This window comes from Cibotium barometz, chromosome 51 (assembly GCF_041138505.1).
Source record: "Cibotium barometz isolate CiBa-2024 chromosome 51, ASM4113850v1, whole genome shotgun sequence".
Lineage (NCBI taxonomy): Eukaryota > Viridiplantae > Streptophyta > Polypodiopsida > Cyatheales > Cibotiaceae > Cibotium > Cibotium barometz.
In genome coordinates, this window is record NC_141096.1 from 3,940,510 (window position 1) to 4,012,598 (window position 72,089).

A 72,089-nucleotide genomic window follows, 5' to 3' on the forward strand; every position below is an offset into this window, starting at 1 on the left:
ACATTGTTCCCCTCACTCAATAGTGCTGTCCTCTTCTCCCATTGGATATTACGGTTGCTGGTGCAAATCCAAGATTGTTCTAAGATCATTTGCTCCTCCATCAAACCTACAGGCATGACAAACACATTTCCAACCAAGGAATTATTTCTGATGGAAACATTAATACTTAAAAATCCCTCATCTTTTGTAGTTGTCAAGTTCACACTGCGTACTTGTGCATTGGAAAGACGGTCGTCTCCCTACGTATGCAATATGGGCAAGTAGACTACGCTCCTAGCTCACCAATGGAATGATAAACACTCCTTTCATCACTAGGGGATTCAACCCGGTTAGGTTCCTGGAAGCTTATCCCTTTCGGGAGAGAATGCTATGAACACCACTACCTTGACATAGACTTTACACACACAGGCTCAATCTTGCCATAGCTCATTCACTCATCATCCCACTCATTCATGCATCCAATACAAGAAGAAAACTAAGCTTATGCACACACAAGCTCACTCATAAGCACACAAGCTCAAGCACACTTCATTCTCAAGCACTTACTTCCCTAGCATGCAAATGAGCCACTATTTATACTAAAACTCCTAAAACTCCCAAAACTTCCCATGTGGGATTATTCTCAAGCCCACTCCCACACTCACCTACAACTTGGAACTCTTTACAAGAGCCCTAAATAAGAATGTCAAGTCTCTTGTTTTCTTGCTTCCATCTTTGTGTTGCATCCTTGCCTTGATCACCACTCGCGTCACGCAACATTCCCCCCTTCCTATTTTGCGCACGTCCTCGAGTGCGTAGATGCCAAGGAAGAGTAGAATCTCCAGTGTGTACCTGCAAGCAAAATGATAGGTGGTTTGTGTGTTCTTTTTTTTTTTGAAAGAAAAAGTACTGACAGACAATAACAAAACAAGCAATTTTACTGAATAAGACATGGCAATAAACATCCAATTAGCTAGAGGAAGGGAACATTGAAGCAGTGTAGAGATTGAATAGTTTAGTTCAAACCTTAATAATTACTACCTGCACAGCTAACTAAAGTAAAGAATGTTTTATGCCAAATGTATTGTTCTTTTCCTAGAAGGCAAAAGACAATAGTTAATCGAGGGACTATCAAGTAGTATACTGAGATTATGCTAAGTCAAAGATGTCGGTTCAACATTAATAAATCTAACATAATTATGTAGTGGCAGACTCTTGATATTGCTTAGTGTTTGGTTTAATATTTTAAGCACAACAGCAACCATCCTGGATTAGACAAGCATTTCTCTTGGTGCCTTTCTGTCCTGTCTTTTTTTTTTTGGACAGGGCTCTCTTCAAGAGTATGTTTGTGCACCCGCAGTATGGCTATTCCTCACTACACAAGGCATTGGTCTGGGAAAGGTATAGACCTCCCTCACCTACCATGAATAACAAGGCAATAGGCCACAAACATATACACTTTTCTTTTATTTTTGTCATGCCAATTTTTGTTATGGAAGGTTTATTAGATTGTCCCTAAGCAATGTCCTAGTAAGGGCAAGATATCCACTGACGGTCCTATGATTAATTTAGTCTCTTTGTCCTGGGTTTGGAACTCTACCTTTAGCACAAAACACTAATTACTTTGTATTGCTAAACGGGTAAAAACAATTACGGTCAAACTTACACTATCAAGTCTAAAGCTACTAAAATGCTATCCCTACTCTAGACCAAAGGAGATGCATATTGCCATGCTTAGTAAAGTGAAATTTATAAACAATCAAGCAACAAGAAAAATACAAAAAATATTAGAGATTGGCATGAGTTTACCTGTTTCTGTTAAAGCGCTGGTTGGTGAAGAATTGTTTGCACTTGATTGTATGACTGTCAGTTTTGCGGTACTGAAGCGGAAGATGTAGTTTGGTGCTTGTATCTGTTTTATTCCGACACAACAAACTAAAGAGAAAGAAAATTAAAAAGACAAAAAATAAAAAACATTGGTGCTAAACACCGGATTTGGCCGAGGGAAAAAACCCAATGGGAAAAAGTGCCCTGGCTTCTAGTTCTTATTAAGAGAGTACAAGTGCTAGTCTTGTACTGGGGGTGGATGTATGTCTGCATTCTCAGGTGGGTGGACATCAATAGCTTCAGGATGTAAAGATAACCCAGAACGTAATCCTACCCATCGAGAAGATGGCAAGGGAAGAAGTGCCACTAACATATGGTATGGGCACAGTAGGAAGGCTAAAGAGGCACCTATGGTTCTGAAACCGTTCTAAAGACTCACTCACATTGAGCCAAAACTGACATGTAGATTCATGGGGAAGAAGAACTTGCAAAATGGGAGGGGTTAGCAAACAAAGGGTGTCCTCGCGCCATGTTTGAGATCTTTCCTCTTCCGGAAGTCTTTGTTGGTTGGGTCCACGTTGCGGCATCATAATTGCCCAGAGATTATGTCGTTCAGGTGTGACCCCCATGATCTGCTGCATCATACCAGTGCCATAGTGACAGAAATATGTGCGACACTGCCAACATATATGGGAAGCATTCCCCAATACCATACGAGCACAGTCGCAGGCAGTGTGGAAACGGATGATGTTGCTGGTAGTATAACTCCACAGATTGTCTTCCACAGCAATCCTCACCCACTGGGGCATAAAAATATTGGGAGTGCGTCTGAAAAGGTGTAATACTATAGCCCCCTTGATGGTCTGGGTGAGTGCTATCTAGGTCCAAAGATGGACTGCATGTGTCCAGCCAAGTCTCCATTTGGTTATTCTACACAACACACAAGGGAGTGTTCAGATTTTAATGCAAGTTGAACGAAGAATGCTAGTATGTACAGGTATGACGGAAATAGAGCTAATAGATTCGATAGATGAATTGCCAAAAAGTAGCTATTGTAGCATGATAGCTCTTTCAAAAATGATTTTGCTTTTGGATGTAACATTATGAAAATTGTTTGTGGGGTGTTGACGTATGGCACAGATTCCTTTTTGTTGGACTCTTTTTGGTACCCATTTCAGAGTACGTGCAAGAGATTGAAGTTTAGTCGGAGGTGAGATTTTAGCGATAGGCATAGGAAATGCATTGGGACAAATAGGAAAAGGTGTGAATGGAGATGTTTGAACACTTCTGAGCTTTGGCAACCATATGGCAGCTGTGTTCTTGCCATCCCATTGGGCTTTCAAAATTTTCTTGGGTCTTCAGAGTGCCCAACTCTAACACCTATGCCTGTAGACTTATGACTGGTAATGTAATTTGATTAGGGAAAGAGTAAAATACCAACGACATTCCAAATAGTTGGAGTTGTAGGAAGAACGCTCTTTCCTTGATAGTCAGGGAGTCTACTTGTGTAGGAGTCTGATTGAAAGTTGTCGGCTTTGTAAGACAAACTTTGACATTGCTTGTGTTTTGAGGAATAGACTCTGAACTTGATTTGGTTGCAATAGCCTCCTTCTGATGTGTTGCCTCTGAGATAGAAGTGAGTAAAGGTACCCACTTGCCTTTTTCTTCCCATGTCAGTTTGGAGTATCCCTTCCTGCTCGAGACCTTCTGATGATGTCCGATTGACGCGTCAGCTTGTGTTTCCACCTGGAATCTTTCAGGCTTGGTAAGGCGTGGTTTCCAGTATTGATTTGGTTTCTGTAAGTGAGGTGGTATTGTCTGCTTTTGTTCTTGAGTAGATTCAGGAACATAATTATGTTTTGCTGCAGTAGTCCCTGCATTCTTTTTTGGTAGCCACAAGGTAGTAGCACCCTCGTAGTAGCCTTGTGCTTGCAGAACCTTCTTTGGGATCCACCGTCATTGAGTGGTCTTGTTGGAGGTTGAACTGTTGGTTTTGGTGAACCTTCTCTTTAGCTTTGTATTCCTTGGATGTTCCTTGGCAGCATTGGGTCTTGCCTTGCGAGCTGCTTTAGGTAACCAGATTTGAATTCTAAGTGCTTTCCCCCTTCCGTAGCCTTGTGCATATAAGAGAGATGTTGGCACATGCCATCCTTGAGTATTGTCATTGTCATTATTCACCCAAATCATTGGATCTTTTGAGGTTGTCTCTATCACAGTAGTGATGGTCTCCACTTTTTGAAAAGATGGGAGTGCCGAAGCACTTGATCCTATAAGGTGAGTAGAATTTATCAACAAGGTGTATTATCATGAGTTCCAGTCCATACTGCATCTGGTGGTTCTAATCCATGATCTGCCTAGAACAACATCCACCAAACTGTTTGGCTCTTGTTAGCAACATAAAAAGTCACGTGCATAGATTGATCCTGAATGGACATATTAATATAGCACTTGCCTAGGGCTGGGGTTTCATCACTAGAGAAACTCTGGAAGTTCAATGATGCATTGGTGAGAGCAATGGTTGGCCTAATGATGTCCACGCTTCATAAGACAAAACATTACAGTTGGCTCCCGAATCTATAAGTGCAGACGCTACAAAGATTGCTCTTTGAGTAGGGATCCTTACATCAATATGAAAGGGATCTACAAAGTCTTCATCATCATTCAAGTGGATGGCCATGATAGCTACCTTGCAGCGCTCTCGTACTAGTGCTACTTTAGCCTTAGCTTCTTCTTTTGCTTGACTTTATAACAAAGCTTGAGCTTTTTTACGTGTCTGACTAGCATTTATGCGTATCAGAATATCATCTGTTAGAGGTTCTTCATAGCGCTTCAATCGGCTACCATTGATGAAGTTAGTCATTGGCTCTCCATCTAAGGTTTCCAACCTTACTGCACCACTTGCACTAAGCTCTTGATCACAAATTGACCAAGTCCTCGCATTTTCAGCTTGCGTTTTTGTTTCTTCAATGTGTAAAGTAACACTAGATCACCTCTCCTGAAGTAACCTTTCTTCACATGCATATCATGCCAACGCTTTTGGTGTCGTTTTTCAGCATACATGCCAATGAACTGCCAATAGCCTGTCTTCATCTAACCTCTCCAATTCATCGATCCGTGTAGAGAATTCATGATCCATCCACTCAAGTTGTTTTGCAACTCGAAGTGTAGGTATAATAAATTTTATCGGAAGGATAGCGTCCAATCCAAAAACTAGATTGAAAGGTGTCGTGCCTATAGACGTTTTGCAAGCAATTCGGTAAGCCCATAGAACTGAGTGAAGTTTCTGTTCCCAATCTGTTCTATGTCCCTCAACAATCTTTGTAAGTGCAGTGCAAAGAGTCTTGTTTGTGCTCTCAATGCTTGCGGGTGATAAGGCGCTGACCTCTTATGGATGACCATAAAGTCTTCCAAAAGAAAGGTAATGACTTCATTGATAAAATGCACACCTTGGTCACTCACAATCTCAATAGGTAAACCGTAGCGTGTAAACACATGTTCGTATAAAAACTTTGCAGTGGTCCTAGCATGGTTTTTTACTATGGCTTTTGCTTCTACCCACTTCGTAAGATAATCTGTGGCTACAATGATATACTCAACATGTAATTGGCATGCTGGTGATTTAATCGGTCCCACAAAATCAATTCCCCATTTGGAAAAAGCTCTAACCCCCATAATTGGTCTCAATGGCATGTCCTCATACTTGGTAGGAGGTTTAGCTCTTTGACATTGATCAGATCGTTTGACATACTCTGTTGTATCATGAAAAAGTGTACGCCACCATAGTCCTGACCATAGTATAAGTTTGGCAGTTGTTTCTCCACAAAAATGTCCACCCCCAACTCCTGAATGTGCATGAGTCAATATGCTAAGGTAGTCACCCCCAACTCCTGAATGTGCATGAGTCAATACGCTAAGGTAGTCACTCTCACAAACACAAGTCCGTAGGTTTCCATCTTTGCCCCTTTTGTACAACTGGCCTTCAATAATCTGAAAACTCGCTGCTTCTACCTCTATGGCTCTCTTTCTATGCCTAGGCATCTTATCGTTCGTATGACCCTGCATCAAATACTTCACAATGTGCAAACTCCAATTGGGTGTTGTTGAAATATAAAATAGAGTCACATGAGGAATGGGTTTCCTTTGTTGACAAATTTTACAATTCCGTACGTACTCTTCTGTATCAGCATGAAGTGTTGGCCACCAATATCCTTCCCACAAAACTCTTTTAACCGTATCCTTTCCAGAGACATGTCTGCCTCCTAAGCTCATGTGGACATATGAGATAATCTCATCATATTGATCAGGGTCAGGGCATAGACGAAGTATTCCATCTTTTTCTAATTTATACAATCGTCGAGAAAGAAGCTTATAAGGAGCACAATGCTCTAAGGTCATTATCTTTTCATTGGTGGGACTAATGGAGTTAACAAATCCTGTCGTTAAAACTTGAATGATGGGTTCTACCCATCTTGGTGCTGTCTGAAGCAAGAATAGAGTAGCGTCAGGAATATCATCATCTATACCAATGGGTGCTTCTCCTGAAGTTATCCTAGAAAGATGATCAGCCCATTGATGCATTTTTTCCTTCTTTACCGCTACTTCAAATTCAAATTCAAGTAGAATAACAAACCAGCGTATAATCCTTCCGGTTGCACATGGCTTGTTCACAAGATAAAGCAAAGCTTGATGATCTACAAAGAATGTAAATTTGTTGGCCAAAAGGTAATGCCGAAACTTCTTCACAGCATAGATCATAGCTAAGCCTTCTCTTTCCATGGTGGTGTAATTCCTTTTAGCACTATTCAACTAGCGGCTAGCATATGAGACTGGAAAGTCCATTTTGTTCTCGCATGGTTGAGCTAAAATACAACCAATTGCAAAAGTCGAGGCATCTATATGTACGTGGAATAAATTATCCCAATCCGGTGACCTGAGAATAGGTGCCGTCACTAATGCTTTCTTCAGCTTTTCAAAGGCTTCTTCACAATCCTCTGTCCATTCAAATACAACAAGGAGTGCGTACAATGGCCGTGCTATTTCAGCGTACATGTAGATAAATCTACGATAGTAGCCGCAATGACCCATGAAAACTTGTACCCCTTTTGCATTGTAAGGTCTAGGTAGCTCAACAATAACAGCTATCTTTTCCACATCCGTGGATATACCATTCCTAGACACAATGTGGCCTAGAATCTTCCCTTGCCTAACCATAAACTTGCATTTATCAGGGTTAAGGCATATGCGATACACTCTGCATTTCTCAAAGATTTTTTTGAGATGCTTTATGTGTTCTTCTCTGTTTATGGAATGCAGACACAAGTCATCCATGAATATTTCAAGAAATAATTGCAGGTATTCTTTGAACGCATGGCTCATCAACCTCTGAAAGGTGGCTAGAGCGTTAGTCAAACAAAAAGGCATGACTCTATATGCAAACACTCCCCATTCTGTAGCAAATGCGGTTTTGTGTTGATCCTTGGGATCAATAGATACCTGGTTGTAGCCCGAAAATCCATCAAGAAAACTGTATGCCTTCTTACCATCTACCCTCTCCAATACATGATCAGTGAGTGGAAGCGGATAGTGGTCCTGGACAGTAGCAGCATTTACTTTCTTTAGATTGACACATACTCGTAGTTTTCCATTCTTCTTAGGTACTACCACAATCGGTGAAACCCATTCTGTATGTTTAATCTCATAAATAAATTCAGCCGCTAACAGCTTGCCAATCTCTTCTTTGATCTTTTTGGCGAAATTATCGTTATATGTGTAAGGACGCTGCTTGGACGGCTTGGCATCCTCTCGCGTGGGAATTGTATGTTGGCAGATCTTTGGATCTACCCCTTTAAGGTCTTTGTAACTCCAAGCAAATATGTCTCGATACTCTCTCAGAGTAGAGATTAGCAATTCTTCCTCTGCTTGGGTTAAGTCTGTGGCAATCCACACGTTACGTGGCTCTTTGCTTGGTTTTGCCAGGTCCATTTTCTTAGCGTCCTCAGGGCCATCATAGGAAACTCCTGGTTCCTCTAGTTTCTGTCGAATAGGTTGTTGCAAGACTATTTTCCGATCTTGTATGGTGAATTTCTTGAAGTTTGAGGGATATTTGTGGTATCCTCTTTTTCCTCCGAGTCGTCACTCATGGAAGACCATGCTGCTTTTAGCATTCTCTTCCGTTCTTGCACTAGAGCTTTACGCTCCACTCTCGTCATGGTGCTTTGTTCAGTCTTGACTGAATGCACTGAAGCCTTAGATTTTAGCTTCGCTTTTTGTTTCCTCTTCTTCTTTGGGTTGTCACTCTCCTTCTCATTTAGCTTTTGCACTAATTGAAAGCCGTATCTCCATTTCATCTCGTCCTTGATGCAATCATCAGCTCCCAAGTAGTACAAGTACTCGTTCTTCCCTACAAAGGTTGGAGGTGGAATAAAGTCTTCTTTATCCACATCTTCTCTTTCTTTTTGTTGTTATTGTCTCTTTTCCTTGACTTTCTATTTGCGAAACTTCCAGTGACTCTTGCAAAACTTACATTTCGGTTTGTCACTAGGAATACTCAGCAAGGCCTCTCTGTCCTTTAACAACAATCTTATCTTCTCTAACTCTGATTCAAGGACTATGGCATCGTCATCAGAACCCTTCTCATCAGAGGATTCTAAGCATCTATCCTCATCTCCTTCATCAGCTGAGCTGTACTCAACAAGAGGGGATACTTCCTTTACAGATACCACATCTCCTAGCAATAATGATTTATTTGCTTCATACCTATGGGCTTCTTGAGGTTCCTCTGCATAGATCGGTCTTAGCATTCTTACGGGAATAATGTCATACCCATCTGGATCACAGAACTGTGTTTGCCTTGGCAATGCACAAGTGTTTATGGTAGCTAAAACATGGTTCCATTCTAAGGGATCTATCAAGTTCTCAAGAAAAGGTATAGGGATATACGCCTCATCCATCACACTTCTGTCTATGGTATCATTTCCAGGTTGCAAGTCTCGACAAGATGCTCCACAGATCCATAGATCAGCTCTTCCTTCAGACATAGTTGCTCCCGATGCTTCTGAAGAAGCGGAATCAAACTCATCCAACAGGAGAGTGCGTCACATCTCGATCAGCATGGTTTTTCAGATTCACCCTCGTGGTTACATTCTCATGTCTAAGGTACTAGTAATTGTAACCCCAATCTTGAATCATTTTGAATTGGCGCATGAATGGCCTTCCTAGGATCACTTCATAATTTGTGTTCTTGCCAAAGTCTACAATAGCAAAGGTATGTCCGTACTCAATGCCACATGACTTGACTATAACGTTCTCAAGCAATCCTATGGGACTCTCTAGATTTCCGTCTGCCAATTGCAAACTCATCCTTGTACTTCTAATTGCAGGTTTTCCCCACATTTCCCACACAGTTTTTGTTGCTATACTCACCCCTGCTCCGCTATCTAGAATAGCTATAGATTCAATCTTGTTGATCTCCACAGGAAGCGTAGTATTTCCTTCATCGTCTTCACAATGCTTGCTAACTTTGTTCACAGGAACCGGAATTGTTTGCTTAAGCATTAGCTCAGAAGCCTTTGCCTTCAACAACTCCTTAACCTGGATGTTCTGGTTCCACAATCCTTGCTCAGTTAATTGTGTAGCCACTTCTCCCCACAATCTTGGCCTAAGCTTTAAGAACTCTGCGAGTGGAATGGTACACGTAACTGGTGCCGACATTAAGGCTTGCAAACTCCCTATGTCTCGTTCCTGATGAGGTTGTCGTGTCATTGATGGTACTCGGATGATTTGGCTATGTGCTTTGTACAGTCCTAAATATGAGGGCAGTGTCTTGCATGTGAGCTTGTTGCTCCGAGCTGAGACAACAGTCTGAGCATCATCTGGTAGAGATAAAGCATCAAATTCTTGAACCCTTTGATTCGAGAATTCTACTATAGAGAACGGTGGTGACTTGTCAGAAGATGCTAGATCCTCAACTTGTTTTTGCACCGCTTTCCACATCTCCCTTGCTATTGCTTCCTCTATTTCAGGAATTTCATCTCCAAAATCTGCGGTAGTCAATGGTTTTGACTCGTCTGCATTTTTATGAGGTAAATCATCTCCTTCAGGCATTTCTGGGAAATGTAGAGATACAACTTCACTTCCCTTTTCCATGCTTGGCGTGGCTTCTGGTATCGTCTCTAAGTTAGGCTTCAGAGAAGCAGGTCCTCTTGCGTACATAGGTGGTGGGCCATCTATTAGAGTTTGAGTATCCCTAATCAACTGCTTATTGATAGCCAAGTTGATTGTCTCTTCAAACGAGGGTTGGAATATTCTTGCAGCTTCTTAGGTAGCTCAGTCAGAGCTATGATCCTACTATTATATGCTTGAAGCATTGTATCTAAAGGCTCGTACACCTTGTGCACAAGGACTGATCCTCCTAATCTTTCCTTAGACTCGGATGCTTTTCCCTTTTACTCATTTTGAGTTTTCTCTCCGATTTGTTTCGTTTTCAACATTCCTTCTAGCTCTTTTGGGATAGAGTTTCCTCCATCAGAGCTCTTCTGCTCCTTCGACTTCTTACTCCCCTTGCTGCGTGGTTTACGTCGAGTTGATTTCTTTCTCTCTTTTCCATCTTTGGATAGAACCTTAATCTCAGAGGGTTTCTCAACAACCTCTTTGACATTCTTTTGTGCTTGGGCTCTAGTCACTACTCTTAGCGACACTAGTTCGTTCTCCTCCTCAGATGTCGTGGGTGATGGAATCACTTCAATCTAGTTGAGGGGTGCTTTAGCTTTTTGTGCTGCCGGATCCGCAGGCTTCAACAAGCAATCCTTTGGTAGATGGTCAATGCTACACCCTTGGCAAAACCTCTCTATAGGTGGAAACGTAGATGTTGTGCCTATGTTAGCTAAGAGGGGTCGTTTCTTGTTTGGACATTCTCTCGCCCAATGTGGTCCACCACATTCGTAGCATGGTCGTGTTTGTTGCGTGGGGTATAGTCTCTTTGTAGGATATGGTCCTGGATAACCTTGAGTCTTGGTTGGCTGAGATCCTATAAGCATCAAAGAGCTTGGGTCTCCATTAAAGTCATGAACTAGGCTTGGTCCAGTTGGGTTCTCAAAGTAGGGTTCGACAAGAGGATGCTCCACTTCGATGTAGTATGGTTGAGAGCTAACCATCTCCATACCTAATTCAGGATTCTCATATTCCACATATCTAAAGGAAGCTGTGCCAGGTGGAGGAGGTTGAGCTCCTAGCATCGGCCGTGCTTGCTCTTGAGCAACTAAGGTTCTCTCATGGTTCACAACTTGCTGTCTAGGTGCAGAGTTGGCTGCTTGTTCCCTTTGTATCCTTGCAATGTGATTGCAGTCCGAAGTCACATGTGTGTAGTTCCATTTACAAAGGTGGCACCACTTCTTTGTTGGTTGATTGCCAACCAATGGTGAAAAGGTTGGGCACTGCTCGGTTTTATGGCTACCTCCACATCCTCCACAGATGTAGGGGCCTGTAGGTACAGTATGCATGTATGATGGTTGGGGTCGATAAGAAGGTCTGTAGTATTGCCCCATCTTTTTCAATACTATCTCGGCAATCTGATCTGGATTAACTAATGGCACACTAGAGTCAGAGCCCTTCCCAGAGCTACGTTTATCGTCCGGATGACTATCTTGGTTTCCCATGCCAGTCATGTCAAAGTTGTCATCGTAATCCATGGCATCCATGCAACACTCATTGAAGATGACATGCTTCTTTGCGTACAAGTGAGCGTGAAGCGTCTTGTTTCGTAAGCCTTCGAGGAAGATAGAAATTAATCTTCCTTGGCTTGGCTTCTCATCGTTAGGGCGTCGATTGATGTACTGCTTTAGCCTATTTATGCAATCTCGCACAAATTCTTGATCTTGTTGCTTAAAAGCGTAAATTTGAGCTACCGCATTGTGCTTAATTCCCATTTTTGAAAATGCAGCTATAAAGCTCTTTTCCAGCCCATCGAAAGATCGCTTTGCCTCTGGCTCTAAAGTCTAAAACCATGATAAAGACTTACTCTCTAGCGTCAAGCCAAATCCTTCGATTGCATATGCGTATCCGTGACTCGCTCTGCATGTATAGCTTGCTTAACAACTGCTATATGGTCATATGGGTCACCGGATCCGTCCTTCCTCCTACTCTGCCTCTTCCTCATCCTCGTCCTCGAGAGATTCCTCCTCAGGTGAAGAATGCTTTTTCTTCTCCTGCTATTGTTGAGTCTAGCCATTTCTTCTCTTTGCCTCTGGTCTCTTGCTCTAGTAGAGCTCCTTCTATCTTGTTTAGTTTCAATTCAGGTACATTCTTTAGTGTTGCTAAAATGTTTTCATATTCACCTTTGTCCACACTCTTTAGAAGCACTGCTAGTGCCTCATCATCTTCTACCTTTTTGCCAATAGCTGCCAGTTGTTGCTTAATACTTTTATATCTGTTCAAGTGTGTGATTAAAGGTTCACTTTCCTTAATATCCAATTTGTAGAATTGCATTAACAGATTTATCTTTGAATTTTTTGCTTGTGTGCCAAATAATTTATTGAGTTCATCCCATGCATCTTTTGCCCAATGTATCCCTGTGATGTGATGAATGATTTCATCATTTAAACTGAGTGCGATAAGTCCCAATTCTTTTTCGTTTCGTGATCTTCAACTCATTTTTCCCTCTCTCACCTCTGGGCATTGATCTCTTCCCACAACTAGCCCTCGCAGATTTTTCCTCATGAGCAGATATATAGTTTTTGTCTGCCATGTGTAAAACTGCTCCCCATTAAATTTGGCTATCTCTTGTGCCGTACTCATGATGATGTGAAGGGAGTCTTACTTCTTGATCCAGTTTCAAGATTCAAGGGCAGTGTCTACCCTTTTATAACTCAATCTGGTGTTTAGGGGATGATTACAACAGATCAACAAATTTATCAACATAAAATCACCAGAAATTACATTAAACCAAAGGTAACAAATCTGTACGGAATGGTTGGAGTAACAAACCATCTCCGAATTGCAATATGAAGTTATAGGGATCTGTATCAGATATCCAATGGTTAATTTGAACCCTCAATTACACCAAAATACAGTGATTAGTATTGATTAATTTACTGATTAACAAATTAATCCTCTATTTTGTGTGCAAAAAATAGAGTATGCGGGGAGTCCAGATCTGAGGCCTTAGAGTTCAAATGAGCTCAAATCCTTTCAAGGCCATCAATAGCAATTAGTCTAGTAGAGGATTAAGCCAAGAAACACAAGATTTGACCAAACATTGAATGCTTAATCTCTATTTTACCAAAGTCACCTGCAGATTTGATGAAGAGCTTGGATCTCATTGTAGACTTGATCAAATCCAAGTCTTTCTAAGCTCTTCTCTACCACCATTCCAGAAGCCCTAAGGTCCTCTCTTTTCTCTTTGTACACAAAGACAATGTCGCGAAGATTGCATCTCTCGATCAGCATCCTTTGCATCTCTCGATCAGCATCCTTTGCATGTCCTCTAAATAATTATAACTAGATTTCATTTTACACTACCCTCCTTAGACATACCATCTTTCAACATCCTTCACATGCACTGTAAATAATTATAACTAGAGCTCATTCCTACACTACTCTTAGATATATACCATCACCTATGTTCATAATAATGGCTATCTGGATCAAACATCAACATATGCATACTATGAATTTTCGGCACCACCACATATGTACATGATATAGGCTACAATTTCTTCCCACCACCCTTATCCATATTGCATAACAAAAATTTCCTTCATGAAAACAAATGCCTATGTGGGTCGAGATTTACACCCATAGGCTATATGATGTCTGCCTCTAAGATTGTCCTGCTGAAAAAATATCTATTTTAACATGCTTAGGTTTACTGAGAGCCTCCATAGTTACCATCTTCTACATAAATATATATGAATACAAGTCCACCTTTGCACACCTATAAGTTGACCTCTTTAAACCCTTAGCATTGGTTGTATATCATGTCCACTATCTGCTTATAAATAATAGAGCAAATAATTATATCATGCAAACTGTCAAGGTAAGTATATACTAAAGGCTTTACTATTTGGGTCTAGAAATAGACTCAAGGATGTTTGTAGATTTTTTCATAAATTATGGAGCTTATATTGTTATGTATTCTAATATTTTTTGAGTGCTTATCAAATAATGTGCATATTTATGCATAGTGGTAGAATTTTTCCCAAAAAGTCCATTAAAAAAAGTGTCTTATATTCATGAAATTTATAAAATATTTTTCTATTTGAAAAAGATTGATATTTCTTTAAGTTATGTAGACTCCTATGTAATTTTGTAAGTCAAGTTTATTTTTATGTCACAAACAACTGTAGTTTATAAATCTACGAAGGTCACACGTGTTTTCAATCTTGAAAAAAATACCAAAATTCATGTATTTTTTAAATTTATACATGGAATTCTAGATGTGTTTTCAAAAAACTGTTTTTAAGCCATTTTTGAGATTTCACACATTTTGGAAGGGAATCTTTTTAGGTAACCCTCGTCAGTTACCTATTTTGCTCGCAATACTATTAAAGAGTTTGAGTCTCATATATTCTCTAAAAGCCGAATGGGCCTTGAAGATGTTCCGTCTGCCATTTTAATGATAAGATCTGTTCTTTTTTTAGATCGAGTTTTTTCCAATTTTCCCAACATGGTTTTGTGAGATGCTAACCCCTACCCCACCATCCACGATAGCCAGTGCCTTGTAACTATTATGATGAATTGGGATTGTAGCATTAGTATCATCACTTTCGTAAATAACACCCCAATTGATTAACCGATATCTTGACGACTCTGGTTATTCTTTCCCTTGTGTGTTTTAATGTTCTTTCTGTGCCAGAGGTGACATAACATTCGTTGTAGTGTCCGCTAGCCTTAGTCTACCTTGCTTGCTCCGAGTTCCAATCTTGGTGACTCGAAACCCACAACGAAGTCATTGCTGTGCTGAAGATATTTTGACATCTCCCGGCTATGGCAATTCTAGCATATTATCTTCATATTCAATTTGCCAGTTTACAACATGCATCCAGAGTAGCCAGTCAGGCTAATATCATCTTGTTGTCTCTCTAACTCCTCTTTGGGGAAGGAAAGCAATAATTGATCTCATCAGTTAGCCTTTCCCGTAGTTTGCACCTTGAATTTAAGTGCTTTAGCCGAGAAACATAGTCTCGCATTGACTCCATTTCCTTTTGTTTGATGTTGTGTAGCTATGCCACTGGAATCCACTTCTGGCAAAGTTGGGCACAAACACATTCTTGAGCTGTGTGAAATTAACCTTATCTTTGGGTTTGAGGGTTCGGAACCATTGTTGCGGAACCATTGTTGCACTTTTCCTTCTAGGGTCAGTGAGAAAGCATGAATCATTGTTACATCATGGACTACTGGCCCCCGCCGCCGCCGCAGGTATATTGCATGTGAACTCAAAGATCTCTACATGTTGAATAGGATCCCCATCCCGAGAGGAGTTTTGAATGAGATTTGAAATGATGTGTGTCTTTGTTTGGGAGGGTTGAGATTCTAGAGCAGTGCCTAGTTCCTTGGCCTTTGCTCGGCCCATTTCTGGAGTTGGGAAGGAGAAAGTGCAGAAAATACAGCCCAAATGCCCTCATGAAGGAGGCGCCTACCTCTAGAGAGTTGGAGGAGGCATCTGTCCTTGTTTCTCAAGAGTAGGTAAGGTTCCCTCCTAGTGGTAAGGATCAAACACATGCATTAAGATCTATGGTTAGATCCGCCCTTGGTCTTTGGGGAACTATTCCCCCCTACATAGACCTTGTCCTCTTCCTATGTTGGCTCTTCTAGGCATTTCCTATTTATGGGAGGGTCTGGCCACTTCATTCTGGAATGGCTCATCATTAAATGTTGTATGCCTTTGTAGAATTAAGAGTTTCATGTCCTGTAGAAACGTGGGATAATTGATCATGTGCTCGATGTCCTTTTTGGTGTACAGGCGGTCTTCCACTTCACCCACTTCTCTTGGTAGATTATCACCTTCATCTAGGGTTACAAACCCTTCCTCTGCTCTGGGCTCTTCATTAATGGGTTCTAAGTTTGGAATTTCTCCCTCACTCTTGCCCATGGCTATTTCCAGATCCTTACCCCATGACTAAAGTAAGTTTACACTTCCCATCTCCTTTTGTTCTCCTCTAGCCCTTCGAGTATCGAGCTCTTGTTTCCTTAAGCTCAATTCTCGTAGCTGCCATTCTACCTCAATCCTTTTCAGATCTAATTCTACTTCCTCTAAGGTTGGCTAATACTTGACGAGTCCTGGCTGCACTTTCCATGTCTCTTCTCATTCGGGGGGGGGGGTGCTAGTGTTTGACAACCTCGAATTGGAAGGTTGGATATGTACTTCTTGCCTTGGACCAAGTCCAACATTGGTTGACGGACCCATGCTTGCAGATTGTGCCTCTTCATCATTGTTGGTTTGGAGACCAAAAAATCCCCAAGCTATATCAATAATATCACTGCATATCTGGTAGGAGAGGGTGGTTTCTCCTCTTCCCCAAATTGAGAGTATCGCAGCCCTTCTTCAGTGGATTCTTAACTACTAGTTTTGACGGTGGTCAGATTCCCTAAGACACTCAATTGAATGCTTATTGAGTGGCTTGAACCCACACTCTTTTGATAGGAATATTCTGGGTGATTTGATGAACTATTGTCAAGAGTGAGGTCGTCTCCAATGAGATTTGTAGACCTCAAGTGCATGTGAATATGATTTGATAAGCTATTTTGCTGCTCGAAATTAAATTTTGGTCAGATACTGTCAACTCGTTTCTAAGGCCGTGAGATTGCAGAGAACCGTTCACGGCGTGAAATATCAGAAAATTGTTCACGTCGTATGATTTTTTACACTTTCACATGTTTCAAAATTTTGCTTTGAACTCAGAAATCCATGTTACCTTGTTATGATTTTCATTGGTCTCAAGAACTTCCTTAACCTTAACTCAACAATACCAGGTTGGTGAGTTAGATTTGATTAAGGCGTGAAATTATAGAAATAGCTCACGCCTTGAAAGAAAAAGGTTTCACATCCTGAGATGCAAATGGTTCACGTCGTGAAATGAAAATGATTCACACCGTGAAGGGATCAAAAATGGTTCATGTCGTGAAATGAAAATGTTTCACGTCGTGAAATGCAATCAGTTCACGTCATGAAATACTCTAAAATAGTTCACGTCGTGAATGATTTTTTGCTAATTCACGATTCCTAATTTTGTCAAACCCATGGTGTCAGAGGTGTTAGGATAAGGCTACCTATTTTATGGCAAGGTAATCATGTAAATTGTGGGGCTAATCGGCATTGAGGCCGGGAACATTTCACACTTTGAAGTTGCAAAAAACATTTCACGTCGTGAAAAGGTTTCCTGTAGTTTCACGTGGAAAATTCCCGCATTGAGGACTGAGGTGAATTTGGGTGCAAAATTCTTATCAAAATGCTTCCAAGATGATTGTGCCACACATAAGGAATGTAATTTGAGTTCAAGGAACAATCAAGGGCTCCTTATTTTTACGATTTTTGTAAATTTTTGAAAAAAAAAGAAAAACAGAACACCACCCTGCTCGTTTACATTAACGATTCTGGTGATGCAAACATCAAAATTGACTAGACAAAACAGTGGATCCCTCTTCCAAGACTACTCCACCATACAAATACACAATAAAGGCAACCAATTTCTCACAATTTTTTACTTTCACTCAAATCTTATCGAGTCATTTCCTACACAATACATTACCTGAATGTAAAGGCAATGATGAATCTTATGTAAAGGGAGCTAAAACTCAAAGAGGATGGAAGAAACAAAGGTGTTTCCTCTACACAATGGCACCAAAAATGTTATGGACTACCACACCTCCAGGAGGAAACTCAATGCATTCACCTTAGGGAAGAGCAATAGAACATAAATATTGTAGGGCACTTACCAATGCTTTGAACTTGTGTCCCTTGTGGCCTCCAAGCTCACTTGAGAAGCTCCAATTATCCAAGCTTCACCTCCACGCTATCACCGTAGAGTCTCTTGCACCACCACATAAGCCTCAATCACTCTCTCTAACTCCTCAACACAAGCAATCAACATACAAGTATAAAGGAGGCACAAGTGCTAGAATGCTCTTTCTCAATCTCTCTCTCAAGACGACACAAACAACAGCTCTCAAAAGCACAAAGGGGGATTGTGTCCATTCATTATGAGAAAATGTCTTATATACAATTGGCCCTTATTTACACTTGGGTGCCCAAAACTTACTTAACTAAGGTCTTGGGTGGCCAATATCTCATAATGTACAACTTTTATAGTGCATTTGCATGAAACTTATTAATGTCCTCAAATGGAGGAGCATATTTGTTAATCCAAAATGGGATTAACAAGGTCATTATGGAATGACATTAAAAAAAGAAAAATCTTAACATCAAAGCTTATATGACCAAGCATGAACATGTATATCAATCATTGGTGCAAGAGTTGCCATGACTTCCAAGCCTTTCAAAAAAGAATGCTAGTTCCAGGGCCTATGGACCATATTTTGAGCTATGGAGCTTTTGAAAAATGGGGTATAGATGTTATTTGACCTCTTTGTGGGACTCAAAGCAAGAAACATTATATTATCACTGCAATCGACAACCTAAGCAGGTGGCTAGAAGCCAGAACAACAAGCAATGCCACAACAAAACAAGTTTGTAAATTCATTTATGAGATGATTTGTTGTTGTTTTGGTGTTCCTCTAGAGCGTGTTAGTGACCAATGAAGAGAATTTAGAGCTGATGTGGTAAAAGATCTTGCCAAAAGATTGGATATAAAGCATAGATTTCCCACTCATTATAACCCCCAATGCAATGGGCTTAGGGAAAAGTTTTATGGTGTCTTACAAAAATTGTTATTCAAATTGAAGGACCACCCAAATGATTTATACTTATATTTGGACAAGGCCTTGTGGGCATAGAGGGTGTTTGAGAAGAATGCCACAAGATTTACTCCTTATCACCTGGTTTATGGTGAAGAATGTGTATTTCCAGTAAACATTATGCTTCCTTCTCTTGACTTTCTTTTACAGCACAATGTGACACAGGAAAAACAAGCTCTGAGCCACACGATTTAGTACCTGTGTCATCAGTACAGGTTGCAGATCTTCGACTCATGGGCCTTAAGATAATTCTCCATCTCTTTGTGGATGTAGTAGGCCCAATCATTCTCCTTTTCCTCATGCACTTTGGCTATTTTTTTTTGTGGCACCATGTTGTACATGTCCACTCGCTTCACTTGCATTAATAGTGACATTGTCCTGCATGTTTTTTTTTGTGAATTCATCCTTGATATTTTTGTATTCGGTTCCATTAGAGTTGTACGAGCTCTTCTTTATAGCATTGCATCTAGGGGCATCTTTTCAAAGGCATGTGTATGTATTTTCACTGGTGGTGGGAGCTGCAAAGACTCACGTATCAAGTCCTCTGTGTGTCATCAACACTTGCTCCATGGTGCCATCTGCTTTAGTCACTATCCCCCTCTTGGTGGCTATTAAGGCTCACCCTAACCCTCCTTGAAATACATTCAAAAAGAGATTACCTAGTGAACCGAAACTATCATGAGGATCTTTCCAATGGCCGAGCTCGAAACCCTTGAGGTCTCCAAGCTCTACAACTCCTTGAGAAGCAATTCCACCGCACCTCTCGCGAGCATTGTCACACTGCTGCGTTGCACTTACGGATACTCATTTCTCCTCTCATCTCACTTCACTCACACACACTCACTAGCATGCATTAGGGAGAGAGTAGCAAGAGGATTAGCAAGAGCAAGACTCAATTGCACAATGGGAGAGTATGTTGTATTATGCGAGAAATTCACTTATATACATGGCCATAAGTGTTCACACTCACTTAAACCGTGACTGGTCAGTCACTTTTATGCTCATAAAGAGGCCTAATGCTATTACAATGACTACTCTCATAATATATCCATGAAGTACATCACTTAGGACTTCATCCTAACTTGCTACCATATGCTCTGGGAATCACCCAAAAATACTCCATCACACCATTACGGGCACCCATCCAAGTTGTAGCTTTGGACACTATTGCTTTATATCTTGAATGTATGACTCTTTGGTGTATCTATCATGGCTTCTTGATGTTAGATAATGGTGGTAGATCTTGTTAACCACCCTAGAATCGGGTTAACATCCCCCCTTCCTAATGGCAATCGTGTCCTCCCGTGACCTTTGTGTGGGGAGAATGAACAACGAGGCTTTGATGTTGAGTGACACTCTAGGGTCTTTGTCCCTCCGAAAGGATTAAGAAAAGCTAGTTAGTGAGAATGAAAAGGTTAGTAGTTTATTGGGAATTCCTAATGAGGTGGGGGGTGGGTTTTTTTACAAATGATTGCATATTTATGTGAGCCTTTAAAATAAAATAAAAATTCTTTGGTTTTTTTCTCACTTTGTTTTTGGCAATCATAAGCAATGTTACATGTGATTTATGTTAGCAGGGATCCTAAGAGATGTTAATAATGGGAGAGAAGAGAGGGAAAGATCTGGAGGACCGTAGACTTAATCATTAGAATGAGATGGTGATTCTCAGTTCCTCATTTGAAGTGACATTCATCATTTGAGGAAATTGGCCTTTGATGATGTCCCTTTGTGTGGCAGGGTTCTTGTCAAATGTTGTTGAGTAGGATCTGTTCCTGTCTTCTTATGCCCATGTGCTTTTTATGTTTTTATGTATATGTAAGTTCTCTTATGAAGCAGATGTATATGAAGTACAAGAATTGAGTCATATAGACTCTTATTGAGCTTCTTTGTGTTGAGTTAACCATTTGTTAGTGAGTATTGAAAGAATTACGCGTTGACTTGCGAGGCTAATATATATATATCTTCACTAAGGATTGAAGATCATTGATTTATGAAGATGGCGGCATCGTTTGGAGAGGTTTGTAATTTGAAGGGAAATTCTAGGCGATGGGTTGTACCATTAATCAGGATTTTGCCCACCATAGCCCCCCCATCCAGAGATGTACCTGGAAGTTGTCGATGGTGAGGCTTTGGTGCATGTAACGTACCCATCTTCACTAATAAAGAAATGTCCATGTAATTATGAGTTTTTATGGTATAAATATCAATGATTTTATTATTTGAGTCATTTCTACTTAGAATCTTCAAATTTTGAGCCCAAATTTGGAATCTGCGCGCGATTTTACCCTAATATAGGATTTTACAGCATCCAAAACGGACACCGGATCAAGCCTATACGCTAATTTTAATCATTTTAGTTAAAAAACGGCGACCTTTAAACCTTAATAAATGCACGACCGCACGTCCGATTGACGAACGGTCTGACCCCTGCGACCAGGAGAACCTCCCGGACAAAAAAAAATTTCGCCCCCCGGGGCGGTCCGGCACGCAAATCGAGACGGGTGTCCCAAATTTGGGTACCCCGCCCCAAAATTTGGTCCGTACACACTTACTAGGGCGCCCGTACAATGGTCGCCCAAGAACCAAAGGACGGCCGCCCACTGTACACCCAGACCGGATAAGGTACATGCGTACCACTCCTTTCCCAGACAACCGACACCGTACCTTTCCCGTAGACCCATGCAGGCCACTGATCCATAGCCTTTGAAGGTACACCATCCTTTCGTCCTTGCTTTGCGCAGCGCCCGTACCCTCACCCCTCAGCTATATAAACCCCCGGGGTGCTCCTCAGTCGACACGCACTTCTGTGTAGCGTATGCCCTGTTGTACCGCCGTCCGTACCGCTGTTGGTCCCTGTGTAACGTACTTGCTGCGACAGCCGCCCTTGCAGCCACCCCTCTCACACCCCCTCATTTGACTCTTTTCAGATAAGCCAATTTTCCTCCATCCCCCTCTTGCTAGAGGCTAGTGTCCTTAACTCTTCCCTCCCTCCCCCCCCCCCCCCCCCCCGTGTGAATAGACTTACAGAGAGGCTTGCAGCAACCCCTCCCAGCCCTCTCCACGTTTTTGCCTTTGCCCTTAAGGACATCTCACAATCCCCCCCCCCCCCCAATTTGCGTAGACTTTAGTAAGGGATTTTTGACTCAAGCGAGGGTTCGTGCGCCATATTCTTTTGCTCATACGGTGAGCAAACGAGCTCGGAATTCAGATCCGACTGAAGCGTTTCGATCACAGCAGCGAGCTCGACAAGGCAATGCCTAAGATGGCCTCATCTTGGAGACGGAAAAATATTGCCTTAAGAGGGGCACGTAACAACGAGATGGAGGGAGATGTGCCCAATGCGGCTCCAGTCCTCCCTTTTCAAGCCCCTCAAGGAGACGGTGGCCAGGTTAGCTTGGTTAATTTTCAAAAGAAGAGATTTTTCCTTAAATTAAGTATTAATGAATGGTGTCTTTTTCTTTTAAAATGAGGACATAAAAATTATATGAAATTACGAATTATGTGATGTTGTTTTCGATAAATTGCGTTGAAATTGCTATCTTCATGAATTGTGAATGCTATACTTAGAAAATTGCATTGAAGTTGTTATCTTTGGAATTCAAGATTTTTTTGGCTTCAACGCTAACTCCGTTCCGTGCTTGTGTAGCCGGGCGGCGTCATTAGCAAAGCCCGGGAATGGACCAAGGTATCCCTCATACCTTTGGGAGAATAAGGATCGCCGATTGAGGCGAGAGATTATGAGGCTGCCTAGTTCTGAGGGCCCAGGCTAGTGCGGTAAATAAGCCCACCCTAGTGTGCAGACATCCCTCTGAGGGGCGGGAGGATCAAGCGATGGAGCCTAAGAGGGCGACAGGCCGGCTTGAGTCCTCGCCAGCGGCCGACGATGAGGTGTATGGTCCCGTAGGGTTTTGCCCAGCATGTAGAGGCTGGAAGGCCGAATTCTAGATCATCGGCAGAATAAGAATAAGAGAGCCGGATTGGCTTGTATGGAAATGGATTCATGTATAAACTTTTTATATAATTGCATCTTGTCTTTGGTATGATTGTATTGTGTAAGAAGGCTGTTATAACGAACCTTGTGAAGAAGGGCCCTAATTAAGGAATATGTTTATTTATGTCAAACAGTGTGGTAGTATTAATTAGAAAACAAATTGATGCGTGAGTAGGGTGGAAAGTGGGAGGATGGAATGCCCTGACGGCACCATCCTACGGACGGGTGGACCCGATTAGTCGGGTAGCTTTCCAACAAATTAAGTGAAAGCCCTACGTTAGATAGTTAGGTTCTTGGGCAACTCTATTCTAGAAGACTAGGTCAGCGGCTGTGCCTTGCATAAGATGAGGAAAAAAGCGTTGTCTCTAGAAATCAAGTCTAGTAGTTGCCCAATTTTTGATCAATTGCCCTAAGGGTGATTTGATGTTTAGAAAACCACGCTCCCCCTGCGGGATAGAGCTAGGTCATACCTACGAATCGTATCCTTGAATCTCTACAGGGTCAAGGTGTCGATGGATAGGAAGTTTTTCCCAAGATAAGACTTAGCGGACTATCTCAAGTGTTTCTCCAATTTTTAGAGGGAGGAACCTTACAATTGGTATCAGAGCAAGTTTGGCTCCTAGGAATTGCAGTTTAAGGACTGTTTTGTAATAAATGTTTTACCTAACATAATGCTAATTAGTAAAGACATCCTACTAAAACAAATAAATTAAATTGATGTTTGAATGATTGTAGGAAGAGGAAGATGCCTACTCCAAATTTCTAGTTTTCCAATGCATCTTCGAGACTGCTAGTCACTCCTCGAATTTCGAGTTCCGCGACACCATGGTGCAGATATTAGAGAAGATATCCCTCCCTCATTTCTCTCGTATTCAGAGAGGATGGGGTAGAGATTTCTGGAGTCGTGGGCCGAGATACTTCATCATCCGAGCAGATCAGATTGGGAACCTCACCACCGACCTTAAGCGGATTCGTTGGATTGAGAAGCTGAAGATGATCCGCTTATTTTGGTTCGTCGGTACCCCCAGGGCCGACACCTCGGTGACTATAGATGGGGTTCGCATACCTCAGGATCGTTGGGTGTATGACAAAGTGATGCAGGTCTTACCTGCTGATAGAGTAGCAGTGTTGGGACCTACCCCAATCCAGAGTTTACCACCCTTACCATCAGTTTTTAGAGTCTTAGAAACTACAGCGGAACCCCCATATTTCACCTATGTGGACCGCTCTACCCTTATGTCATAGTCAAGCCTAGGAATTTCCCTTCATAGCAAATAAGACTGATTATAGTCTCAGAACTTTGTAATAAAACTTGTCCTTGTAAATATTTGGAAATAAAATAATTTCAATGGTTTTACTCTCCAAAAATTAAGCGTTGTGCAAATATGAATCTTGTAATCTTAAAAATTATTTTTACGATGATGGCCAGGACGACCACCCTCCACCTCCCAATGCGCTTTACACCGATACCCAGGAGAAGAAGCTCCTGCTCAAGCAAATGCAACCTCCCTCCTTAAAGGAGAAGGTTCAAAGGTTGAGAAGGATGCTGAAGTCTGGATTGAGGCGATGGACGATTATTTCTCTGCTGCTGCCGGTACTGGAGTAGCAAATCAGTCTATGCTCGCACGGTTTCGCCTCATTGGAGGTGCTAAACTCTGGTGGAAACAGTGGTGCCGTGACAAGGAAGTCACCGAGCATTCTCAAACATGGGAAGACATCAAGCAGGCAGTGAAGGAAAGATATCTTCCTCCATCCCATGAGTCCATAAAGATGAATGAGTTTTTTAGTCTTAGACAGTGCAGCTTAACTCTTGAGGACTACTATTCCAAATTCATTACCCTTCGGAAGTATGCCCCAGCTATGACTACTTCCCAGCAAGTGGCTCGTTTCTGCCAAGGGCTAAATGAACCCCTAGATTCCCGCCTTGAAGCAATGAGGCCAAGCACATTACAGGATGCTCTCATACGAGCTAAGCCCCTTGTGAAAGAAATGAAGGCTAACAAACCGAAGAATCAAAACAGATCTTACCCTGAGGCAAACCTTAGAGATCAACCCTACAAGAAACCTCAACAGAATTTTCCCTACTACAATAGAGGGCAACAAGGCAACTCTTTTGCCCCCCGCTCGTATGCTGCTTCTTCCAGAGAAGGTCCTCTGTGTTTTGAGTGCAATGTGCCGGGACACTTTAGAGCCAACTGTCCCAAGATGGCAACATCATTCCCCCAAGGTAACAGAGGAAATCAAGGCCGTGGAACCCCTACCCACCAAGGTGCAAGAGGCAGTGGCCGTGGCAGAGGCCGCGGAGGAACAGTTGCTAGAACTGCCTGTGTTATAAGTGAAGAACCGACCTTGGAAATGGCTGAAGAAGAGCGCGCCACCGTCCATGCGGCGGTAGAACACCAAGGTCTGAATAAACAATTTGGTGTAATCCAAGCCCCCGCCACTCATCACGGTAAGCCATTTCAGCTTTTGATTGATTGTGGCAGTACCCATTCATTCCTTTCTCCTAGGTGCTTGCAAAAATTAAACTTGAGTCAAAAGACAGCTAGAAAAATGATTGTAGAGTTAGCCAGTGGGAAAGAAGTAGTATCTCGCCACTCTATAGGAAACCTTGATTTTGAGCTGGGTAATGAGCAAACTCATGGTCACTTTAGAGTCTTGCCACTAGGAATTTATGATGGAATCCTTGGGATGGATTGGTTAATTGCAAACAAAGCTAGCATTCATTGTAACCAGGGGAGTATCACTTTTGAAAATGAGCATGGCCAAGTAATATCTGTTCAGGGGATCACAGGAAAACCTAAGTCTAGGGTAGTCAAGGCAAAACATCTTCTCAAGGGAACACGTAAGGGTCAGCAAGTTTTCTTAGTCAAACTCAACAAAGTCATTGAACCTAGTATGGAGACAGAACCCTCTTGGCTCCAAGAATTCTCTGACATCTTCCCTGACGAGCTTACAGGGTTACCGCCTCCTCAAGAAGTCGACCATGAAATCGAGGTGATCCCTGGAGCTCAACCCGTCTCAAAAACCCCCTATAAAATGTCCCTTCCTGAAGCCATTGAACTTAAGGAGCAACTTTCCCAACTCATTGAACAAGGATTTGTACGCCCCAGTAGCTCTCCTTGGGGAGCACCTGTTCTTTTCCAAAAAAAGGACGGGACTCTCCGCCTCTGCATAGATTATCGAGGGCTCAATCAAGTCACTGTCAAGAATAAGTATCCTATCCCTCGCATCGATGAACTTCTTGACAGGCTTCATGGGGCCAAAGTCTTCTCAAAAATAGATTTGAGGTCTGGTTACTATCAGATCAAAGTCAAGGAAGCAGATATACCCAAAACAGCCTTCAATACCCGTTATGGCCACTATGAGTTTACTGTAATGTCATTCGGGTTAACCAATGCTCCTGCAACCTTCAACCGCCTAATGCAAGATATATTCCGTCCTTATCTGGATGAATTTGTACTTGTTTTCTTTGATGACATCCTAATCTACTCCAAATCAATGGAAGAGCATGAGGAGCATGTGCGTAGAGTTCTGCAATTGCTGCGCAGACACAAACTCTATGCCAAGAAGAGCAAATGTACCTTCTTTACTCATCAAATTGAGTATCTTGGATTCATCGTCTCCAAAGATGGCATCTCAGTAGACCCCACCAAGGTCAAGGATATTCTAGAATGGCCACCCCCTAAATCAGTTCGTGAAGTTCGTGGATTCTTGGGAATGATCACGGGTTGGTATAGGATTTTTATCAAAGATTATGCCTTGGTAGCTACACCCTTGACAGATCTTCTTAAGAAGGATTGCAAAATAGTGTGGCTGCCAATCCATCAAAACAGCTTTGATCAGCTGAAAGTCATTATTACTTCTGCCCCAGTCTTAAAGCTTCCTGATTTCTCCAAGGAATTTGAAGTGGTTACCAATGCTAGTAGTCTAGCACTTGGTGGTGTCTTAGGCCAAGAAGGCAGACGAGTCACTTATACTTCCCGCAAGCTGAAGCAATATGAAGCAAACTATGCCACCCATGATTTGGAACTCTTAGCAGTTGTTCATTGCCTCAAATTATGGAGACATTATCTCTTGGGAGGCAAATTCCAGCTTGTAACTGACCACAAAAGTCTAAAGTGGATCTTCACCCAGCCTAACCTCAACATGCGGCAAAGGAGATGGATTGAAATTCTACAAGAATATGATTTCGACATCAAATTCCGCCCTGGGAAAGATAATGTGGTAGCTGATGCACTTAGCCGCAAATCTTTCTTGAATGCAATTTCAATGCCAAATAATCCCATACTGGTCAAGGTAGAAGAAGTCTCATCTCATGACCCAGATTATCAAAGGATGATAAAGTTAGTAGAAGAGAAAGAGAAAAATCTAATTAAGGGATACTCCACTCATGAAGGAAGCCTCTACTTCAATCACAGGCTATGTATCCCTAAGGATCCTGCTTTAAAGAAACTAATCCTCCATGAAGCTCATGATAGCCCTGCTTGCAGGACACCCAGGTTATGCAAAAACATTAAATGCGGTAAGAAGGAGCTTTCATTGGGCAGGCTTGAAAAATGATGTGCTTCAGTACTTGAAACAATGTCTCTCATGCCAAAGGATCAAAGCTGAAAGGGTCAAGATGCCTGGAAAGCTTCAACCCTTAGATATTCCCCAAATGAAGTGGGAATGCATTAGTATGGATTTTGTCACAAGTCTCCCCACTGTTCAAGGAGGATATGACTCCATTCTAGTAGTAGTGGACTTACTTACCAAAGTAGCTCACCTTATACCAGTAAAGAAGACCTTCAAAGCTTCTGATGTTGCTCGAATATTCATCAAGGAAGTCCTCAAACTTCATGGTCTCCCAAAAAGGATAGTAAGTGATCGGGATTCTGACTTCACCTCAAAATTCTGGCAGTCTTTATTTCAAGCTCTGGGGACTCAACTTTGCTTTAGCACAGCTTATCATCCAGAGACCGATGGCCAGACTGAAAGAGTCGATCAAGTAATTGAAGACATTCTCAAAGCATACTGTGGACGGGAACCCAGAAGGTGGATTCAATACCTTCCTCTGGTAGAATTTGCCTACAATGCGTCTTATCATCAGAGCATAGGAATGTCACGATTCAAAGCACTCTATGGGCAAGAATGCTTGTCCCCTCTAAATTTCTCTGATCCAACCATAAGAGTTGAGGCATCCAGGAAAATGCTCGAAGAGATGGAGGAACAAACCAAAGCTATCCAAAGGGATATTAAAGCTGCCCAAGATCGACAAAAGCATTATGCTGACAACAAGAGGTCTGAAAGGATCTTCAAGGAAGGAGACAAAGTTCTTCTACGGGTGCGACCCAAACGAAGTTCTCTATCACTTGGGAAATATAAGAAGCTCAGTCCTAGGTATTGTGGTCCTTATACAGTTATCAAGTGTCTAGGTAAAAGTGCCTATAAACTCCAACTCCCAGCCCATATCAAAGTCCATAATGTATTTCATGTAAGTTTGTTAAAGCCATATGTCCCCAGTCTCTATCATATTCTTGATGATGATCAAGTTGTAATCCCTACTCAAGGAGTCCTTGAATTACAGCCCAGTAGCATCATAGATTCTAGGGAAAGGCAACTCCGAAATAGAACTCTTGTAGAACATCTAGTTCAGTGGAAAGATTACCCTGAAGAGGATGCAACTTGGGAAGATGAAGCTACACTCTTAAAGGATTATCCCCAATTCATGACGAGATGAGGACATCTCGATTTCTTTAAGGGGGGAAGGATGTAACGTACCCATCTTCACTAATAAAGAAATGTCCATGTAATTATGAGTTTTTATGGTATAAATATCAATGATTTTATTATTTGAGTCATTTCTACTTAGAATCTTCAAATTCTGAGCCCAAATTTGGAATCTGCGTGCGATTTTACCCTAATATAGGATTTTACAGCATCCAAAACGGACACCGGATCAAGCCTATACGCTAATTTTAATCATTTTAGTTAAAAAACGGCGACCTTTAAACCTTAATAAATGCACGACCGCACGTCCGATTGACAAACGGTCTGAACCCCTGCGACCAAGAGAACCTCCCGGACAAAAAAAAATTTCGCCCCCCGGGGCGGTCCGGCACGCAAATCGAGGCGGGCGTCCCAAATTTGGGTACCCCACCCCAAAATTTGGTCCGTACACACTTACTAGGGTGCCCGTACAATGGCCGCCCAAGAACCAAAGGACGGCCGTCCACTGTATGGTCCACGCGTACCCTTAGGTGGATACCCACAGACCGGATAAGGTACATGCATACCACTCCTTTCCCAGACAACCGACACCGTACCTTTCTCGTAGACCCATGCAGGCCACTGATCCATAGCCTTTGATGAAGGTACACCGTCCTTTCGTCCTTGCTTTGCGCAACGCCCGTACCCTCACCCCTCAGCTATATAAACCCCCGGGGTGCTCCTCAGTCGGCACGCACTTCTGTGTAGCGTATGCCCTGTTGTACCGTCGTCCGTACCGCTGTTGGTCCCTGTGTAGCGTACTTGCTGCAAGTACAGCCGCCCTTGCAGCCACCCCTCTCACACCCCCTCATTTGACTCTTTTCAGATAAGCCAATTTTCCTCCATCCCCCTCTTGCTAGAGGCCAGTGTCCTTAACTCTTTCCCCCCCCCCCCCCCGTGTGAATAGACTTACAGAGAGGCTTGCAGCAACCCCTCCCAGCCCTCTCCACGTTTTTGCCTTTGCCCTTAAGGACATCTCACAATTTCCCCCCCCCCCCCCCATTTGCGTAGACTTTAGTAAGGGATTTTTGACTCAAGCGAGGGTTCGTTCGCCATATTCTTTTGCTCATACGGTGAGCAAACGAGCTCGGAATTCAGATCCGACTGAAGCGTTTCGATCGCAGCAGCGAGCTCTACAAGGCAACGCCTAAGATGGCCTCATCTCGGAGACGGAAAAATATTACCTCAAGAGGGGCACGTAACAACGAGATGGAGGGAGATGCGCCCAATGCGGCTCCAGTCCTCCCTTTTCAAGCCCCTCAAGGAGACGGTGGCCAGGTTAGCTTGGTTAATTTTCAAAAAAAGAGATTTTTCCTTAAATTAAGTATTAATGAATGGTGTCTTTTTCTTTTAAAATGAGGACATAAAAATTATATGAAATTACGAATTATGTGATGTTGTTTTCGATAAATTGCGTTGAAATTGCTATCTTCATGAATTGTGAATGCTATACTTAGAAAATTGCATTGAAGTTGTTATCTTTGGAATTCAAGATTTTTTTGGCTTCAACGCTAACTCCGTTCCGTGCTTGTGTAGCCGGGCGGCGTCATTAGCAAAGCCCAGGAATGGCCCAAGGTATCCCTCATACCTTTGGGAGAATAAGGATCGCCGATTGAGGCGAGAGATTATGAGGCTGCCTAGTTCTGAGGGCCCAGGCTAGTGCGGTAAATAAGCCTACCCTAGTGTGCAGACATCCCTCTGAGGGGCGGGAGGATCAAACGATGGAGCCTGAGAGGGCGACAGGCCGGCTTGAGTCCTCGCCAGCGGCCGACGATGAGGTGTATGGTCCCGTAGGGTTTTGCCCAGCATGTAGAGGCTGGAAGGCCGAATTCTAGATCATCGGCAGAATAAGAATAAGAGAGCCGGATTGGCTTGTATGGAAATGGATTCATGTATAAACTTTTTATATAATTGCATCTTGTCTTTGGTATGATTGTATTGTGTAAGAAGGCTGTTATAACGAACCTTGTGAAGAAGGGCCCTAATTAAGGAATATGTTTATTTATGTCAAACAGTGTGGTAGTATTAATTAGAAAACAAATTGATGCGTGAGTAGGGTGGAAAGTGGGAGGATGGAATGCCCTGACGGCACCATCCTACGGACGGGTGGACCCGATTAGTCGGGTAGCTTTCCAACAGATTAAGTGAAAGCCCTACGTTAGATAGTTAGGTTCTTGGGCAACTCTATTCTAGAAGACTAGGTCAGCATAAGATGAGGAAAAAAGCGTTGTCTCTAGAAATCAAGTCTAGTAGTTGCCCAATTTTTGATCAATTGCCCTAAGGGTGATTTGATGTTTAGAAAACCACGCTCCCCCTGCGGGATAGAGCTAGGTCATACCTACGAATCGTATCCTTGAATCTCTACAGGGTCAAGGTGTCGATGGATAGGAAGTTTTTCCCAAGATAAGACTTAGCGGACTATCTCAAGTGTTCCTCCCATTTTTAGAGGGAGAAACCTTACAGTGCAAATGTGCAATAATGAAGCACATAAAGTGGCTTGAACAATGATGAAGGGGATTGGGAAAATGAAGAGCTAAAACTCTAGCCACAAAGAGGGGAGAAATGGATAAGATGAATTAGAACAACTAATGATATAATTAGTTAAAGATAATACTAAGAAAGTGCTAATAGAAAGCTCAAGGAGAGAGGAAAGGCTCTAATACCATGTTAAGAGTTATGATAGCTCCTACAAAAAGATAATTAGACTAACAACACACTAATGACATAAGATTAACTTAAACCTATGGTGGATGGTGCCTAAGTGCACTCATAATGATGAGTGTATGAATTAGACTCAAGCACAATTAGGTTACAAGATTAAGACTTGTACTCATAAAGAGGCTTGAGATGTGTGCAGGTGCTTGTACTTCCATTGCTTGAAAATGCCCCCTTTTATATCGGTAAAGTACATCTTTGCTTGGTCCATGCATGTGGGATAGTCCACTTTAGCCATATGGCTTCATCCTCACCTATTCACTCTCTTCCTCTACATGTGGTCTATGACACCACACTTCTCAACACTCTTTCATCTTGTATTCTTACTGCTTGCAATACTCCTTCATCAAACCCATGTTTCCTCTGCTATTTCTACTACCTGTAATACTCCTTCACAAACACCTTCCCCACTACTCCTTTACTAGTGCCTTGTCAAACCCCTAGATAGCATAAGTCATCTAAGTCTAGGAGTAGCGAGATAGTTCTTGTAAAAGGTCCTCAGGTAGGAGTGGGGGAGGGTCTTGCCTAGGTGGATGTTTTGGGAGTGGGAGTGAGAGGCCCCCTTCTCCTCCCTATAGATATCTTAATATAGAGGGCCACTTGTACTATGTAGTGAGACATGATGGTGAATGTTTCATGAATAATTTGGGCATGGTAGTCATGACGCACGTCTAACATCTCATGAACTTTGCACCTACAAGTCTTGGTTTAAGAGGTGGCAATGACAATCCAATGATTATAGGACTTTGACTATGCCCTAAGGTGCTACCTATAAGTCTTTTTTTAAGAGATGGGAAGAATAATGACTTTGAGTATGTTCTTAGGCACTTGAATGAGAGATTCCATAACCCTCCTCATGAGAAGTTCTCTGAGGAATCGCTTCACATATAGATAATACTTTCCCTCCAAAACAAGAGATTATGTATTCGATGGATGGACACCAACACCATGGAATGAACCAAGACTATTCTCCTACCACCTTATGGGTGCACAAGAATGTAGTGGAGAAAGTTTATCCAAGATGCAAGAGAGCAAAAGGAGTGACAACAATAAAAAAAATCTTGCCACTAACAAATGGAGAAGCTTGGCTCAATGCCTTAGGGTCAAGTGGGAAGGTATATTAGTTGTTTCTTTTGATGTTTATGTATATTGTGAATTAATGATACATTTATTTAGCGTCGTGGAGCCGTAGAAGTGGATTAACAATGCTATCATCTAGACGATGATACTTGGCAAAGGTTGCATATACGATCAAAGCCATCATCATCAAAGAAGACCTTAGTCAAGTTATTGATATTTGTGGAGAGGATTTGGGGTACTTCGTACCACATACAAGGAAGGTGAAGATGATGAAGGGGAATATCCCATTCTTGATGAGGACCACAATAAATTTCCAACTCCCTAGGCCTTCATTTTGTTATCTTTTGTTTTGCCTATGGTAAGGCATTTTGATAGGTTTGATGATTTTCCTCTTTTTGATCCTCTACTTGGTCCAATGATGTTTGTTCCATGGGAACACTCACGGGAACATGAATTATGAAAGGAGGCCGGAAGCAATTAATGCAAGAGAGCGGGATTGTAGCCATGGGAACATAAAGACGCACATAATTTTTCCATATTTTTGTGCCAAAGTGCAATGTAAATTGTTTTAGGCCAATGTGGGTTCTAAATGAGAGTTCTAAGTGTATTAAGCAAGGCTCACTTATGGGGTTATCCGCCCATGTGTGAAAGAGGCCTAGGGTTAGGGTTAGTGACATCTCTACAAAAGAGATGTTAGCTAAAGAAAGTGGGACGTTTTTGGCCATTCTCATAGCTATTAAGTAGTGAAGCTCTTGAGCTCTCAAGCTGGCAACTCTCTAACTCTCTCTATTATACTCTAATGAGCATCAAGCTCCAATGAGTATAGCTCCACTTCTTTCTCTTAATCTATTTTAGCATCATTGAAGTAGATTAGTCTATGATTAGTTGAATGCTTCTTTCTTTCTCTTGTGTATGCTTCATGCGTGTAGTGTGTGTGTGTTTAGTAGTCTCCATTGATGCAAGCTCTTGCCCACTTCATTGGCAAAATGAGTTATTCATGGATAGACTCTCTCTATGAGCTTGTGGGTTTGTGAATGTTACATTCTATGCTTGTTTAAGCTTGTGGGTTAGTAGATGCACGCTTATGGGTTTGCAGGCATTAGGGAAAGCTAAGATTTAAGCAATGTTTGAATGGGATTAAGAGATTGCCATGCATTGCTTATTCTCTTGATTCGTGTAGTGGATTTAAGGGATTGAGAGATTGATTGAGGTGTTGAATGGTTGAATCGTCAAGTGGTGGTTCGCCACCACACCGGATAAGGGGGTGCAAAAAAAAAAGTCTAGAAAATTTTTCATTTTCTGTCACAAAAAATTGGAAGGTTATCTAACTTTTCGAGAGGAGTTAGAAAACACCCATCGTCGTAATTTCAGTCCCGGAACCATTTTCCCATAGTGAGTCAGTATGGGAAACTGGTAAATTTTAGGCGATTTTCGATCCGAAAAAATATGCTATTTTTTTGGCCTAATGTGTTCGAGGGGGTTCAAAATGGGTTCTGGCAAAGTTTGAGCCAACTTGAAAATTTTTGGATTTTTTTTGAAAAAAAATATTAAAAAAAACCTTAAAATTTGACCTTATGCACTTGCGGTTGGGACGTCATATAGACACTGCCATAGGGCCTAGGGCACCTTCTAGAGTACCTACGCAGGAAAGTGGGACCCAATCGGTAGGAAATTTGGCAGATATTGCTGAAACCTTTTCCGAATCCCAATCTGATACCATTTCCAGGACAACTAGCTCATTGTCTATGGACAATCTAGGGCCGTCAAATAGTCATCCCTTAGCCCCAAATAGGACACCCACAAGATCTTTTAATCAATTTGAAGCCGACACCATGGGGTTACCACTCAATGTGAGACTTCAATATGTCTACACGAATGCTCAAGGAGCTGAGATCTTTAGGGATCCACAACAACGGTATCTCGTTAAGATTGCAGACTTTTTCTCAGAGCTTGATAGAGCACCTCTAGTCAATGACCAGGGTAACATGTACATGGGTGGAGATGGTGTTTGCTCTACAAAGTCACCTTTCATCCACCAGAGAATGTAGACAAATTAGGGGAGCTCTCTAAAAGTGAGTTCTTAGACTTATCAAAGCCTTCCAGAGTAAGGGAGTCTAGAGATGATTGGCTCATTGAGCCGGACATGCCTGGACCATCCAATGCCCAGTCCTTAAAGCCATCCATAGATGATTTACTTTTGGTAGATCTAAATTTGGAAAGGGATAGGAAAGGCAAGAGCAAAATGGATCAGGGGGCTGAGAACCAATGGGAGTTTGTACGACAAATTCCAGTGACAAAGGTCTTTCAGGATGACCCACTTCAAGAGGTCTATAAGGACTCTTTAGAAGGATATTATGCCACAACTAGATTGCCAGAGCTAGATCTTTCTCTAGCACTTGTGGTGGTAGTCGAGAAGCTTGCAAAATACAAGAACCGAATTGTTGATAAATGGGCCAATGAATACCGAACCTTAGATTGGAAGGAGATTCATGAGCTCATGTGGAAAGGACAACCATTATTCATGGAAGTGTTCTCAACAAATACAGCTAAACCAGGAGAGATAGCCTTTCTTGGAGACTATGTGGCCAGTGGGATGACAGGCTGTGTGATAGCCATTCTAGAGACTGGCATAGTTATAGCGCCAGCTCATTTAGTCGCGTTCACACTATAGAGAACCTGTGTATGTATTTGGTTGAGTACCTTTCATATGATGAGTACTCTTATTGTGTATATGGTGTGTTGAGTGTTGTGTGAAGAAGAAGAAGAAGATTTCAGCCTCTCACCTTGTGTGTTCTCTATTAGGGTTTTGTGAGTGTGTGTGTGCTTGCAAGAGCTCAAGCTCTCTTCCCCCTACATCTTTTCAGCATTGTGACAAGGTCCATTTGGGAAAAGTGGGGCAAACCAGCTATAAGGAGTACCAGGATGCGCTTGCAGCTAGCAAATGGAAGCTTAGAACATCCCATGAGACTAAGTCAGGTCTCAAAGCCTGTGTACATAACGGGTGTAGTAGGTGTTTTAACACTTGGATAGTGTGATGTTTTTTAGTGGAGGAAAAGGGCAGTCTTTTGCTGTGCAGATGCATGCTTGAAGGCCAGGCAAACAGTGGAGAAATGTGTGAGTTTATGTGAAGTGCACAGGCTGATAAGGAGCCATTTTGGAGGGCAGATAGCAGGAGCTGGGAGTGCCTGATGGGTATGTGATGAACTAAAGAGTTGTGGTCAGACATGCTATGAACAACTTCCTAGAAGGAAATTTTTGCAGAGGAGCTACAGTTTGAGATCTTTTTAGCACCCAAGGTGGGTACTTTTCATCCGAAATAGCTACAGATGATAGATGGCTAGTTTAAAGCGGCTTTTGTATGCACATGATGACCATACTGTGGTGAGACCCAGGTGTCTGGACATAGGTGGTCATATGGAATTCAAGGCCATAAGTTGGATTGGTGATCAGGTGCGTGTGTGTTGCGTATATGTATATGATAGCCAGACCTTGGTGTTCAAAGGTCTTGAGTGCTCTTGACGCAATACGCATTTGCGGAGACTCTGTCATCAAAAGAGGAGGGGATCTTGTGGAGTTTATGCATCAACACACATCCTGTAGCTAAGTCACTCAATACAAAACTGAGTCTACATGAAGCTGAGACCAATGGGTCTTCTATCAATAAGCTGAAAGGAGTCGTCTTATATGAAGGGTCTCTTGCAGAGCCCGACCCCCGTCTGTGCAACTTCGATGTGGCAACTTGTGTAGAGGTTCTGGCGCACATGGATCCCGAGCCTTTGTCCAAGGCCGGGGAGATTATACTGGGTACATATGCACCTCATATGCTGATACTATCTACTCCCAACATAGAGTACAATGTGATTCTTCAGAAGATAACTGCTGATGCTAAAACTAATTCAGGAGAATGCAAAGATAAGCCACTCACATGCCTTGATTTGTATTAGACACTATCGGAGGACTCAACGGATGATATTCATAAAGCTATGTTAGCAAAAAAACGATCAGCATCATGCCATGGACACTCCGGCATTGATAAATGAGTCTCAGAGCATACCTCTGTCTGATGATGACTCAAGTGCCCAACCCATAAAGCTTAGAAATGATGACCACCGGTTTGAATGGACACGGACAGAATTTGTAGAATGGGCGGACAATCTAGCGGCAAGGTTTGGGTACACTGTGGAATATGCAGGTGTGGGTGGTTCCGTGGAAGACCCTGGGTTTGCATCACAAATCGCCATTTTTACACGCAACTCTCATGATGACACAGTTGTAGCAGGAATGCTCCAGCTGGATGATCAAGGGGGTTGGGAGCAAGGAGCCCAAAAGGGTAGCAGAGAAAAAAATATATATATATGCAGAAACGAGGAGAAGAGTGAACCAGAGGGAAAGTCGACCAGAGGATCAAAATTTGTGATAAAAGCTGCTGTATAGGGCATCCTGGGGCTTGATTTAAAGAGGAAATGAAGTGCTTCCTAATGATATGATCTTCAAGAAATCTCACAATACATGACAAATTCAGATTCTGGCGCATACGGCAGCGAAGCAAAATAAGAGAATAGCGAAATCCATAAATTCGCTTTTTTTTTGAGATAAGTGATTTTTTTTGTTTTGTTACGATTTTCAAAAATCGTATAGCTCTTAGAAAAATACATTACCCCTTTAAAGCTTTTGGGCAAGGCTTTGGGCAAGTTTTTTTTTTGTTGTTTTGGAGAATCTTGGAGTAAGAAAGCATCAAAAATATAAAGAGATTCTTGGGACTTGGATTTTATTTTCTACTCGGTTGGATTTTGGAATGCTAGACATGGAGTTTTCTAAAATCACATGAATATGATGTACATATGCCATATGTCATCTTTTGCTTTGTGAGTTCTTGGATTCTGAAAGCAGGTTTTTATGAGATCAAGAGTCATTTTGAAATGGTGGAGTCGGCAATATATGAAATATGTGATGTGAATGGTCACATGTATATGGAAATCTTTTGTAGATTGTGTTATGCTTACATGTGATATGTATGAGACAGTTGGATAAAGGGTCAGGAGATCTATGCTTGGAACTGGTTGTGCTCTTGACACATAATTTGCAATCATCAAGCCGAATTTGGGGAATGATTGAAGTGAATTGGCACATGTATATGTCATCAAAAATGGAGATGTCTTATGCTCCTTGAAGAGTTATGTGTTTGTGTTTCCTTGCTTGGATTTGAAGCAACTCTCACAGCCAGAAGTCTCGCACTTTCCCAGTGATACCGCCCACGTCCCGACAACTTTTTGGTGAACCCGATGTGAAACTGCTGGGGTGAGAGTGTGGTGAAATACACAGGGAAGCTATGGCTGAGAATCCTGAGGGTCAGGGGGTTCATTTTGACCCCGGGGTTATGCAAATGTTTCAGATGTTTACTATGTATATGCAACAGCAGCAAGCTGCAGAGAGGGGGCAAATTTCCACGACTAAAGCACTGCAGTCAATTGTGAAAAAGGTGGATCAATTTGATGGTAAGGACATCACAAAGTACCTGCGCAATTACACAAAGGAAATGGAGCTAAACAGGGTGACTGAGGAGGATATGGTTTGAAGCTTTGAGCTGGTATGTGTTCTTGAAATAAGAGAGCGCATAAGAGGATTACAGGCAGCACATGGTGGCAGAAATTGGGAGGAGTTCAAGCTTGCTTTGAAGGATGATTATTTCATGGAGGATTCCGAGCGGGTGACCAAACGAACTTTCTTGGAATGGATCACAAAACCCAAAATGGGAATTTCTGCCACAGAGTTGCTAAGAGAGTTTGAGAAGCACTATGCCCAGCTGTCAAGGATTGAGCGCACAACTTTGGACAGGGAAAAAACAGAGCTCTTCTTACAAGCAGCTGGGAAAGATCTCCAAGAAAAACTGGAAATTCTCCTTGAGGATAAGGATACAGAGCAGGGACTAAAGAGTGATTGGAATGATGTCGAGGATGCGGTCACCATGTTAGCAAAGCGGCAGCGAGGGATAAAATGGTGATGAGCTCGGCAACTCCTATAACTGCTGTTACCCCTGAGAACCTACCAAAACCAGCTGCTGCAATCCCAAAGGTAGAAGGGCCGATGGATGAGCTTATTAAGCGCATGCGAGACCTAAAATTGAAGATGTCTAGGATTGAGGAAAAAGGGCTACCATTAGGGCAGGCTTCTATGCAAAGGCCTCAAAGCAAAGAAGGGTTTACATTCAGATGTGTATGGTGTGATAACCTAGAACATGCAAAGAAAGACTGTGCTAGCTATAAAGAAGCCCTCAGAAATCAACTTGTGTTTTTCAAAGATGGGAAAATCCACCTTACTGAGACTGGTCTTCCATTAAGCACAAACTTTGGAAAAGGAGGGATGAAAAAGCTGGTTGAAGACATGGTTGCTGGACATGCCATCTCTATGGTTGAGGCAGCGACCTATGGGTTAAAGGTTGGTCAATCAAAGCAGGAATCTGAGAATGATGAAGATTATGAGAATGAAGATTTTTGGCCATCAACAATGGAGCTAATTGCGTCAAAGAAGGTGTCTAAACACTATATTTGTGAGTTTGGGAATTTCCCAATTCCCATTTTTAAATAGTAAAAAGATGGGATGCGGATAACGTGCCTATAAGTTTCTCAAAACCCTATCATGTGACCTATCATTGGAAAGCGCTTGGAAAATGGGATCTGGTGAGCTATAGAGCGCTCAATTTGGAGCAACGGTATTCAAGTTATGATTAATCCAAAGATTTGACCACATGTCCCAAACTTATGGGAAATTCCCATATTCCCCAATATGATGTTTCTAAACAAGTTTTGCATGAGGCAGGTGACTGTATACGTCTTGAGACTGGCTGGGAAGAGCCTGTGGATTCTTTATCTGTTCATGCCTACATTGCAAAATGCTAGAATAATGAGGCACAGGTAGAGGAAAAGCGTAAGAGAGAAAATGAGGAAGGAGGGCCATCAAAAAGGGTTACTCGTGGTAGTGAAAAGAAGGATCCTGGGCCATCACATATGCCTCCACCGCATAGCAGACCTCCACAGGAAGTATCAATGGAAGAAGTGCCAGCAAAAATGAAGCATGAGAAGGAGAAGGGTAAAGGGAAAAGTCCACTCTACAAGCTTCAATCTGATATTGAAGCCGCAATTCAGACCTCAAAAAGGTGTTTGAAGAGAGGATTCTAAACAGTAGGGTGGAATTTACACTAGGGGAAGTCTTGGGGATTGCAAAGAAAGAATTCCATGATGAGATAATTGATATTATACGAAGGAAAAGGCAGTCCACAATTGAATCTATTCCATCACAAGGGGAGGCAAGCACTTCCAAGACTCATGGAGTACAGGTACAGCAAAAGGAAGAGAGAGAGAATGTGGTGGAATCTAATCACTCTGCTGAAGGGACACGACAAGTGCGCTTTGTGGATGAGGACGATGAAAAAGAAGTTCTTACCAAGAGTCATTACTCCAGGAGCCATTGGGCAAGGGCAACCACTGAAACCCTTGTCAAGATAGGTGACTTGGAAGAGCCGTATGTTGCTCTAATTGATCATGGGTCTGAAATAAATCTTATGGCTAAAAATCTCTACAACAAATGTAAGTGGCCAATGGATGTAGATCATGGGTGGATGATTAAAAAACTTTATCACAGTCTCTGGTTATAATTATGGCTTCTAAAATAGAGGATAGTTTTACATTCTTGATGAGGTTATTCAAAGGTAGATTAAGCTTCCAAATGAATCGATGGAGAAGAGTTACCTCATCCATCTCTAGAGAAAATTGGAGAAGTTTAACAAAAGTTTGGTGGTATTCTTTTTGGGTCTTCCTTTTTTGGGTTAGCTCCAAAAATTCATTCATTTTATCCTCTCGAAATCCTGGAGGACAAAACCTTTCACGAAGGTGTACTTTCATGGCATCTCATATAACTAATTCTAGTTCTAGCGGTTAGATGGACAACAATGCTTCTAACTTTTTAGCTCCAATGGTGGTTAGATTGACAACAATGCTTCCAACTAATTTGGCATTTCTTACAATTTTTAGACGCGAGCAAGGGTGAAACACGTGCGTCGAGGAAGATATTGGAACAAGGAGTAAGAGTTGTTTTGTGAAACCGAGCATGGATCTGGTTGATTGACCTTGCTGGTCTTCAATGGATGAGTCCATGGCTCTTTATATGGATCTGTTGGTTGATCTTGCTGATCTTCAACAAGAGTCCATCTTGATAAGTGATTATATTGCTAAGTATTATGGGCTAGGAACTATTGCAAAGGCCCCTGAGTGGACAGGTGGTGAGCGTTCTGGTTGCCAATGATGCCATAGATACTCTGATGAAGGAATGATGGGAAATTAAGAATCAACCGGATAATTTGAAAGATTGTGATCAGTGATATTATGGTTTTATTAAAGGATTGTTTTAAAACTGGTTGAATCTGTGAAAAGGCAATTTCATATTGGGTGTGTAAGTGGTGTGACTGGTTTTATTTTTGCATGAACTTCCGGCTAGGGGGCCTTGGAACTCTTTTCCTTGGTACCCAGGACAAAACCTAACCAAATTCTTAATTGGATCCCATCACTACAGTGGTTGGGCGGTTGGCTAACCCATGGGACTGGATGGGGTTAGGCTGGACTGATGGATCCGTAAATCAAGACTCAAATTCTATTACTACGATAGATAAAGTAAATCTCGGATAGTAATTGTTTTATGGATAGGAATCAACGGCTGTGCCTCTTGATGGGGAAAAAAGCGTTGATCTCAATGATCCAAGTGCAAGATTCTTCCTTGATCTGACCAAGTATCTTTATAGATGCAGTCGGATCAGCTTGATCAGAAATGGTCTTGACTACGTTAGAGTAAAAGTTATCCTGGAGGAATCGCCCGTGCTTTCTAGATAAGGGAAGTTTTTCGGGGTTCGATTTTGGAAAAACCGACGGATTAGTCTTTTGTCCGGATATCCATGGACGAGGCCCCGATTGTGGGACCCTGCCTCACGCAAGAAGTGCTACTTCCGCTCTGCTAATACCCCGAATCCGTTGTGCGGTGGGAACAGGGATCTTACAATTTTCAGGATAAGGGAGTTCAAAGTTCATACTTCATAGTTCATAGTTCATGGTACTCATATTTTGTCGCATACATGTGGTCATGGGTAGGGTGATGACCGACGACCTACACTTCATAGTTCATAGTTCATAGTTCATAGTTCATAGTTTATGGTACCTATATTCTTTCAGATACATGTGGTCATGGGTAGGGTGATGACTGACGTACCATATGGGGTACTATATATACAAGGATTTGTAAAACTCCATAATCATTTAGCTCATTGTGTTCAAGCACTCTTGTGCGAAAGACATCCTCCTTCTAGAGTTTGTCTAGATCACCATCAAATCTCCTTACCCAGAGCACATGGGTGGGCGGATGCCATCAATTTGTAAGCAAGCTTTTTGTAAGGAGTAACATTGTTACTCTGCACTTCTTTCTACAGTTAAGTGCTTTGATACATCTTTGGTTATGCCGTATATTCTTGCATGGTATTAGATCATAGGCTTTAGGCAAAACTTGGTTTTGGTAGTTTACTATTTGAAGGGAGATGTGGAGAGATGGCCCAACTCGGAAATGAGTAGCAATTATGCACCAGTAGTGAAGGCAACAGAAGATGAAGATGTAAGAAGTGCTGATGTTGCACCACATGTAGAGCAGTAATCATAGGTGCTGAGTGGACCTGGGGAGTCCTCAAGGAGTGAATCCAATGTTAGCAGGTTAAGGAATGATTGAGGTACACATGTATCTGTGTTAAAATATGATAAAGAGAATTCACCTATGCAGGCTGCTAACTTAAAGAGTAAATCTTGGTGTCCACTTTCACATTGCCAAGCAGATATAGAATGTAACTACTAGGATCTGCAGCTATTAGAAAATGATTTGCTTAATCCTCCACACTCGTGATGTCTTTATGGGTGATGAATGTGCTCTATTTTGTACAACCCCCTTTTTGAGGAGTAGTCATTATTGTATTAATAACTTAAATAGTAACTCTCAGTGTGCACCTTCACCTTTAAGTCAATATTAGATAATTTGGAAAAAATCTCACACTTTGGGAATCAACTTTTCAATATAGTTTTAGCCATATCTTGAGCATACTAACTCCAAATTTGTCGGAGATTTAGATTTAGATTCTACTCTTAAAGATCTTTCCAATGATATGTCGCATGAGAGGGTTTTGATAAAATCTTGGATAAGTTCACCATGATCCTATTTTTTAAATGGGAATGGGATTGTAGATGTAGAATGTAACTACTATGATTACAGCTATTAGAAAACAAATTGCTTAATACTCCACCCTCATGATGTCTCTGTGGGTGATGAATATGCTATATTTTGTAAGGCGCCTTTTGAGGAGTAGTTTCTATTGTGTTGAGCATCTAGGCACACAGTAGTTCCTAGTTTGGAAATGGAATTGTCGCCAAGTGTGGTCAGATTGTTAGAAGATGGATTATGTAGAATTGGCACTTTGCCAAGTAGGATGCATGCTTGTGTAGCATAAATGACCACATTATGTGGGTAGGCAGTAAACTAAGGACACTTTATTCTCAGGATGAAGTTCACAATTCATAGTTCATAGTTCATAGTTCATAGTTCATGGTACAATATTTTGTCGGATACATGTGGTCGTGGGTAGGGTGATGACCGACCTACACTTCATAGTTCATAGTTCATAGTTCATGGTACCTATATTCTTTCAGATACATGTGGTCCATGGGTAGGTTGATGACCGATGTACCATATGGGGTACTATATATACAAGGATTTGTTAAACTCCATAATCATTTAGCTCATTGTGTTCAAGCACTCTTGTGCAAAAGATATCCTCCTTCTAGAGTTTGTCTAGATCACCATCAAATCTCCTTACCCAGAGCACATGGGTGGGCGTATGCCATCAATTTGTAATCAAGTTTTTTGTAAGGAGTAACATTGCTAATCTGCACTTATTTTTGCAATTAAGTGCTTTGTATTGTGTTGATCCATGTTTCGTTATGCCATATATTCTTGCATGGTATTAGATCATAGGCTTTAGGCAAAACTTGGTTTTGGTAGTTTACTATTGGAAAGGAGATGTGGAGAGATGGCCCAACTTGGAGATGAGTAGCTGGTATGCACCAGTAGTGAAGGCAACAGAAGATGCAGATGTAAGAGGTGTTGATGTTGCACCACATGTAGAGCAATAATCATAGGTGCTGAGTGGACCTTGGGAGTCCTCGAGCAGTGGCTCCAATATTAGCCCATGGTCAGGCAAGTTGAGGAATGATGCAGGTACACATGTATCTGTTAAAATCTGATAAAGGGAATTCACCTCTGCATGCTGCTAACTTAAAGAGTAAATCTCGGTGTGTCCACCTTCACATTGCCAAGAAGATATAGAATGTAACTACTAGGATTCGCAGTAGCTATTAGAAAATGATGTACTTTATCCTCCACTCTCATGATGTCTCTATGGTGGGTGATGAATGTGCTCTATTTTGTACGGCCCCCTTTTTGACGAGTAGTTGTTATTGTTTTGATAACTTAAAGAGTAACTCTTGGTGTTCACCTTCACCTTGCCAAGTAGATGTAGACTATAACTACTAGGATTTGCATCTATTAGAAAACAATCTGCCTAATACCTTACCCTCATGATGTCTCTTTGGGTGATGAACATGCTCTATTTTGTAAGGCCGTCTTTTTGAGGAGTAGTTTCTATTGTGTTGAGCACTTGGGTACACAATAGTTCCTAGTTTGGAAATGGAATTGCCGCTAAGTGTGGTCAGATTGTTAGGAGATGGAATATGTAGAGTTGGCACTTTGCCAATTAGGATGCATCCTTGTGCAGCATAAATGACCGCATTATGTGGGTAGTGGGCAATAAACAAAGGACACATTATGTGGGTAGTGGGCAATAAACTAAGGACACATTATTTTCAGGATAAGGGAGTTCACTGTTCATACTTCATAGTTCATAGTTCATGGTACCTATATTTTGTAGGATACATGTGGTCGTGGGTAGGGTGATGACCGCCGACCTACACTTCATAGTTCATAGTTCATGGTACCTATATTCTTTGGGATACATGTGGTCATGGGCAAGGTGATGACCGACCTACCATATGGGGTACTATATATACCAAGATTTGTTAAACTCCATAATCATTTAGCTGATTGTGTTCAGGAAATATTGTGCGAAAGACATCCTCCCTCTAGAGTTTGTCTAGATTACCATCAAATCTCCTTACCCAGAGCACATGGGTGGGCGGATGCCATCAATTTGTAATCAAGTTTTTTGTAAGGAGTAACATTGTTACTGTGCACTTCTTTCTACAGTTAAGTGCTTTGTATTGTGTTGATCCATCTTTCGTTATGCCATATATTCTTGCATTTTATTAGATCATAGGCTTTAGGCAAAACTTGGTTTTGGTAGTTTAATATTTGAAGGCAGATGTAAAGAGATGGCCCAACTCGGAGATGAGTAGCTGGTATGCACCAATAGTGAAGGCATTAGAAGATGCAAATGTAAGAAGTGCTGATGTTGCACCACATGTAGAGCAGTAATCATAGGTGCTGAGTGGACCTGGGGAGTCCTCCGAGCAATGGATCCAATGTTAGCCCATGGTCATGCAGGTTGAGGAATGATGCAGATCCACATGTATCTATTAAAATCTGATAAAGAGAATTCACCTCTGCAGGCTGCATACCTAAAGAGTAAGTCTTAATGTCCACCTTCACATTGCCAAGCAGATATAGAATGTAACTACTAGGATTTGCAGCTATTAGAAAATGATTTGCTTAATCCTCCACCCTCATGATGTCTCTATGGGTGATGAATGTGCTCTATTTTTTATGGCCCCCTTTTTGAGGAGTAGTTGTTATTGTGTTAACTTAAAGAGCAACTCTCGGTGTTCACCTTCACCTTGCCAAGTAGATGTATAATGTAACTACTAGGATTTGCAGCTATTAGAAAACAAATTACTTAATACTCCACCCTCATGACGTCTCTGTGGTGGGTGATGAATATGCTCTATTTTGAAAGGCCGCCTTTTTGAGGATTAGTTTCTATTGTGTTGAGCACCTGGGTGGCACACATTAGTTCCTAGTTTGGAAATAGAATTGTCGCCAAGTGTGGTCAGATCGTTAGGAGATGGATTATGTAGAATTGCCACTTTGCCAAGTAGGATGCATGCTTGTGCAACATAAATGACCACATTATGTGGGTAGTGGGTAGTAAACTAAGGACACATTATTTTTAGGACAAGGGAGTTCACAATTCATAGATCATAGTTCATAGTTCATAGTTCATGGTTCATGGTACCTATATTTTATCGAATACATGTGGTCGTGGGTAGGGTGATGACCGACCTACACTTCATAGTTCATAGTTCATAGTTCATGGTACCTATATTCTTTCAGATACATGTGGTCATGGTGGGTAGGGTGATGACCGATGTACCATATGGGGTACTATATATACAAGGATTTTCTAAACTCCATAATCATTTAGCTCATTATGTTCAAGCACTCTTGTGCGAAAGACATCCTCCTTCTAGAGTTTGTCTAGATCACCATCAAATCTCCTTACCGAGAGCACATGCGTGGGCGGATGCCATCAATTTGTAATTCAGTTTTTTGTAAGGAGTAACATTGCTACTTTGCACTTCTTTCTGCACTTAAGTATTATGTTGATCCATGTTTCCTTATGCCATATATTCTTGCATGGTATTAGATCATAGGCTTTAGGCAAAACTTGGTTTTGGTAGTTTACTATTTGAAGGGAGATGTGGAGAGATGGCCCAACGTGGAGATGAGTAGCTGGTATACACCAGTAGTGAAGGCAACAAAAGATGCAGATGTAAGAAGTGCTGATGTTGCACCATATGTAGAGCAATAATCATAGGTGCTGAGTGGACCTTGGGAGTCCTCGAGCAGTGGCTCCAATGTTAGCCCATGGTCAGTCCATGGTCAGGCAGGTTGAGGAATGATGCAGGTACACATGTATCTATTAAAATCTAATAAAGGGCATTCACCTCTGCAGGCTGCTATTTTAAAGTGTAAATCTTGGTGTCCACCTTCACATTGCCAAGTAGATATAAAATGTAACTACTAGGATTTGTAGCTATGAGAAAATGATTTACTTAATCCTCCACCCTCGTGATGTCTCTATGGGTGATGAATGTGCCCTATTTTGTACGGCCCCCTTTTTGAGGAGTAGTTGTTATTGTGTTGATAACCTAAAGAGTAACTCTCAGTGTGCACCTTCACCTTGCCAAGTAGATGTAGAATGTAATTACTAGGATTTGCTTAATACTCCACCCTAAAGAGTAACTCTCAGTGTGCACCTTCACCTTGCCAAGTAGATGTAGAATGTAACTACTAGGATTTGCATCTATGAGAAAAAAATTTGCTTGATACTCCACCCTCATGATGTCTCTCTCGGTGTGATGAATATGCTCTATTTTGTAAGGCCGCCTTTTTGAGGAGTAGTTTCTATTGTGTTAAGCACCTGGGCACACAGTAGTTCCTAGTTTGGAAATGGAATTGTCGCTGAGTGTGGTCAGATGGTTAGGAGATGGATTATGTAGAATTGGCACTTTGCCAAGTAGGATGCATCCTTGTGCAGCATAAATGACTGCATTATGTGGGTAGTGGGCAGTATACTAAGGACACATTATTTTCAGGATAAGGGAGTTCACAGTTCATAGTTCATGGTACCTATATTTTGTCAGATACATGTGGTCATGGTGGGTAGGGTGTTGACCGACCTACACTTCATAGTTCATAGTTCATGGTATACCTATATTCTTTCGGATACATGTGGTCATGGTGGGCAGGGTGATGACCGACCTACCATAGGGGGTACTATATATACCAAGATTTGTTAAGCTCCATAATCATTCAGCTCATTGTGTTCAAGCATTATTGTGTGAAAGACATCCTCCTTCTAGAGTTTGTTTAGATCACCATCAAATCTCCTCACCCACCAAAGCACATGGGTGGGAGGATGCCATCAATTTGTAATCAAGTTTTTTGTAAGGAGTAACTTTGTTACTCTACACTTCTTTCTGTAGTTAAGTGCTTTGTATTGTGTATCCATCTTTCATTATGCCATATATTCTTGCATTTTTTTAGATCATAGGCTTTAGGGAAAACTTGGTTTTGGTAGTTTATTAATTGAAGGGAGATGTGGAAAAATGGCCCAACTCGGAGATGAGTAGCTGGTATGCAGCAATAGTGAAGACAACAGAAGATGCAGATGTAAGAAGTGCTGATGTTGCACCACATGTAGAGCAGTAATCATAGGTGCTGAGTGGACCCGGGGAGTCCTCGAGAAGTGGATCCAATGTTAGACCATGGTCAGGCAGGTTGAGGAAGGATGCACGTACACATGTATCTGTTAAAATCTAAAAAAGAGAGTTCACTCGGTGTCCACCTTCACATTGCCAATGTAGATATAGAATGTAACTACTAGGATTTGCAGCTATTAGAAAATGATTTTCTTAATCCTCCACCCTCGTGATGTCTCTATGGGTGATGAATGTGCTCTATTTTGTACGGCCCCCTTTTTGAGGAGTAGTTGTTATTGTGTTGATAACTTAAAGATTTAGAAAATGATTTTCTTAATCCTCCACCCTCGTGATATCTCTATGGGTGATGAATGTGCTCTATTTTGTACGGCCCCCTTTTTGAGGAGTAGTTGTTATTGTGTTGATAACTTAAAGAGTTACTCTCGGTGTTCACCTTCACCTTGGCCAAGTAGATGTAGAATGTAACTACTAGGATTTGCATCTAATTAGAAACAATTTGCTTAATACTCCACCCTCATGATGTCTCTGTGGGTGATGAATATGCTCTATTTTGTAAGGCTGCCTTTTTGAGGAGTAGTTTCTATTGCGTTGAGCACTTGGGCACACAGTAGTACCTAGTTTGGAAATGGAATTGTCGCTAAGTGTGGTCAGATTGTTAGGAGAGATGGATTATGTAGAATTGGCACTTTGCCAAGTAAGATGCATCCTTGTGCAGCATAAACGACTACATTATGTGGGTAGTGGGCAGTAAACTAAGGACACATTATTTTCACGAATAAGGGAGTTAACAGTTCATACTTCATAGTTCATAGTTCATGGTACCTATATTTTGTAGGATACATGTGGTCGTGGTGGGTAGGGTGATGACCGACCTACACTTCATAGTTCATATTTCATAGTTCATGGTACCTATATTCTTTCGGATACATGTGGTCATGGGTAGGGTGATGACCGACCTACCATATGGGGTACTATATATAAAAGGATTTGTTAAAGTCTATAATCATTTAGCTCATTGTGTTCAAGCACTCTTGTGCAAAAGACATCGTCCTTCTAGAGTTTGTCTAGATCACCATCAAATCTCCTTACCTAGAGCACATGGGTGGGCGGATGCCATCAATTTGTAATCAAGTTTTTTGTAAGGAGTAACATTGTTACTCTACACTTCTTTCTGTAGTTAAGTGCTTTGTATTGTGTTGATCCATCTTTCGTTATGCCATATATACTTGCATGATGGTATTAGATCATAGGCTTTAGGAAAAACTTGGTTTTGGTAGTTTACTATTTGAAGGGAGATGTGGAGAGATGGCCCAACTCGGAGATGAGTAGCTAGTATGCACCAGTAGTGAGAGGGCAACAGAAGATGCAGATGTAAGAAGTGCTGATGTTTCACCACATGTAGAGCAGTAATCATAGGTGCAGAGCGGACTTGGAGAGTCCTCAAGAAATGGATTCAATGTTAGCCCATGGTTAGGCAAGGTGAGGAATGATGTAGGTACACATGTATCTATTCAAATATAATAAAGAGAATTCACCTATGCAAGCTACTAACTTAAAGAGTAAATCTCGGTGTCCACCTTCACATTGCCAAGCAGATATAAAATTCAACTACTAGGATTTGCAGCTATTAGAAAATGATTTGCTTAATCCTCCACCATTGTGATGTCTCTATGGGTGATGAATGTGGTCTATTTTGTACGGCCCCCTTTTCGAGGAGTAGTTGTTATTGTGTTGATAACTTAAAGAGTAACTCTCAGTGTTCACCTTCACCTTGCCAACAAGTAGATGTAGAAAGTAACTACTGGGATTTGCATCTATTAGAAAACAATTTGCTTAATAATCCACCCTCATGATGTCTCTGTGGGTGATGAATATGCTCTACTTTGTAAGGCTACCTTTTTGAGGAGTAGTTTCTATTGTGTTGAGCACCTGGGCACACAGTAGTTCCTAGTTTGGAAATGGAATTGTCGCTAAGTGTGGTCACATCGTTAGGAGATGGATTATGTAGAATTGGCACTTTGCCAAGTAGGATGCATCCTTGTGCAGCATAAATGACCACATTATGTGGGTAGTGGGTAGCAAACTAAGGACACATTATTTTCAGGATAAGGGAGTTCACAGTTCATACTTCATAGTTCATAGTTCATGGTACCTATATTCTGCTAGATTCATGTGGTTGTGGTGGGTAGGGTGATGACCGACCTACACGTCATAGTTCATAGTTCATAGTTCATGGTACCTATATTCTTTCGGATACATGTGGTCATGGGTAGGGTGATGAACGACCTACCACCCATAGGGGGTACTATATATACAAGGATTTGTTAAACTCCATAATCATTTAGCTCATTGTGTTCAAGCACTCTTGTGCAAAAGATATACTCCTTCTAGAGTTTGTCTAGATCACCATCAAATATCCTTACCCAGAGCACATGGGTGGACAAATGCCATCAACTTGTAATCAAGTTTTTTGTAAGGAGTAACATTGTTACTCTGCACTTCTTTCTGCAGCAGTTAAGTGCTTTGTATTGTGTTGATCCATGTTTCATTATGCCATATATTCTTGCATGTTATTAGATCATAGGCTTTAGGCAAAACTTGGTTTTTGTAGTTTACTATTTGAAGGGAGATGTGGAGAGATGGCCCAACTCGAAGATGAGTAGCTGGTATGGACCAGTAGTGAAGGCAACAGAAGATGTAGATGTAAGAAGTGTTGTTGTTGCACCACATGTAGAGAAGTAATCATAGGTGCCGAGTGGACCTAGGGAGTCCTCGAGTAGTGGATCCGATGTTAGCCCATGGTGAGACAAGTTGAGGAATGATGTAGGTACACATGTATCTGTTAAAATCTGATAAAGAGAATTCACTTGTGTAGGTTACTAACTTAAAGAGTAAATCTCAGTGTCCACCTTCACATTGGCAACCAAGCAGATATAGAATGTAACTACTAGGATTTGCAGCTATTAGAAAATGATTTGCTTAATCCTCCACCCCCGTGACGTCTCTATGGGTGATGAACATGCTTGATTTTGTACGGCGCCCTTTTTGAGGAGTAGTTGTTATTGTGTTGATAACTTAAAGAGTAACTCTTGGTGTTCAGCCTCACCTTGCCAAGTAGATGTAGAATGTAACTACTAGGATTTGTAGAAAACAATTTGCTTAATTCTCCAGCCTCATGACGTCTCTGTGGGTGATGAATAAACTCTTTTTTGTAAGGTTTCCCTTTTTGATAAGTGGTTTCTTTTGTGTTGATCACCTGGGCACACAATAGTTCCAAGTTTGGAAATGGAAATGTCGCTAAGTTGGTCAGATCGTTAGAAGATGAATTATGTAGAATTGGAACTTTGCCAAGTAGGATGCATGCTTGTGCAGCATAAATGCCCGCATTATGTGGGTAGTGGGCAGTAAACTAAGGACACATTTTTTTCACGATAAGGGAGTTCACATTTCATACTTCATACTTCATAGTTCATGGTACCTATATTTTGTCTGATACATGTGGTCCTGGGGGACCGACCTACACTTCATAGCTTAGAGTTCATAGTTCATGGTACCTATATTCTTTCGGATGCATGTGGTCATGGGTAGGGTGATGACTGACCTACCATAGGGGGTAATATATATACAAGGATTTGTTAAACTCCATAATCATTTAGCTCATTGTGTTCAAGCTATCTTGTGCAAAAAGACATCCTCCTTCTAGAGTTTGTCTAGATCACCATCAAATTTCCTTACTCAAAGCACATGGGTGGGCAGATGCCATCAATTTGTAATGAAGTTTTTTTGTAAGGAGTAACATTGTTACTCTGCACTTCTTTCTGCAGTTAAGTGCTTTGTATTGTGATGATCCATCTTTTGTTATGCCATATATTCTTGCATGGTATTAGATCATAGGCTTTAGGCAAAACCTGGTTTTGGTAGTTTACTATTTGAAGGGAGATGTGGAGAGATGGCCCAACTCGGAGATGAGTAGCTGGTATGCACCAGTAGAGTGAAGGCAACAAAAGATGCAAATGTAAGAAGTGCTGATGTTGCACCACATGTAGAGCAGTAATTATAGGTGCTGAGTGGACCTCGGGGCTCCTTAAGCAGTGGATCCAATGTTAGCCCATGGTCACGCAGGTTGAGGAATAATGCAGGTACACATGTATCTATGTTAAAATCTGATAAAGAGAATTCACCTGTGCAGGCTGCTAACTTAAAGAGTAAATCTCGGTGTCCACCTTCACATTGCCAAGCAGATATAGAATTCAACTACTAGGATTTGCAGCTATTAGAAAATGATTTGCTTAATCCTCCACCCTCGTGATGTCTCTATGGGTGATGAATGTGCTCTATTTTTTTGTACGACCCCCTTTTTGAGGAGTAGTTGTTATTGTGTTCATAACTTAAAGAGTAACTCTCGGTGTTCACCTTCACCTTGCCAAGTAGATGTAGAATGTAACTACTAGGATTTGCACCTTTAAGAAAACAATTTGCTTAATACTCCACCCTCATGATGTCTCTATGCGTGATGAATATGCTCTATTTTGTAAGGCTGCCTTTTTGAGGAGTAGTTTCCATTGTGTTCACCACTCGGGCACACAGTAGTTCCTAGTTTGGAAATGGAATTGTCACTAAGTGTGGTCAGATTGTTAGGAGATGGATTATGTAGCATTGGCACTTTGCCAAGTATGATGCATCCTTGTGCAGCATAAATGACCGCATTATGTGGGTAGTGGGCAGTAAACTAAGGACACATTATTTTCAGGATAAGGGAGTTCAGAGTTCATACTTCATAGCTCATAGTTCATGGTACCTATATTTTGTAGAATACATGTGGTCGTGGTGGTTGGGTAGGGTGATGACCGACCTTCACCTCATAGTTCATAGTTCATAGTTCATGGTACTTATATTCTCTCGAATACATGTGGTCATGGGTAGGGTGATGACCGACCTACCATATGGGGTACTATATATACAAGGATTTGTTAAACTCCATAATCATTTAGCTCATTGTGTTCAAGCACTCTTGTGCAAAAGACATCCTCCTTCTAGAGTTTGTCTAGATCACCATCAAATATCTTTACCCAGAGCACATGGGTGGGCAGATGCCATCAATTTATAATCAAGTTTTTGTAAGGAGTAACTTTGTTACTCTGCACTTCTTTTTGCAGTTAAGTGCATTGTATTGTGTTGATCCATCTTTCGTTATGCCATATATTCTTGCACGGTATTAGATCATAGGCTTTAGGAAAATCTTGGTTTTGGTAGTTTACTATTTGAAGGGAGATGTGGAAAGATGGCCCAACTCAGAGATGAGTAGCTGGTATGCACCAATCGTGAAGGCAACAGAAGATGCAGATCTAAGAAGTGCTGATGTTTCACCACATGTAGATTAGTAATCATAGGTGCTGAGCGGACCTGGGGAGTCCTCAAGCAGTGGATCCAATGTTAGCCCATGGTTAGGTAGGTTGAGGAATGATGCAGGTACACATGTATCTGTTAAATTCTAACATTAGGGGAAGGTTGAGGTCTATAGGGGCCCTTTAAGCTACCATATTATGATTTTAATGACTTTTTGTTAAAATGTTAAGTTTCTTTGCCTTTAGATACCTTCTTATTCTTCAAATGGATTGAACTTTGAATTTCAAAGTTTCTCACCAAAATTGAATTTAAAATTGAGTGGGCAAAACCATATCATGTGACATATCTATGGAAAGAGCTCAGCAAGTAGATTCTGGATCTCTAATCTCCGACAAATTTTGAGCTCATATGTAGAAGTTATGGATGTTCGAAATTTCAAAAACTTTCCCCTCCACTTTTTGGGAATGAAAAGTACAAAAAGGCATCTTCTAGAGAATCTTTTGAACACCTTTATAATCACCCAACATTTTTGTATACATGGCATCACATGATTGGCCCTTTTCCTTAATAACCTTTTAATCACATGGCATCTTAAAGGGCCCCTATAGACCTCAACCTTCCCCTAATGTAAAGAGAATTTACTTGTGCAGGCTGCTAACTTAAAGAGTAAATGTCGATGTCCACCTTCACAATGCCAAGCAGATATAGAATTCAACTACTAGGATTTGCAGCTATTAGAAAATGATTTGCTTAATCCTCCACCCTCGTGATGTCTCTATGGGTGACGAATGTGCTCTGTTTTGTATGGCCCCCTTTTTGAGGAGTACTTGTTATTGTGTTGATAACTTAAAGAGTAACTCTCGGTGTTCACCTTCACCTTGCCAACAAGTAGATGTAGAATGTAACTATTAGGATTTGCATCTATTAGAAAACAATTTGCTTAATACTCCACCATCATGATGTCTCTGTGGGTGATGAATATGCTCTATTTTGTAAGGCCGCCTTTTTGAGGAGTAGTTTCTATTGTGTTGAGCACTTGGGCACACAGTAGTTCCTAGTTTGGAAATGGAATTGTCGCTAAGTGTGGTCAGATTATTAGGAGATGGATTATGTAGAATTGGCACTTTGCCAAGTAGGATGCATTGTTGTTCAGCATAAATGACCGCATTATATGTGGGTAGTGGGTAGTAAACTAAGGACACATTATTTTTCAGGATAAGGGAGCTCAAAGTTCATACTTCAAAGTTCATAGTTCATGGTACCTATATTCTATCGAATACATGTGGTCGTGGGAGTAGGGTGATGACCGACCTACACTTCATAGCTCATAGTTCATGGTACCTATATTCTTTTGGATACATGTGGTCATGGGTAGGGTGATGACCGACCTACCATAGGGGGTACTATATATACAAGGGTTTGTTAAACTCCATAATCATTTAGCTCATTGTGTTCAAGCACTCTTGTGCAAAAGACATCCTCCTTCTAGAGTTTGTCTAGATCACCATCAAATATCCTTACCCAGAGCACATGGGTGGGCAAATGCCATCAACTTGTAATCAAGTTTTTAGTAAGGAGTAACATTCTTACTCTGCACTTCTTTCTACAGTTAAGTGCTTTGTATTGTGTTGATCCATCTTTTGTTATGCCATATGTTCTTGCATGGTATTAGATCATAGGCTTTATGCAAAACTTGGTTTTGGTAGTTTACTATTTGAAGGGAGATGTGGAGAGATGGCCCAACTCGGAGATGAGTAGTTGGTATGAACAAGTATAGTGAAGGCAACAGAAGATGCAGATGTAAGAAGTGTTGATGTCGCACCACATGTAGAGAAGTAATGTAAGATTCCTCCTCAACCTGAATATCAAATAAGCCTCTACTTCAATCCCTTGTAATCATTCTATGATTTTGAATTCAAGAAAATATCAATTTTCCTTCTTTTGCCTAGTGAGATAAAAAAAATTCTAGGAAGTGGTAAATCAAAATTGGGATATTTTTGGATAAATAAATTCTTCAAATATCAAAAAAATATTTCCTTGAAACAGAAAATCAAAAAAGATTTTCCAAGGTGCAATTGGAATTAATTAAAATTGATTTAGAAGACCTTAGCCTAAGGGTCCAGATTTTCAATTTTTTTTTATTATGGTCCAATTAAGGCTCCTATATGGACCAATAAGATTAATCCAAGTGTTGGGACAAGATAAATCCAAAGAATAAAAGAAAATACCCAAAAATGAGTAAATGCCCACATAAGTATTTTCGAGCAGATTCCGCGGATAAAGGAAGAAAAAACTGATGATGGTGACAAGGTGGAAGAAGTTGATGATGCTGCAGAGATCGCGCCTAAGGAGGCAATAATTAGAGCAGAGTTCTTGTATGATAAATTGATGAAGAAGGTTTCCAGAGTAAAGGAAGATGATTTGCACGATTTAAATTTGGGATCTGTGGAGAATCCGAAGGTTGTCAAAGTGAGTGTCAACCTGGATGATGATTTCAAGGATAATTTAAAGGTGTTGTTGCAGGAATTCATGGATATGTTTGCTTGGGATTATTCTGATTTGAAGGGTATGGATCCCCAGGTGTATAGGCATCAGATAAATTTAAAGGAGGACGCGGTGCCTGTGATTCAGCAAAGGTACCGAATGAATCCGAATTACGCCAAACAGGTGAAGGAAGAGCTGGATAAACTTCTTAATGTTGGATTTATCATCCCAGTGGATAAAGCAGAGTGGTTGTCCCCAATTGTGGTGGTGCCAAAGAAGTCAGGAAAAATTCGAGTTTGTGTGGATTACAGAAAGTTGAATGTAGCAACCATTGCAGATCCATTTCCATTGCCATTCATTGATTTAGTTTTGGATGATGTTGCAGGGCATGAGATGTATAGCTTTCTTGATGGATTTTCTGGCTATAATCAGATTCCAATGGCAGAAGAGGATATTGAGAAGATAGCTTTTATCACTGAGTGAATGGGGGGCATTTGCTTATACAATGATGAGCTTTGGGTTGAAGAATGGACCACCTTCATTTTCAAAAGCAGCCTTCAAAACTTTTGAACCATATTTGACAGAATTTATGCGGATTTTCATGGATGATTTTTCAGTTTTTGGGGAGAAGATTAAACATTTGGAGCATTTAAGGAAATGTTTGGAGAGGTGCAGGATGTTTAGAATGGCTTTAAACCCGCACAAATGTGCTATTGCAGTTCAAAAAGGAAAGCTAGTGGGTCACATCATATCCAAGGAAGGGATGTCAATTGATGCTGACAAGATTAGTGCAATTCAGAGGGCAATAGCACCGAATAATTTGAAGGTAGTTATGCGGTTTCTTGGTCAAACTAAATGGCATAGCCGTTATTTGAGATATTTGGCTGATGTGTGTGCACCTTTGAGTCATTTGACCAAAAAGGATGTGAGTTTTGTGTGGGGTGAAGCACAGGAAAAAGCCTTTCAGATTATCAAGAAAATGTTGGTAGTTTCACCTATCCTTCAACCACCAAATTGGGAGTTACCTTTCCATATTTATGTGGATGCGTCGGATATGGCAGTCGGAGCTGTTTTGATGCAGGAGAAGGTTCCAGGATGGTTTAGACCAGTGTACTATGCAAGTAGAATGCTAAATCCAGTTGAAAGGAATTACACTGTCACAAAGAGAGAAGCTAGGGGAATGATTTTTGCATTGGAAAAATTCAGGCATTATTTGTTGGGAAACAAAGTTGTTTTTCATGTGGATCATCAAGCTCTGTTGTTTTTGGTTAATAAACCAAAGCTAGAAGGGAAGCTTGCAAGATGGATGCTTTTGTTGCAGGAATTTGATTACACTGTAGTACATACACTTGGAAATCAGCATGTAGTGGCAGATTATTTGAGCAGGCTAGAAAATGTCTCGGATACACCGGGGGTGTCGGATGAATTGCCAGATGCAGAATTGTTTCAGGTTCAAGGTCAAGCATATGACAACTGGTATGACCAAATGGTTCAGTTTTTGACAGCTGGGATATTACCTTCCAACATGACAGCTGATCAGAGGAAGAAGTTTGTTCTAAGGAGCAGACCATTTTTTATAATTATCGGATCTTTGTATAGAAGACGAGCAAATCAGATCATTCGGCGATGTGTGCCAGATGAAGAACAGAAGGCAGTTTTACAAGAAGCACATTTTGGTGTAGTTGGAGGTCATTTTTCGGGAGAGATTACTGGTAGGAAGATTATGCAAGCTGGACTTTGGTGGACATTATTGCTGAGGGACACTTATTCATTTGCAAGAGAATGTGTGCAAACCTAGCCACCCATCCCCAAGTTCAATCCATGGTCAGGAAGAAACTTCACATTCATCATTTAACCCTACTTATCCCGTATATTCTAATGTTGCCACCAGTAAATTACTTAATCCATATCCAAATGCTCCGCCTTCTACTGACAAGTCTCAAGCAGACTGTATGTTTTCTACTCTCCCTTCTCAATCCCATTATAATTTCCCACTAACACTCTCGGCCCCGAGGAGGTATTGGCACTTGACCTATCTCCCCCACAGCAAACTCAAGAGGTATGTCACACTCTCCCACAAGACCCCATGGAATCTTTTACTGATGATACTATTCTTGATTCCTTGTCTGCAGAGTATGAAGGATTCATAAGAGCTAGGAATTCGCTGATGAAACCAAAACTCGTGTTCAAGGTGTTAATGCAAATAACACCCTTTGAACCAACTCGGTGGATTTTACTAGAAGCATACTCAGATGTCACACCGACAAAGCAACCCTATGTATCGTACCCTTTCTGAGCACCTCGAATGGAATTAGAAGTGCTCTTACCTTTGGCTAGAGAGGGAACTTTATGGTCTAACGTGGCATGACACACCAAGCTGGCGAACCCATAATTGGCCGATCTATTGGAAATAAGAATTGTCATATTTATGATCAGTATACTACTTTCGCAAGTGGAGGAACGCCTATCCAGTCCACACAAGAGGGGGGTATACAAAAATTATCCCAAATGATGCAAACCCCAAGCTGGAGGATTTCGGAATACAGCCAGATTGGAGAAAAGAGTACCTCACAATCATGGAATATAGCCATGAATGTATGTGTGTGCCACCATCTCAAAGAGTAGAGCGCTTGTACATGCTGCTTTGAAGAGAAGATGGACACCTTTGGAGTTTCAAGAGGAAAAGTAATGGAATTCACATGTACGTCATAACTTTCCCATCTTCATGCCAGCCACATTTACTGATATAGGAGAGTAAAGGAAACAGATGCTGAATTGGATACAGGCATGGCGTCGTATCTCAAACCCGACAATAGTGGCCAGCGTTCGATTCTTGAAATTACTCGTGGTCCTGATAGATCAACCCAAGGGAAGGTATGATGTACATATGGTGCTGAGTAGCTGCAGTTTAACATGAATCAAGGACCATTGGCAGAGGCATGATGTTGTATTATCATTGCCTAAGGTGTCTACCAGCCTATATATGCATGTCACATTTGAAGACAAGGACGACACCGGGTTTTGGAGATCACATGCTACATTCAGAAGAACCCTCAAAAAGCTTCAGTCGCGCCGTAACTTCTATCGTCCGAGTTTGGTGACCAAGTCTTTCAACCTTGGTAATAGGTTCTAAGGATAGAACCTACATCAGGTAGTCAAGGGGGATGTTAATCCTATTTTAGACTAACAAATATTCTCCTCCATTTGAGGATATTAATAAGTGTAATGCAAAGGCACTATAAAAGTTATACATTATGAGATATTGGCCACCGAAGGCCTTAGTTAAGTAAGTTTTGGGCACCCAAGTGTGAATAAGGGCCAATTGTATATAATTCATTTTCTCATAAAATGAATGGACACAATCCCCCTTTGTGCTATTGAGAGCTCTTGTTTATGTCTTGAGAGAGATAATGAGAGAGAGAATTCCAGCACTTGTGCCTCCTCTATACTTGTATGTTGCATGCTTGTGTTGAGGAGTGAAAGAGAGTGATTGCCTTATGTGGTAGTGCGAGCGACTCTACAGTGATAATGTGGAGGTGGAGCTTGGAGTATTGGATCTTCTCAAGTGAGCTTGGAGGCCTCAAGGGACACAAGTTTGAAGTAGTGGTAAGTGCCCTATGATAGTTTTGTTTTATTGTTCTCCCCTAAGGTGAATGCATTGAGTTCCCTCTTAGAGGTGTGGTAGCCCATAACAGACCTCCACATCCCTATTTGTGGCAAGATTTCAAGTAATCATAGATCTCATCAACATGACACAAAACCCTCCTCATAACACCATCAGGTCCTTTGTGATATAGGTGATAACCAATTAAAATGTACCTGAGGGATTTCTTGACAATTGCCTTCCTTTTTGAAGAATCTAAAAATTTTCTTGCAAAACCTGTAAACAAAAGTACATTCTCTTCCTCATAAAGGAGAATCTTTACCTTGATATAAAGGCGTCTAGATCACCATATCATGCACATCTTTGGTAAAAACTTGTTCTACCAATTCATGAGCCCTTTTGTTGTCATCCTCCCTAGATACATGCCAAACCTAAAAAGCTTGAAAATAGTTGAGAAGTTTTCTTGCCTTAAAAAACTAGCTTTTCATTTCATTCTTATTGACCTTCCAAGCCTAAAATCCTTAACCTCGTTGTTGCTTTTCACCTATATCTCTTAACTACCAAACCACAACTCTTATCCTTGTCTATTAAGAAAAACAAACCTAGTACCTCCTTTGCCAATAGTTCTTTTAAAATCTCCATCAAAAAAAAATTCCATCTATATCTTGCTCAGGGGGTTCACTATATGTAAATCCTCTATTGCACATCCTCTATAGCACGTGCGTTCAAGGCCTACTGTAAAAACCCCTTATCTGCAAAGTTTTCATGAATAAAACAGATCCTTTTTCTATTCAACCTGTGAATACCCCCTCTAAATGGTACCCTTTTGTATGTAAAAAATGTGTTAAAAAAGGATTTTAAATCCCTTTTGTTGAACCCACGTGCTATGCCTACATATTTATGAGTGACCCCCGAGATATCTTGTAACTCCTCATACATGCTAGGATTAGGAAGAATTTTATTTTCAATGTCTTTAATAAGTTTGGATCTAACCTCAACCTCCTTATAGGTGAGCATATCTACCATGTGAGCTCTCAATCTATCCTCTTGATGAAACTCATGTCAAATTCTTGCCAAGTCATAATCCACTTCCGTACCCAGGTTGTTTGCAAGATCAGGGTGTCCAGTTTATGTTGTACTGGGACAATACTTGGAGAGAAAATTTGGGGGGGGGCAAGGTACTTCAAATGACATGAAGCAACTAATAGAAAATACACATGCACTCAAATTAACCCAATATATCTTAAATTAATATAAATTAGTCTAATTAATCAAAATTAATAAAAAATGTGATGAAATGATTAAAAAAGTTTTTTTCATACTTAGAGTGATCTAATTAGTTTTCCATAGATGCAGCATTACAAGTACACTAGTCCCTAGAGGTTGTTTAGATGATTTAAGTCAAAAATATAATTTTACTAATTAGATTATTAATATTTACAAGCCTTCTGATAGCCTGGAAGAATTTTGGAAAAGAGATAATTAAAAATCCAACCATTGGATTTGTAATTTTGACTATCCACCACATTCTACTAATATCTCACTATCTACCACTCTTTTGATCTACAAGATTAAGCATTTTAAGGGGTAGTTATTGTGGGTACAAAAAGTGGCATATATTACAACACTTTAAAGACCTTGAAATATTTAAAGAAAATTGACAAATAGCTTAAAAGTTTCTTAAAAATCAATTTAAGCTCTATATTATGTGAAGATTTAAGGTCCAGGATGTTTATTATAGAACTATATATATATATATATATAACATAGAATACAATTATATGTTTATTATGTAAATAAATAAATATTAAAATTAAATATTTTTATTATTATAATATCTATAAATATATTTTTGTTTATTATATAGCAAATATATAATAAATATATAGTAGGCGGATTAGGCCCACTCAAGCCATCCATCTAATTGACACTATCTCTATATCTCTAACTCTATCTCTATCCTCTATATATATATATATATGAAGAGTTTTATGAAGCTTCCATGTGGCAAGAATTTGGGGATTCACATGGAAAGAATTTGGGGATTGGGGATACAATTTGGAGGTTAGAAAGGTTGGCTCCTATTTATAAATATATAGTAGGCGGGTTAGGCCCACTAAAGCCATCCATCTAATTGACACTATCTCTATATCTCTAACTCTATCTCTATCCTCTATATATATATATATATATGAAGAGTTTTATGAAGCTTCCATGTGGCAAGAATTTGGGGATTCACATGGAAAGAATTTGGGGATTGGGGATGCAATTTGGAGGTTAGAAGGGTTGGCTCCTATTTATGTGGGAAGAGGTCTAAGGTCCTATAATTCTAGAAATTTGAAAAATATTAAGTGGGGAATTATATAGGGGCTAAGCACATGTTAGTCCACTACTAAGAGACAAAGAGAAGAAGACATTCAAGGGAAAAAATTATTAAGAAATAACGGTGGGCGCATTCAACGAGCCTGTTGATAAAGCAGCCAGCGCAGCGCATAATGGCAACGTATCAATTAGCAGACACAACAGCACGGCCAAGGCAACACCGTTTCCCAGCCACAAATGGTGTGCATATGCGACCAAACAAAGCCACGCCGACAGCAATAGAACCAGCGGCCACATAGGCTGAGCCACCACGACTGCAAACACGGCCATAAGCTGAGCCACCACATAATTGATGAAAATGGCGCGGTGCACAACAGCTCACGAGAAGAGATTCAGCCATTGTCTCTCTCTCTGCCAACATTGAATGGAGATATGAATGATGACGGTTAAACTCGCACAGATTCAGAGATCACGGGCACAGATTCATTGATGGCAGATTCTCGTTAGTCTTCAATGTCGAAAGTGCGAAAATGAACCATTGGAGCTTCACAAGTTGAAATCGAATTGTAACTGTTGTCGCACAGGGCTAGTGCTGGCCATCGAAAATCATGCAACTGGTCGAGCACAATCCCGGAACTTGGAGATAACTGCAACGTGTGCTTGTTGCCGCCGAATGGATCAGACAGAGGATGCTGGTTGATCCGGAGCAATACTCGGGGATGATCATGGCTTAAGGAGTTAGTGGCCGGAGTCATTGCAAGGCAGATCAGATCTGTAGTGCACCAGTTGTCCAATATGGCGATTCATTTGCCGATCGCCAACCTTCCAATCACTGCAGCTCATCTGTTGTTTGAATCCCAAGTTTCAGCGGGCTGCTAGTACTCTCGTTGAAGGCCAATTTAGGGTTGCATGCGTTGGTGTGGTGGGTTCGCTATCCTACTTCTCCCTTCTCATGTTGAAGCAGGGCTGAGTCGTCGACTATTAATGCACCTCCAGACTGAGTTGGAACAGACAAGGGTTCGTCAATACTCGTATGAGGACGACGGACTCTTCCGAATAAATTTTGATGTCACCCGAGTAGCAGCTCTGTCCGGACTAGTCCCGCCAATCTTGATGTCTCATCCAAATTTGTGATGGTGTGATTATGATCATGATGTGTTGATCGTGTTTGGCTCCGACCAAAACTCCTTGATAGACCCATTTGGCACAGTTATGATGGTCTTAATTATATCTGAGAATGGGGTGTAGGATTGGTAGAGATTTTGAATTGTCCTGAGTACTTAGGTGGAATGGGATCATCGGATACTCAAGATCAGTCCACAACGGTCCTTAAGCAGACCAATCCACCCACCATACTCGACTTCCAGCCTCAAGCGGATCAAGTGGAGTGGACCAGTCTGGTTTCTAGAGGTGGAGTCCAATGATGGAGGTGACGGTTGGCTAATTTGATTTGGACAACACTGATCTAAAGTGGTCTCGAAGTGTAAGTCTAGGGTGGCCGCAAGTTGATCTATATTGCTAAGACATTTGTTCTAGTAATCTGTCACCTCTGATATCCTAGTTGGAGACCCTAGAAGTTTTGTTGGACGAAATCCATGGAGAGGCCGAGATCAAAAGATTCCCAGGCGTTGGTTTCTCGCAAAGCATAGTCCCAATTGCCTATTATTCTAAGGTTATTGTGGCATAGCTCATGATGACCAAGGTGAGAGAGTCAAGGTGATTTGTGTGTGTAGTCATACACAGTGCACTTTATGCTATATGCTTGATGGACATGGGAATAATTTTTTTCATCAAAGTCATCGCAAGCATGGAGTAAAGGTTGGTACTCATTTTTGTTTACAAACTCTTGCATATGGGGCCATAAAATGAATTTCTTCGTATGACGAGTTATAATAATATTTATAAGTTTTGTACACAACAACAAGAAGCATTACGTGCAGAAGGTCTTGTATGTGTTTGAGTATGAGGGGCTTGGGATGTATGGGTCTAGTGTGTTTCACACTAGATTATTTGAGCTTCTTGCTCTATTTACTCTCGTATTGGCCTCGTCTGGACATTTGAGTTTTTGCAAGTGAGCATCTACATAAGCATACATGTATGGGTCATGCATGAGATTGAAGTTTAATATTATGTTCTTTTAGCATGCAATTAAAAGCATAGATATGTTTTTCATGCTTTCATCAAGTGTATGAAGGATGATTGGTCACATGTTTCAATACAGTTAACTAGTGGGTGTAATCACACCAGTTAAGTTTGTTGATTACTAGTGAAGTGCTAGTGATAATAAATAGTTAATGTTTTTTTAAATAAATTTAAGGGTACAGTATTGACACAAGACTAGAAAGTTATGGACAATAAATTTTTCCCTACTCTTTTTATGTATTGTATTGACAAAGTTTGAACTATTGGAGAGTTCAATTGAGGACTTGTTTCTCAAGTCTTTGATTTATGTCCAAGCAACCCATTTGAGTCATAGTGTACATGTCTTAGTGTAGTACCCTTGCTTACATAGTAAACAAGTTTTTGCATGGTTGAGAAACCAATGCAATTGGGTTTGAAAAGAAACATAGAGTTGTTGGCCCTAAAGTTTAAATATTTTTATGCATCACATGTATTTTTGTATTATGTTATGATATGTGGCTAAGCTATTGAGCAAACACAGTTTGTGTTTGTTGTTACTTAGTAACAGACTTCAATATCAAAAGTTATGTGTTAGGTGCTCAGTACGAGCATATTCCAATGAGGTCTTACCTTTCCAAAGAAGTTTGTTACTTAAGGGGATATTCCTTTGATCATTGATTTTTCAGTGAGTTTAAAAGGTTATCTAAAGATAAATGTCGATGTTTAAGTATTGCACATACAAACACTTTAGGTTGAATTCTTTTAGTGTACAAGCGCTTAAAGGTTGGTAATAACTATAGCGTTTGATCTTGATTTGTGTGAGTAGGCTCATAATGGAGTACAATTCACATCTAGTATTAGGCAAACTCATTTATGAATTTTAGCTTTAATGAATGGTCACAGTGTGTCAAACGTAATCCTTTTAGATTCGTTTAAAAGTATGACTCATCAAAAAGTACCACTTTGGGTCATGAATAAAACATGTTACCAATGTTGATTCAGGATAGAAAAGATAGTTAATGCCCAGTAAAAGCGGCCTCTGTATCTATAAATAAGACTCTAAAGCCTTGGAAAAGAGAAAAGACTATAAATTCTCACGGTGGTGACATAATAAAGTCATGTCTACTTTGGCCACATCGTAATGGTATGAGTATATGCTTGTAAAAGAAAGTAATAACACGTACTTATTTGTAAAAAGAAAAGTTGACCATATTAAGGAGAGGCACAATTCAGAGTGGTTATGCTGGTAGATTCCATAATGGTAGACATGGTACAAGGAACCTTATAATTGTTTCTGTATATGCATAAAAGTTATTAAACAAAAAAGTTGCTTGAAAAAGGTCTACCAATAAAAATAAATGTCTATGTGGACACTGTTTCACTTCTTGAAGTGTAACATAAAAGAAGTTATTTAGGAATTGTGTCTCACGAAAAGGAGGTTATCCATAAGATTGGTTCTAGTTAAGTGTATATAAAATTGCACTAGAAAAAGGTTGATGGTGATCAGGTAAAGCTTCTAAGTGATCATGACACTCAAGAAGTAAAAAAGAGCAATGAAAAGTCATTAATTGCATGCAAATCTCTGATCAAGGACATATGAAAAGTTGGTGGACATAATCATATTGGTTTATCCTCATGTTTAGCATCAACCAAAATAAAGTATTCATCTTAGAAGAAGGTGTTAAAGCCAACCTCATTGTTCTAAGGGTGATATAAAGTTCAACACTATGTCAGTGTTGTATGATGGTGTAATGACACTTACATGGATATTAGGTGTTCTTAAAAGAAAAATATACTCTCTCGTAGAAAGGGAGTTTAAGGACACATGAACGAGGAAGTAATATTCCTCTACTAAAGGAAGTGTTTCTCTAATTCAAATACTTATAAAAGAGAACTTATTCCAAGTTTAAGACTTGTTTAAGATTGATTTAAAAGGAAACGTTAGAAATCTTTAAACAAGATTTCTATTATAACTTTAAGCATGCTCTAATATAAGAGAGTAAAAGTACTCTCTTGGAAAGAAGTGAAGAATGAGACCTTAAAAAAGAGAATATTATTTTATGAGATAGCAATAAGGTAAACCAAAGAGTTCAGGAGAACTCTGTTTCTTTTAAAAGGAGGAAGGTTCTAATCTTTCTCCAAAGTATTGTGCTTAAAGGTTTTTGAGATATTTGACGATACTTGAAAGATTGAGTGTGATCAAACTTGAAGAGAAAGTTGGTATACTCAAAAAGAAGTTACCCAGTTTTGTTTTCAAGAGGACAAAAACTTTTCTTTGAAAAGGGAGGAAATGTTATGAGACTAATAGGTAACACTAGAAGGTAAGACTAGAAAAGATTATTTATATGTAAAAGGTTGCATATAAAAAACATTCATGGGATTTTAAATAGGAAATATCTAAGAAATGGTTAATAGGCATTAAAGTAAAAGTAAAAGGAACATAGATGGTGCACAATGGAAGCCCAAGGGACACAGGGTTAGTTGAAGAGGCATTGGACAAGGAAAAGGCATCCGCATAGGAACATGTTCTCTTGGATCTTTGTTTTTCCCTTCTCCTCCAGAGTGCGAGTGATGGCAACCACTAAGGCTAGCTTTAGCCTCCATTGGGAATGTTGCGGTGCTGGGAGCTTGGGAGCAGTGAGCGTGCACATCGACAATCATAGTAACTAGATTTGCCAATTGCCTTCATATAACTTTTAGTCCGTGAAGAGAGTTTTAGGTACCCACCTATAGTAGTTGTGGTGTGAGGATGATTTGGGTTGTGGGCGATTGTTGTGCGGTGGAGAGGGTACTCGTTGGAAGTTCTATGTGACCTTGTGGGCTTGTGGTTTCCTTGTAGGCACTTGTTGTGAGGTTCCAAAAATATGAGGAGGTGTTGGAACCTTTGGGGTTGCTAAGGCTACAGAGGAAAGTTTGGGTCTTTCAAAAATCCATAGGGTGGTTACACCCTTATAATAACCTTAGGCGATGAGGATCTTCTTGGGCACCCATCATCAGTGAGAATCAGTGTGGGTTGGGTGGAGCAATGGGTGGCGAGCTGGTACTTGTTGGCAGTTAGTGGTGCTAGTAGTGTTAGCGGTGTTCGTAGGCTCGGTTAGCAAGGTTTGACTTGTTGTAGGATCTTGGCATAGATGAGGCTCTTTGAGTGGATGGGGTATCCTAGTAGAGGAGAGGCCTCTTTTTGGGTGGCACATTTCTATGTTCAGGGAGGTTGTGGTTGGTTAAGAGGATTGGTCCCGTGGTGGAGGTGAGATGGGCGGCTCCAGCTCTTTATCATAAAGGACAGTAACTTGCCCTGAGGCCAATTGTAGTGTTGCCATTCTAACATCCCAATCAATATGGCACCGGTTGTGTCCCATCCATCTATGTCCCAGAAGGACTTCTTCTTGCATTGTTCCTGAGGCATGACATAGAACTTGCCTTCCAAGGGGTTCTTTCCCATGTGAAATAGAATAGTAACAACACCTAAGCACTTAATAGAATGTGAAGCAATGGTAGTTACAGTGGCTGGGGTGGAGAGTAGGTTGGCCTCCCAAGAGAATGCCATGTGTCATAGGACATTAAATTGTGGTTAGCACCTATATCAACAAGTGCTAGCTTTTGTGTGAAACTTGTCGAAGTGGTCATTCCTAACAATAGGCGGGTAGGTTTCACTTCCTAGTCCTCTTCCCCAAGATTGACTACTTGGGCCATGTTTACAACAATGATTTGTTGGCCTCTAAGTTTCTCTTGTCATTCCTTGGCTTCATATTGTGCTACTTTTTTCATCTCATAGTTTCTCCTCTTTTTTGAGGTGAATGGCTCTTAAGGTGTTCTGCATAAGTGGGTTGTAGTAGCATTACAATTTGCTACCATTGAAACAATAGGCCATCTTGACATCATCAAGACTCAAGAGTTTGAATGTGCACTATGCCTTGTGTCTCCTTGTCCTTGAGCTGGTTATCAAACCATTGCTTGCACTCTAGTTTTTTTGTTGACAATCATGTCATACACAGCCCTTAGACGTGTTTGGTCGAGCTTCTGAATCTCAAAGAGCTGATCACTCTCTGGACATTACCAGTGAGCTTTTTGTATACGGAAACCCTTAAGCTTGGCACCAAGAATCCCATGGGCATAACCGCTTCAGTTCCATATATTAAGCTAAAGGTTTTCGTGTTAATGGCCACTTTATATGCAGTGTAATAAGTGCAAAGTGTGGCTGGCAACTTTTGTTCCCAATCGTTGGACTCGCCTCTACAGTCTTGGTCAAGGTAGTGCATAGGGTCTTGTTTGTGCTTTCTGCTTAGCCATTGGCTTGGGGGTAATAGGGTGAAGATTTTTTATGTGTGACCATGAATTCTTATAGCAAGAACTGTATTACTTCATTAATTAAGTGAGTTCCATTGTCACTAACAAGCTCTAGGAGGCACCCAAAGCTAGTGATCACGCACTCGTAGAAATCATTTTGATCATGGCCATGGCATCAGCTTTTCTTGTAACCCTGGCTTTGACCCATTTTGTGCAGTACTCGTGGCCATTATGATGTACCGAGCTCACGAGTGTCATGGAGTCGGACTAATGGGTCCCACAAAGTCAATGCCCCATTTCTCAAATGCCACATCGTCACCAAATTTCGAAACTTCTTGAATATGCAAAATTGCTCATCATGCTATATATCATTGGAAAGGTCTCGAAGAGTAGATTCCAAAAGTCCAAAGTCTGCTCACTTCTGAGTTGATTTGCAAAAATTCACCATGAGCCCATTTTTGTAGAGAGAGAATGTGTACAAACTCTTAAAGGGCCCAATTTAAGTCCAAATTTTCCCTAATGACTAAAAGACCCAATGGAATACTACTTTGGGTAGAAGATCCTTAATAAATACATACACTATCCTCTAAAGCATTTCATCTCCAAAAATCTTTTGGATCTCAAGTGCATGTAAAGATGTTTTAGTAGACTAAACTTTAGTCACTACAGTTGTTGACTTGGAGTAAGAAGAGAGAGGGAAGATTCATATTGCAATTGATAAGAATTTTAAGATCTTGTTTGATTTGGGAAGCACTCATCCATTGATTTTCATTAATTCTTGCGTAAATTATTAACTGACCAGCTAAGGTAAACCAATGCTAGTAGAAAATTTCTTTTCATACACAATGAAATGGATATTATTCAGCTCTCTCTAAATAGGAAGGTAAATTTTAACTTTGGAAGTATTTTTTATCTTTGGAAGTATGTGTTACCTTTGGGAGTATATGAATAACGCAGCCCTCTGGTTATCCAAGGGATAAGTTATTCATAGTGTGAATAACATTGGTTTTTCACATCTAAAAATTTTCCTTATCCTTCAAATTCAAGGCAATAACATGGACTAGAACTATTCCCACTGTTGATTAGACTAAGCATCATCCACTATTTAGCTATTCTAGAAGATAATAATGACATAAATATGTAGGAGATAGTCACATGTAAATAACACAAGATAGTTATAGTCATGAAAAACTCTGGCTTTTCATGCCATAATGTTTTGATTTTTTGATACCAAATTTAGTTGCAATGACTCTAAATAGTTAGTCTAGATCATGTAATCACCTTACTAACCTTAATATAAGAAATTATTTTGGTGTGATTTTCTCAAAACATTTATGGCATGAATATCTAGGGATGGCTACATGTGCCAAACTTGATATAATCACAATTGTGAAAAACTATGGTTTTTCATATCAAAAGTTAAAGATAATGCGAGTGACAGAGAGAGAGAGAGAGAGAGAGAGAGAGAGAGAGAGAGAGAGAGAGAGAGAGAGACAGAGAGCTTGAGTTCCTTACAAGCAAACACACACACACACACACGTGCACACACACACAAGAGAGTGCAAGACACAAGAGAGAGAGATGGATGGCTGAAGTTTTTCTATCTTCCTCTTTTCTCTTCAACCATATAACTAAAAGTTAAGAGTACATACATAAAGGGAAAGTACTCTCCTATAATAACATACAATGGTCAGTCCGTAGTATGAACCCGACTGTATGAGCTCACGCTATAATGCCTTTAGTACTCCAAAGTGACTATCACACAGTATGTCAACTGTAATCTCCCCAACCATGCCAATATGGTTGGTGAGATTATGGCGGCATATCAACCATAATCTCATCAACCATGCCAGTGACATAAGTGTAGAAGCTATCACTCAGGTGGGTCATATGTCCGCTGGTTGAGCTAGATATCTCAACACTCTCCCTCGAGCTCATCTCCACACACTGCACTCCAAGTAAGCTTCTAAATCTGTGGAGCTTCTTTGTACCCAATTCCTTTGTGAATATGTCAACCACCTAATCCTTTGTTGACATATGCCAGATCTACATCACCTAGCTGCTAGAACCTTCTCTCTCACAAAGTGGTAGTGCACCTCAATGTGCTTGGTTCTAGCATGGTATACTAGGTTACTGGCCAGCTTTATGCTACTCATGTTGTCACAATAAATGATAATTGCCCTATCCATGGGCTCACTCATATCACCAAGTAGCTTCTAAAACCAAGCTACCTAACAAGTTGGTATAGCAGCACTCTTGTACTCTACATCTGTACCCAATAAGGAAACCGTTGGCTGCTTCTTATTCTCCAACTCACAATAGCACTCCCAAATGAGAACATTAACCAATGGTAGATCTCTTGTCTATAACACTACCTACCCAATCAACATTTGTGTACCCATGTAGCTGCATCTCTATACCAACCTCATAAAAAAGTCCATAATCAGCTGTGAACTTTGTGTACTTGAGAATCCGTCTATCTGTATCCAAGTGTAGCTTCCTAGGGGCCTACATAAATTAAATCACAAGTCCAATAAACATAGCTCAAGTTTGGCCTAGTAATGGTCATGTAGATCAAGCTACCCATTATGCACGTGTACATAGTGGGGTCCTCCAAAAGCTCACATATATCTACAGAAATCTTTGTGTTCTACTCCAATAGCACTAAAATAGTGTTACAGTCTATAATACCATACTTGGAGTCTAAGCCATAATACCTCCGTAATAATAAAATTCCATGAGGTGATCTCACCACCTCTATGCCCAAGAAATACCGCAACTCACCCAAATCCTTCATCTCAAACTTCTTATTCAAAAGCAACATCATGTATACCATCATCACTATCAGGAGTGATAATCAAGTTATCCACGAAGATGACTAGTAGCACGATCCCTCTATCTGCCTTTTTCACATAAAGTGAAAAATATACATTGGATATTTGAAAACCAATAGTAATAAGATACTCCCTGATCTTGTTTAACCATGCTCAAGGTGCCTACTTCAAGCCATACAAGGCTTTGCGTAACCTATACACAAAATCTGGGTGTGGTATCACTCTCATAACCTGGTGGCTGCACCATGTATACTTCTTCTTGTAAATCATCATCATCCAGGAAGATAATCTTTACATCCATCTAATGTAGAGACCAACCCTTTATTGCACCCATAGCAATGACAGTTCTCACGGCGGTTGCCATTTTGTCAAAACCAGGCCTGAATGTCTCCTCATAGCAATGACAGTTCTCACGGCGGTTGCCATTTTGTCAACCAGGCTGAATGTCTCCTCATAGCCATAAGTTTACACATAGCCCTTGGCACTGAACCATAAGTGTTATTCTCAACTTTATACACCCACTTACATATAATTGCCTTCTTTTCCATAAGCAAACTCACTAACTTTCATGTTACATTTGCAGTCATTTTCTCATTCATGACATCTTCTCATTTATTATTTCAAAGTGTCTGCTCAAAATAAGTGGGCTCCAACTCATGTATTTCTTTAACCATGTAAGCATAATGATGGGCTATATATCCATCATATCTCAACTTTTCAATAGGGTACCTAATCCTCGTAGACCTATGTACACCTAGATCATTGCTAGGTGTCAAAACATCCCTATTTCTTCTTACACCAAGAGTAACCATAGACGGAGTGCCAAGCTCCTCATCGTGGCTCTACTCAGAGCAGCTAAAGTCACCATCTACATATGAGTGACTTGTTGACAAATTAGGCACAAAAGGTTGATCTAGCCTTTCCTTCCCTTTGCATAATACATGTGTACCTACATCTATCTTCAACCTACCTGACCATGGACTCACATTGGATACACTAATAGAGGATCCTCTAGGTCCACACTAAGCACCTGTGGTGATTGATTCTTTACATGTGGTGTAGCATCAACAGGTCTTACATCTACATACTAGCTACTACTACTAACCTCATCAAAGATAACATCTCTGCTTACTTGCATCTCACGAGTGGTAGGGTTATAAGATCTATAACTTTTCTACTCCATAGCATAACCAATAAACATGGATTTCTCTATCTTTGGATCCAACTTTGTTCTTACTCAATCAAAAACATGCACATATGCAATATACCTAAATACTTTCAAAATGAGACACATTTCTATACCCTTTGCAACCAAGCGACACTGATTTTTAAAGTCTTGCACAAAATATCCTTGAGAATTAAACCTCGCTTTTCAGACCCTGCTCAACCATCTGTCCAACAAAAAGAAAGTTCATTGTAATATTTAGAACATGAAGTATATCTCCCGCCATAATAATAGCACTCTATGTTATTTACACTCTAATTTGTTCCTAACCACCTTGGCCTCTTTGGCTTCCTGTGCCTCT